The sequence below is a fragment of the Populus euphratica genome, unplaced genomic scaffold (assembly GCF_000495115.2).
Source record: "Populus euphratica unplaced genomic scaffold, PopEup_1.0 scaffold73.1, whole genome shotgun sequence".
Taxonomy (NCBI): Eukaryota; Viridiplantae; Streptophyta; class Magnoliopsida; order Malpighiales; family Salicaceae; genus Populus; species Populus euphratica.
Window position 1 is genome coordinate 269389 of NW_011499895.1, and position 61722 is coordinate 331110.

A 61722-nucleotide genomic window follows, 5' to 3' on the forward strand; every position below is an offset into this window, starting at 1 on the left:
GAATGGATCATAGCAAACAAAACATTTGTGAGAAATACTATAACCCATAAAAGCGCATTTAACTGATTAAGCAGACAATTTGTTGCATTCATGAGAATGTAAATGAACAAAACAAACACAACTAAAGGTATGCATGTCAAGATAGCGAGGATGTAGATAAAGACAATAATGAGTGTCAAATTTCATAACACTAGAGGGTAATCTATTATTTAGATGGATTGCCCTGGACATAGCTTTAACCTAAAATTTAAATGGAACAGAAGATTCAAGCAATAATGTATGAGCAATATCTAGTAGATGATGAATCTTACATTCAACAACACCATTTTGTTGAGGTGGATATAGACAAAAATGATGGGAGACCATGCTTTTTTGGTTAACAAACTCATGAAATTCATGAGACATATATTCCCCACTTGAATTAAACATTAACACTTTAATACCTGAAGAAAATTGAGTTTCAACATATTCTCCACTTGAATCAAACATTAACACTTTAATACCTGAAGAAAATTGAGTTTCAACATATGTAACTTATTGTTGACAGATAAAATACCTCAAATTTAGAACAAAAAAAATAAATCCTGGTATATTGGTTGTAATCGTCGATGAATGTAACAAAATATTTCTAATGTGCATGAGATATAATTGGAGAAATGCCTCGCATGTCATTATAAACCAAATCAAAACATTTTTCACCATAAGTATTACGAGAAGGAAAGGAAAGAGACTTACTCTTTCCTAATTTGCATGTGGAACAATCAAGAGATATATAGGATGAAAATTGATCTTTATTGCCTAACAAATTGGAGTTTATTAAATGAGATAAGACAACCGGGTTAGGATGACCTAAATATTTGTATCATATTTCACTTTTATGGTTTACAATAGTACAAGCCATAGAAATAACTGGAAGAATGGAAAGGTGCAGAAAAAAACAATTGTCCAACTTTAAACCCCCTCATGAGTACTTTTCTCTACACCTGATCATGCACAAGACAACTATTACAAAAAACAAAACATCACAGTTGTCATCAACCAACTGGTTTACTAATATAAAACTGGTGGAAAGTTCGGGAGATACAAATACATCTCTAGCAGAAAAATTAACATCTCTTACATTATGAATAGGTAACTGACTACCATTAGCAATTGTAATTTGTAATGATCCCGTACATGGTTGAATATTGTGTAGAGTGTTAGCATAACTAGTTATATAATTATATGCACCAAAATCAACAAACCAAGATTTTACCTTGAAGTCCCAAGGTTAAAAAAGAAAAAATAATCATCTACTCAACCATCTCAGGAGTAAGGACAGATGAATCATCACCAGTTAAAGATGAAGAACCAATTGTAGCCTGATAGTAGTTAAAGATGAAGAACCAACTGTAGCCTGATAGGCATTAGTTCGGCGATTATGAGAACGGATATGACAGTCTCTGATAATATGTCCAGTATCTGATAATATGTCCTGGTTTTTTGCAGTGATTACAATACTTCTGCACACAATGGGTAGCAATATGTCCATATTCCTTGCAGCTATTACATTGAATGAATCACATTGAGTGAATCATGAAGTGCTGTAGAAGATCACCTCCTTTTATTAATGTTGTGTGAGTTGGCATGTTGTCGGGCAATCATTACAAAGAAAGAATAGTTATTTTGAATGGAGCCCTATTTCACTTAAAACCAGAATTGGAGGTTTTGATTTTTCTTACTTTTAGAGTGACTAATGACTAGAGATGCGTTGCCGAAACCCCCACCCCCTGGCAATTCATTATTACATGTTTACAGATGGAGATTTCATCTTTCTCACTACATGAAACTAAAAGACTTGCTACTGCTTTGAGATCAGTAGTGACAACAGCCAACTACTTGATGAGCTTGTGGGCATAATCTAGAGTTTTAGATTAAAATTTGAGCTGTGTGGCTGGAAAAGGTCCTACATGTTGAGCGATTGAAATAGTGAGCTTTATACTATTTCAGTGCCTATAATATCCTTGTATGAGAATAATATTTCTACCATTATGTTGTGCTTTTGATGTATTTGTTGCATAGTGTTCAATAATTCTAGTGAGGCTTCACACTTTATGGAAGCTTTACTATTGCCATGCAGAAGTTCTATAGACTGGCCCAGAAAAATAGTTAGAATAAACTATTGTTCCATCAAATGTGTTGCATATTTATTCTAGTCGTTAAAACTATTTTCATCTGGTCCCTCTACTCTCATGATTGTTTTTTACTTAAATTTTTGTACAGGCTATGTACATCCGGGTTAAGCGTAACAAGACAACTTACTTTATCCAGTGTGATCCAACTGAGAAAACTCTGGAGATTAAGCAGAAATTAAATGTCCTTATTGATCAACCAGTTAATGATCAGCGGTTGATCTTAGTGGGAACAGGGGAAGTGTTGGAGGATTCAAAGTCACTGGCAGAGCAGAAGGTAGTAATTACATTCCTTTTGACTGTTATGATGCTATATTTATGGGAGGCAAGACTCTTAAGATCTAGATTACTTCAAAATGTCATATTCTGGTGTTATTTGACTGTCTGCTATTCTGTTGAGTTTTTTTTTTTTTTTTGAGATCTTGAATAACTTCACATTTGCCTTGTTCAGGTGGAAAATGATGCTGTTGTGGCACTAACCTTGAGAAAAGGTTGCCCCCTTATCCCTTGATTTTCTTAATTTAGTTGGATACTTAATTTAGATAAGAACTTGGACATCTTCCTTTCTTACACAAAGCAAAGCAGTTAATCCAACTGCTTTTTAGTGTCATTGCATCCTTTTCTATTATTGGAGAGGGTTCAGCCATAGCATACATGACCTTTTTTTTATGAAATGGGCTTTTAACTAATGTTCATGGACCAACTCCAGTATGCAAATTTAGCCAATGATCTGCAACAAGGTCTCACTAAAATAGTTGGAAGTTGTTGTAAATCAGCTTTGACTTTTAAGACAATAGCTCTGAGATGGATACTGGCAACCTCTGTTTTCTTGCCTTTTTTTATGATAGAATAACAAGGTAAAAGTGAAACAGGTATTAGGCTTGTGATTAGCATGAAGTAGTTTCATCACACTCTATCCATGACTTGCATTTTTTGGCCGTGCGCGTGTGAAACTTATTTCGATTAGGAATTACAGTAATGAAATTTAAAAGAACTTGAAGTGGTTTGATATTCTTTTTCTTTCATGATTCCAGATGACAATGAGTTTGAGGATGTCAACATTGTGCGGCCTGATGATTTTTACCAGTCTCGTGATGGAGATGGTACAAATTGGTGACATAACTTGCTTGAAAAATGCTTGGCAAGTGCAGATATTTTTTTGGCTGATTGCATTTTTTGTAAGGCTAAATTCAAGTTCAATTGCTTCAAATTTGTTGAGCAAGGGCAAGATTGAAGAAAGAGGACTAAAGTTAAAAAAAAAGTTGGAAATATGGCAATTTTGAAATTGGGTGGAAAAATTATTTTGGTTCACTTTTTAAATTATAAACTTTTGGTCCTCCAATATTTCTAAAATTTAATTTTAATCTAAGATTTTATTTTTTTATTTTTAGTATATATTTTGAGAGAAGAAAGAGAAAATGGTTATATTTTGGTGGCAAAGTGGTTATATTTTGGTGGCAGAGAAATAAAATCTTATTTGATCTCGATTTTGTTCATGAAAAATATTAATTTTAATATTAATAAGTTTTGTCTGATGAGAAGCTTAGCTTATGTATTTTTTGGTAGATGTTAGCTCAAGAATTTTTTTTATTTCATGTTGGTATTGGTTGTTCAATGTTATAAATAAAATTATTAACATATCTGAAGTATTTTCTATGTATTTTAGATTAAAAATAAAGTTTTTAAAGAAAAAATATAAAATTTGATTTTTCAATGATCTTGTGGTCACTGAAAATTAAATTAAGAGAATTTTTTATTTGTGTTTTTTTTTTATTTGACTTAAATAGCAGGCAATTATAAACAAACTATTAGGGAGGGTGGGCAACCCTAATATTGCAAAAAAAAATATATATATATATATATATATATATGTAAAAAAATTAAAATAAAAGGGCATGGTGGGTGGGCTAAGCCTATTCTACGAGTCAGGTTTTTTAATGGGTTTATCAAGCGTTTGACTTATTTGTTCTTTATATATATTTATATTTTTTTATTAACTTGTTTCCATCCTTTGTTCTTTAAATTTTTTATTTTATTAAAAAAATCTCATTTTGTTATTGAATTTTAAAAAAAATAGGTTGACTTTTAGTTTAGTTTCATACGGCACCTTTTTCAAAAAAATAAAATACTTTTTTGATATAAAAAAAGAGTGTAATGTACCTTGTTGCAATGTAATTAAATGAAAAATAAAGAGTTATTAGACCTAGTGGGATGCATGACTTAAAACTTGGGTTTCACATGTTAATTTGAATCATTTTAATATTGTTTTTTTTTTCAAATTGAGTATTTTTAATTTTAATTTTGTCCAATTATATTCAATTTCATCAGATTTTGAATTTATAATATGCTAATTTTTTATCTTGAAAAACACATTGATGATGCCTTGATACTTTTCGTATGTTTGAAAAAAGAAATTAATTCAACCAATTTTTTATGTGTGTTTTTTATTTATTAAATGATTAAATAAAAAATTAATTTTAAAAAACAAAGTTATTAATCACAATTGAGTCCATTACCCCTATGTTATGATATTACCCCTATGTTATGATATTATTTATCTTGACAAATATCTATCTTTTTAATTTTTTAATTAAATCTTTAGTTATTATTGTTTATGATTTTTTTTTACATTTATTATTATAAATAATTCTTGATTTATTTATTAAATTTATGCATATAATTTTTTATTTGCATTTTTTTTTTGGGTGTCTTAACACATAATGTAAATACTTGCATATTTTTTTTTTGTATTATAAAAAAAATTATTTACTCCGTGACGAAGTGCTGGCCACGTAGCTAATAAGGTCTTATTCCTTACCTAGTCCTGGCTCAATCCTCTAGTGCACCAATCTTATGCCGGGGCATCTTGAACCTCGTCTCTATTCGGACCACGCCTTAGATCTCAAATTAGGTGTCCTAAACCCAACATCATCCCAACCCTTGACAACCTCAAACCTGACCTTTAAGCATCATGGATCAGATTCAGTCTTGAATTTCAGACTTAAACACGATGGCCCCTTGCGTTATCATACATGGTCTTGGCCTCACCTTTTATTAATGTCCCAGGACTCAAAACTAAGGGTCTTGAACTTGACTGTAGAATACCTACCTTAACCTTTTGAGATCTTAAACTTATCTTGACTCAACACTCGACATTTCAAGTATGTATAGAAAAAAAAAAAAAGTATGTATAGAAAAATTGTTAGAATTTAAAGTATATTAAATTGACACATATATTTGATGCACTTTAAATTTAGTGAATGGATATACATGTTTTCATTGTAACTTTCTCAATTGCTAAAATACCTTTCGTGAAAAAAATTTGAATATGAAGACATTATATATATATATATATATATATATATATGAGATAATTTATGTATATCTTAATTAATTCTAACTATAAAATTTATAAAATTTAAATTAATAATTTTTAAAAGATAACTCTAGAACCTGAGTAATTAAACTATATCTTTAAAGATTCAAATAGCTATATTTTTAAAACCATGAGAGATGGATATTTTAGAAATATTACATGTATTTGGGTTAAATATATCAAGTAACCAAGGTTGATCCGTGTCATTAACCAAGTCTAAGAATACTACCAATTTGGTCATGTTCCTTTAATTTGAAACTATAAAGAGTGGCGATCCGGAGCAAAGGAGAAAGCAAGCAATAATGAGTCAATATGACAACATGTGTGAGAATACTACTCTCACACCATCAGCTTCCAAAAATATTCAAGAATAAGTCTCACTCTCTATCATCTCAAAGTTCATCACGCTTTATAATTTAAGAATAAAGTGAGACTTTAAATTTTCTATAAATAGCTACCATTAATCTTTCATATAAATTTACTATAATAATAAACTTGCATTGCTTAAATATTCACTTGCAGTAATAGTTAAATTCATAGACTGCATCAAGCATGAGTCTCCTATTACATTGTTTAGAATGACACACTAATTGAATGGTAACTATAAATGAATTGAACAGTAATTAAAAAATTAAAGTTTTGTAAACATTAATCCAAATTTTTTAATTATGGGTTTTTTCGTAAAAACTCAAATAAAAGATTTCCCAACCTCCAAAACATGCCTGGGGATTTAAAATTTATAAGTTGAACATAAAAAATATAATTGCTTAGAGATATTGTACCTTCAAGATTCCCATTGTTAATTTTTTTAGTTAAATCAAGGAAATAAAACATATATCCTAATGATTTAACAATAACTAAACGCACCACCCATAAGTTTTGAAATCTCAATTCAAGAAAGGAATGAAAACATACATTTTGTTGTCATGTTTCGAGAAATCAATGCCAACACCAAACCATGAAAAGAGAAGATGATAAAACGGCTAAATTTATGTTTGGTTTTGTCTTAAACCATGAATTTGTTTTTGGGTGTTTCTTCCAGATTTGTGTTTCATGGAGAAAGCGTGAGATAAGAGAGAAGGTGAGCTTCATGATTCAAAATTTAATGCATGACAAATCAATAAACATAGTTCAATATTTCTTTATTTTCTTTTTATTAGCACTTCGTGGATGAATCAAGCAAGACTACTTCGGTATTTCTCTGGGTTTTTTTTTATTAGTATTTTAATTCAATGTTATCAAAATAGAGTTCTTTTTTCCTTAGGTTTTTCTACATTTATCTCCATGTATTAATTTAACATTATTTTTAAAAAAACTAGTATATTGATTTGTGCTTCATAGCGGATCAATAAACATCCACTTAACTTCTTATTAAACCTAAGCATCTTGAATTTATCTTGTTGACATGTCAGACCTAAATATCTTGAATCTAGCGATTATACCAAACCAAAACGTAGTATTTTAGGTCTAGCAATCATGTCAAACTCGAAATACTTGAGTTTAGTGGATATACCAGATCCAAGACATTTTGGTTTGGCAACCAAGCGAGATTCAAGACAAGCAAGGCATGTTGAGCCCAAGATATCTAGATATAGCATGCCCAAGTTTTTAGGTTTGGCGACTACACTATGCTCATGTTTTTTTTTAAAAAATATAGAAATTCACTTATAATTATTTTAAAAACATATTTATTTTATATTTTTAGCTTTGTTTATTTAACAAAGTATATTTATATCTTTTCTATATTTTTTCTTCTATTTTATAACTTTAACCATGAGCATCCCAAAAAATCACTTAATTTATTTTTATTAATTTCTAATTTTAATAAAAAAAAATTATTTATAAAACTATACAAATTGAAATAACCAATAAAACAATAATTTTTTTTTTAAAAAAAAAACTTGTTTTGTTGTAAGTTTTTTTCCATAAAATGCACGGATTGAATTACTTATGCTCTCATTATCCAAAACTGGGGTATTATACAAAACTTTATATGTCGTGAGAAGAACTGTGGACATACCGAGGTAACTTTTATTAATTTATTTTAGTCATCATATGGGTTTCTGGCGGATTGTATTTTTTTAAGGCTAAATTTAAGCTTAATTGCTTCAAATTTGTTGAGCAAAGATTGCAAAATTGACAAAAAAAAAAAAAAAGAGAGAAGAGAAAATATGGTAGTTTTGAAATTGGGTCAAAGAAATTATTTTGGTTCGCTTTTCAAATTATAAATTTTTGGTCCTTCAATATTTTAAAAAAATAATTTAGATCTAAAATTTTATTTTATTTTTAATGTTTACTTTGTGAAAAACAAAGGGTTATATTTTAATGATAGAGAAATAAAGTCTTAACTGACCTTGATTTTAGCAATAACTTTTATTTCAGGAGGAGTTTAGTCTAGGTTTTTTTTTTACTCTTCACTTTATTTAAAATGATAAATCTGAGCTAACTTTTTTAGGTTAATTTTGAGATGTTTGAGTCTATAAATAATTTTATTAATGTATTTGAAGTATTTTCTAGATATTTTAAGTTAAAATAGACTAAAAATAAAATTTTTAGAAGAACAAAACATACAAGACTTGATTTTAGTGATTTTATGATCACTGAAAATTAAGTTAATAGATAACGTGTTATTTGTGTAACCTTTTTATTTGAATTAAAGAGCATATAATTATATACATAAAAAAAAATATCTACAGTGATTTCCACGGAACATTTAATTCGTAATTGTTTTTGCGTGATGTTAAGTCTGTAACGGGTGATGCCAAGGTGTAAACACAACTTTTTTTATTGATATATAAATATGTTATTCTTAACCATCACTGCTAATCCGTTGTAGTATAGTTGGTCAGGATACTCGGCTCTCACCCGCGAGACCCGGGTTCAAGTCCCGGCAACGGAAATTTACATTTTGTATTTTTGCTAATACAAGGCCAGTATCGTAATTTAGCATTCTAACCCTAGTTACATCTTATATAAAAAGAAGACTAGATTGTTTTCCTTCTCCAGTCCCTCCCGCCTCCCGCAGCCCGCAGCAATGGTCTTTCTCATCTCTTCTTCTCGTCATTTGCATTTCTACATCATTGTTGTTATTGTTGTTGTTATTGCTGCTTAGTGTTGTTGTTTTTGTTGTGCTTAAATCAGGCTTCAGAGAAGAAACTATCGAACCCAATGAGAGAGATCAAGGTCCAGAAGTTGGTCCTCAACATCTCTGTCGGGGAGAGTGGTGATCGCCTCACCCGTGCCGCCAAGGTTTTTTCCTTTTCTTTTCTTTCTTTGTAAAATCAACGAAAACTTAAATTTCAGCAAGTAAATAAATTGCGAACTCTCTATTTATTTTCGTTTTGGTTTGTTAGGTCCTTGAACAGCTTAGTGGTCAAACACCAGTCTTCTCGAAGGGTATTTGTGTTTCTGCTGTTGTATCTCTATATGTTTTATAAAAAAAAGATTACTAATTTATTTGTTGTGTTATATTGAGCAGCTAGGTATACTGTGAGATCTTTTGGGATCAGGCGTAACGAGAAGATTGCTTGCTATGTCACTGTGAGGGGAGACAAGGCTATGCAGTTGCTGGAAAGTGGGTTGAAGGTGAAGGAGTATGAGCTTTTGAGAAGGAACTTCAGTGATACTGGTTGCTTCGGGTTCGGTATTCAGGAGCACATTGATCTTGGCATCAAGTGAGTTTTTCTATGTTGCTTTGTTGTTAATTCCATAATCAAGTATTGTGCTGGGTTTATTGCGATTGCTTCATAGTACTTGTTATGCATTTATGATGGAATGAATTCAGTGGGTATCAGTGGATTGTTAGGGCTTTAATGCTTTTTGGCTTAAGAACGGTAGCATCTCAAACGCTTTGAGTTCAAATTGAACACTTCTGTTTGTGTTGTAATCTCTTTTCGCACATGTTACTCTATAGTTATTGTTTGATACCTATTCTAACTTAATGGTTTATGGATAATTCTTTTCAAGTAAGAGTAATGCTGTTGTGATTACAGCCTTAGGATTGCCATATTTTGTAATTGTGGATTTAGTTATGAATTAGGTGCGCATGATTGTGCAAAGCACAAATGTTGAATGACCCTATATAGGAGGATGTGTAGTGTAGTGATGTAGCCTTGCTTAATTTCTCTTATGTTAAATATAACGCTTCTAACAGTACTGATTATTAAGTAATAATATCAGTTCACATTATATCTTGCACGGTGAATTCTGACATGAAGTTTTCTGTCACGGGCTTTTTATGCTCTTGTAATTCTACCATGTTGAAGTTGAATGTGCCAGGGTTAGGTTTGGTTTGACTTGGTACACTGTTTTTGTAATTAACTTTGCTATTTCTTTCTCGACTACCAGGTACGACCCTTCTACAGGTATTTATGGCATGGACTTCTACGTTGTTTTGGAACGTCCTGGATACCGTGTTGGCCGCCGTCGTAGGTGCAAGAGTCGTGTTGGAATTCACCAGAGAGTTACAAAGGATGACGCAATGAAGTGGTTCCAAATCAAATATGAAGGAGTCATACTTAACAAGTCCCAAAATATTGGATCCTAGTTCTTTTCCCTTGGTTGAGTTAAAAGTTTTTACTAGTTACATTTGGCAGGATTGTGCATCTGAATTTAAAATTTTGTTGATGAGATTTTTTAATTGGTAGCATCTGTTGCACACTTCTTGATTTTCTTGCTCCCCATTTATGCTCGTTGGAGTAGATTGTGCAAATATCTTGTGTTCGGTATTCTTTGCCTGAACTGCAGTTTGTTATTTGAGCTGGGCTCCATGATTGATGTGTGCATGCTGGCCTGCATGATCATGAGATCATAAAGGGAGAAATTGTAGATGCTTTTCAACAGTAGTGAGCCGGATGCCCTCATTCAGTGAAAAACAGTTGGCAGTGTATTGAACTGCTATGACCTCGTATAGGGTATTTGAGTGATGCGTCTGAGGATGACCGCATATAATGGCCGGCAGATGCAAGTAAGAATCACCAATCTACAGTGATTTTTTTCTCTAAGTTTTTTTAATTTAATTATTTCACATTTTGTAAATTTATAAGTGAACTTCATAATTTGTTTTGTGCTCTTTCCTTTTGGGTTTTTGTGGTCTGATAAAAGGGTCTTGATATTGAGTTGGTTCATGATTTTATCAAGATTAATTTGGTTTGATTATTAGCGATGATTATAAATGTTAGGATGAAAATTGGAAGTAAGGTGAAATAGCAATTATTTAAATAAAAGATGATTTTTTAAAAAAAATAATTTGTCCTTAATTTGTTTTTGACCATCAAGCCTTTTTTCCTTCAAATCTCCTTTTACCTTGTTTCGGTTGATGACTCAACTTTATGATTTGGCTCGTATTCCGTTCTTTTTAAGTTATCCGAGACATTGGTGGGATGGTTCTTGATTTTTCAATAAAGAATTTAAATAAATGATATGATTTTGTCCAGAACTGTATTTTTTTCACTTCTCAATCACTGGGTTTTAAAAAGGAGATGGTAAGGGTTTTTTTGATTTGATTCTGCGCGCAAAAATGATTAAGCTGTTTTTCAGGTGTGTATGGAGATGTTTTGGGTTTCTTATTTTTCCTTTTTTAAGTTAGGATTAGTTTTTTGAGGTTGGAAGAGTGTATTTACAAGAGATTGTAAAAATAGATTAAAAATGGTGTTTTGGGGTCAAATATAAAATAGCTTTATTTTCCTACTTCTGTCTCTATGCAACTACCTTCGCCAAAAAAATATTATGGCTTAGTTGGTTTAGGCACTGCAGGTCCATGAACTTAGGCTTGCTTATTTTTAAACGCTGATATACATTAGGTTTTGTTGACCCGTGTATTGGTGTTTTTCTTATTTATTTGTTTTTTTATAAATTGAATAATTTAAATAATATATATTCTTTTCAATTTTTAAATTTATTAATATTGTATTTTAGATATTATTTTATTAAGTTTCATTTAGTTTTTACTATGTTTGACAACAATTGTTTTTTATCCAAACCTGTTATAATCATTTTTTTTATTTGATTACTTTGTCTCATCACAGATTTATATTATATAATTAAATAAAATATAATTTTATAATAAAAATAAACTTATTGGACTTATTCAAGTCCATGATCAAGACATGAGTTTGTTTGTTGGATTGACCTGATGGAAGATATAAATTTGTTGGTTGACATGATCTGAATTTTTTTATATCAAGTTATGGATTTGTTAATTTTTAAGGTTGTTTTTAAACTTATCAGATTGATCAAGTTTTCTTAAGTTAATTATTACATGGTTGAATTTGAAATCTCATCTAAACATGGATTTAAGTTGATGAGTTTTAAAGATGATCAATTGAATAAGGTTACAGTTTTTGGTTTAGAAAAAAAAAAAAAAAAAACATCAGTGAGACAGACATAATAAAAAATTTCTTTACATTAATAAGAAAAGGAAGAATTTTGCTAGGAAATTATTCCATTTCAATCAAATTTAAATTATTGTTCCTCTTTTATATATATATATATAAAACTAGTGCCATATAATTAAGATAAGAAAATCACGTGATCATATATTTTTTTGAAGCGCATGTTTCTCAACTTCGTGACATGGTATTTTGATTTTTTTTTAGCATTTATTTATTATTGACACATATAATCCTCCTTTTATTTTGTTAAACATGTATTCGATTTTAAGTTAATAATTATGATTTTTCTAATTGCTTGAAGATACATTAACAATATATATTTTTTTTTAATGTTAAAAAAATAGCCCGACCTGTAGGCCTCTTATCTGGTTTGTCATCTAAACATGTTTGGTATTTCCTTTCTTTCTAGAAACATGAACAGTTGAACACTGTATCCTCGTAGCTCCAAGGTGAAAGTTTGGAGTTCAGCCATTGAGACCTCTGACTTAAGCAAAAAGAGTTGTTTATTGGTCCACTACACCATTCAGAATGGGTTTAAGCAATTTAGTAAGCAATTTAGTATTGTGATAATTGTTATGGTTATGATTTGAAAAAAATTATTTTATAAAAAATGTTTTTAATTGAGATTAATTTCAAAAATATATATTTGATGAAGATTATAATTGAAATTAAGGTTGAATAAAAAATAATTTAATATATTTAGCTAAAAGATTACTTTTTGAATTGAGATTATAAAATAATTAATATATATATATATATATTAATATTGATGGTTTTTAATTTAAATATTGTATATTTAACAACTATTATTATATTATAAAATAAATAATATTGATATCAAATATTTTTTTATTATTTTATTAAACTATGTGAAATTTCATTATGTACGGAATCTATCCAATAATAATAATATTCTTCATAGTTTCTTAAGTGCGCAACAACAAAAATTGAATTTTTTGTTATGTCATCAAACAATCTTTTTCTAATTTTTTGAATAAAATACAATTACAAATAAAAATAAAAATTAAATTTTTAAAATTGGATTGGACCTGGTAAGAACATAATTGGGTTTATGATCAAATTTTATAAATACTAAGTTATTAATTGATTTTCTTCTAATTTATATAGTGTTACTAAATAATATTAAATACTAGTTTTTTAAGTAAAATATAATTTAAAAAAATAATTTTTTTAATACAAATAGTTATTCACCTAGCATTGTTCATGTGAATAGCACACAGATGAATTATATGTAGCTGGGCACTGTTCACTCCCAGTGAAGAGTAACAGTGCCCAAGTGAAATTAATTCAACTGGTTGTAGACATGAGACGCAATTTTTAGTTGGTTCTCACAAAACAGTGTTTCATCAAAAATATACAGGGTCCCATATGAAAAGCAGTTAAGTTTTTATGTTAAAAGCAGAATTATCATGTAAACAAATATCCTCAAAGTAATTTTCTTCATTAGCTATAAAAACTTCACTTTTATATACTTCTATATTTCCATCAATGTTTTTGTTTTCTTGTTGGATTAAAGTTATTTCTTCACCAACTTAAGGTGTATAGAAAAGCAAAAGTCCATCGGAATTAAAGAATTTTTATTTTATTTTTTTATACATTAAATAATTTAGAATAATATATATATATATATATATATAATTTCTTTTAAATTCTATGATTTATTAATAATGTTTTTTAGATACTATTTTATTAAATTCCATTTAATTTTTACTCTATTCGATAACAAATGTTCCTTTTTTTTCAACCCATCATAATCAATTTTATTTATTTATTTGATTACTTTGTTATCATTGCTGATTTTTTATTATATAATTAAAAAAATTAAAAAAAAAACTTACCGAACCCGGTCGGGTGCATGACCGAGGTCACAAGTTTGTTAGGTTGATCTAAATTCAATCAATGTGTTGCCACCTTAGTCTTAATAAAATAAATATCATCTTGATTTTTTTTTTTAAGTTAAGCTATGCTTACACCAATCTTGTGGGTTGACTTTAAACTTAACAAGTTAATCGGGTTAGATTATATTAATTTTCATATGATTTAATTTGAAATCCGACCTCAATAAGAATTTAGGTCGGAAGATTTTAAAAATAACCAACTGAACTGAGTTAAACTTTAAAAGAAAAACAATTTAGAAGATAAAAAGATTTTGGTTAAAGTATTTTTTTGTCCTTGTATTAAATTATCATGATGTTTTTTTCTTGCATGTCTTTAAATGCATTTTGTTTTTATTAAATAATCAACATAGAAAAAATTGTTATGTTTTTTTAAAATTAATTATATTAATAAGAAAAGGAAGATCTTTTCTAGCAAATTATTAGTTTCAATCAAATTTAAATTATTGCTCTTCTTATTAAAAATATTAGTGTCATATAATTAAGTTAACAAATTAAATGGCTTCTCGCAACATATAATCATATATCTTTAGAAGTTCTTGATGTTTTTGCAATTTTAGTTGCGAGAACTTCACTTTTATATTTGCATATGATTTTTTTTATTATTGGATTATAGTTATTTCTTCACCAACTCTAGTCATATAGAAAGCAAAACTCCATTAAAATTTCAAAAAAAAAATACTCCATTAAAATTTCAAAAAAAAATATTGGATTTGGTTTATAAAACATGTAATGGAATTTTTAAATGCTAAATTATATGTGAGGTCCTCTTACATCTAGGGTTAAAATCATGTTGAGTTTTATGATCCAACATGGACATTTTAACATCAAGATATTAATATATTTTAAAACCTAATTAAAAGTGAATGAGAAATTATTCTTAAAGAATCTTTGGATAACAAAAGTTTCATACCCAAAATAGTTTTATGGATTGGATAATAGACACGAGAGATCATGAGTTTAGGCTTGGGTTTAGATAATGATAAATATTTTCTATTTAGTTCATGTTTGATTAGTAATTTCTTTTAGTACCTAAAATATCTTAGTATATGAACCAATAAATTAATTAAGTGATTAAAATCTATTATTATGAGTAATTTATGAACTATGAACACTCTTGAATTATGAACATCCATGAGTATTTTCTTATGAATTATGAACATTCATGAATTCTAGATATTCATGAATTACATGCATTAATATCTTGATTTATAAGTTCTTTAAACATATATCTTTGATAAGTGGAAAAATATCAATGAAATTTCTTGAGTTTTTTTCTTCATTTATTGTTGACTTTTGTTAGACTTGTTATTCTACTTTATAGCTTAGGTTCAATCTTTATAAAGAGGTATTGAGTATAATTCTTTTGAGTTTGTTGAACTTTGTTTAGGATTGTATCTAAATAAGGTGTTGTTAAAATCATGTGAAACTTATTAAAAAAATCATTAAGCACAAAATGAGAAGCAATAAATCTTTAAGGGCAAATAATTGATCATTAACAATAATAAAAATTCAGTGAACAAGTAAATGCTTTACATGCTTTTACTTTAAATATTATTTCAATATATATTTTAATGTGCATACTAGGGGTTAGTTTCAATTTCTCATATATGATTTAATAGTTATTTTGTATGTATACTTGTTTTATGTTATGATTGCAAGTTTACAATGAACTTATAACTTCTCATGATTATAAATTATATATTATACACTCAAATTTCTAATTTATTGTGACAGCTTTGTACAATAATTTTAGACCTTATTATTGTCAAATTTATTTAGTTTATATATGTAATTTTGCAATCTTGTTTGGAATGTTTTATTGTTTAATTTTATTTAAACAAACATGATGCATGTTAAAAAGATCTAAAACTGTATAATTGTTTTTTTTTATGAACTTGCTTTGTTGAATTATTTCTTGTTTATATTTTATAGTTGCAATATTTTTTTCCTTAAACTTTGATTTATTTAAAAATTATGTTTGCTTTGAATATATATTTATATTTATACTTATTGAGAAGCCAAATTTGATTATATAAATATTTTGGCTTTTTTTTCTATAAAAAAATATTTATCATGACTTTAACTTGAGAATTGGTTGTTCAAACCAATATTTTTTCAATAAATACTACTTTGATAATAAGAATTTTACCATCACCTTTTATAGTGTATAGTGAGAAACCCAAAAAGTTTACTGAATTGAACTTCAAGATATAACATCATAAAATATTATTTATGTGACAACCTTGAGTTTAACAAAGTTTTCATCTAAAAATACATTAAACTTATCAAATAATGAATTCGTTCCACTATTGAATTGATTTTGGATTCATGGAGTAATAGTAATTTCATATGTAAAGACCACATCTTGAATAGATTGAATAAAAAAATACAATATAATGTGTATAGTTCAATTAAAAATATAAAGATACTTTAAAGAGATTCGGTCATAAAGTTCAAAGTTGAAGTTGCCAGTATGGATAATTTTATAGTTGATATATTTTAAAATTTCAATATGGTTAACTCAAGATTCGTTATGAGTCAAGTTCAATAATTTCAATTTAGCTTTTGTAGTATTTATGCAAGAGATATATTTTTAAGTGAATCTTTCCAAATGACTAATTATTAGAATATTGCCACCATCTTGGAAAGAATTCAACTACCTTAAGCACAAAAGCAAGGTAATGAAAGTTGTAAACCTTATTTTAAAGATAAGGGTAGAAAATGACAATAAGCTATTCGAAAAAAGAGCTAACTCTTTAGATATAGCCCCAAAAGCAATGCTTGATGAGAATTGATTACAAATATTTTATCTGCAACAATATAAGGTGTCTCGCTAAGGGTCACCGATATAAGGATCTTCAAAGTAATCTAATAAAGAGAATGATTGTTGAAACTAATATCAATGAGGTTAATTACCTTGCTGATAGAGTTTTAAAAATGAATACAATTACACTTGTATATGAAGAATTCATTAATCTCAAAGGTACTAAATATTAGAAAGGTCATTCTAAAGATGACTTTTAAAAAACTTCTAACTCTCAACAGTACGTTTCATATGGTTGATGTTAGATGCACTTAATGTTTGGCTTGCTATTGAGCAAAAATAATTTTAAGTTTGTCTTTGAGAGTATCAAATTTGTACCATCTAAAAATAGAAAGTCTCTAGGAAAATGATATCTTATTGATGTCATTTTCTAAATGAATGTAACAATCATTGTCTACATGAAAGAAAAGAAAGAAAATAACAATATTTTTTTCCTTACTCGCTTAAGTCATGACATGTGGCATGACAAGTTAGGGCATGCGAATTATAATTATATATAAAAGTTAATAAATCTTGATTTATTACCAAATATAATTTTTTATATAAAAAAATAAATTATAAGTGTGAGATTCATGTTGAATCATAATTCACAAAAACTTCTTTTCATTTATTTAAAAATAATAGTGAGCCTATATGTTTATTCTTTCAGATATTAGTAATTTAAAGTCTACATAAACTAGAGGTGAGAAAAAGTATTATGTTACTTTTATATATGATTGCATAAGGTATTGTTATACCTATTTATTTATAAGCAGAGATGGTGAGGCTATTTAAATGTTTAAACATTATAATAATAAAGTAAATAATCAACTTGATAAGAAAATAAAGGTAATAAGAAGTGATAAAAGTGAAGAATATAAAAGACCATTCGGTGAATCATGTTTCTAAAATAGTATTATCGATCAAATTACCTCTTTTTATTCACCTCAACCAAATAGCATTATGAAATATAAGAACCAAACATTAAAAAAAAATGAATTCTATATTGATAAGTTCTAGAGCACCTCAAAACTTATTGGGAGAGGTAATTCTACCTACCAATTTATACTTAACAAAGTACCATATAAAAACTAAAAAGGACATGTGTCTAACAAAGATGGTGGTACCTTATCCTAGGAAATGACATGTGGATTATGTATTTATCATATATATATTTATATCAGTAGTGCATGTCGATATATTATACATAAATCAAGTATTGAAAATATTCATCTTAATATTATTATGGAATTAAGAAATATTATATTATTTAAAGATGTATTTTCATTTAAAAAACACATCAAAATAATTCATATAAAAAAATAATTAAGGCTAGTCCAAGTAATCATCATCAATCAAAAGATGATGAAGTTGAATCGATGAAAAGTAAAAAGAAAAAAAAGCAACCAATATTTGGTCATGACTTTCTATTATACTTATAAGAGAATGAACCTTAGACATATTTCAAAATAACATTATATCCTGAAGCTTTATATTCAAAATAGACAATCAATAGTGAAAAAAAATCTATTATGAATAATCATACATGGAAACTAGTATATCTTCCTTCCAAAAGAAAATCATTAGGCCAAAAATAAATCTTTAAAAGGAAGATGAAGTATAATGTTACTAATAACAACTATAAAGTTAAACTTGTTATAAAATGATTTAGACAACAAGAATGTATGAATTATTTTGATACATATTTATCTGTATCAAAAATAATTTTCATACAACATTAATAGTCATCATAGCCATTAAAAAAACTTCAAATACATCAAATATATGTAAAAACAACTTTATTAAAAGGTGATCTAGATGAAGAGGTCTATATGGAACGACTTGAGGGGTTTGTTTTTAATAGATAAAAAAGAAAAGCTGTAATGAAAGCGAGTCTTCATAGAGTAATTGTCACTGCTTATGGATTTAAACCTGGGTCATCTATCCATGACCAGAATGAAGCTTTGGTGAAACCAAGAGGAGATGTAAACTGATTGATGTTGAAGAATCAGCAGATAAGTTGTGGTTGGGGTGAAATGTCATTCGAATCCAAAGCTAGTTGGTTCTCCCTGAAATGCATTGAGACACAATAGTTGACTGGACAACTAAGGGTAAAACATTGTTTCGGTGCAGGCCACGAGAGCAATTAGGCAAACTATGAACACTAGATATGACCTCAAAATAACAGGGGTTAAGTTCGGTTAGTGAAACAATGAGGGATAAGCTTCTTCGTCGAGAGGGAAACAACCTAGATCACCAGGTAAGGCCTTTGTAAGTTTGTCAAATCATTAAATGATTTAAAACAAGCTCCTAAGCAATTACATGAAGAACTTAACAAGGTTATGTTTTCAAATGAGTTTAAAATAAAAAAAAGTTAATAAATATGTTTATGTGTAAAATATAGATAGAGGTTTTTTCATTGTATATCTATAAGTTAATGATATGTTAATTTTAGAAAACAATAATCATATGATTAAGTCTATTAAAAAATCTCAACTAACAAGTTTGACATGAAAAACTTTATTGTTATAAATATCCTTACTAAAAATAAAAATTTATAGGACATGTGATGGATTGGTATTGTTGTAATCTTATTATGTTGAGAAAATTCTAGATAAATTTTCTAAAGATAATAATAACAATGTCAAAACAACAATTGATATAAAAATATATATGTTCAGAAATAGAGGTAAGAGAATTAGTCAATTATAATTTTCTTGAATAAGTAAAAGCTTAATGTATGTTATGAACTACATGATGAGTCATTAGATAACAATAAAAGGTATACTGAAATATTTGAAGTGGATTATGAGCTATACTATATTAGTTACCCAACGGTACTAAAAGGGTGCAGTAATGCTAATTGGATATTTGATATTAAAGATTTGAAATCTACTAGTGAATATATCTTCACTTTTAGTGTAATAGCTATGTCATAAAGATCCTTTAAGTAGACGTGTATCACAAGATCCATGATAGAATTAAAGTTTATTATTTTGATAAAACTGAAAAGAAAGTTAAGTAATAAGTTGTGTTCATTACGACAGTTAGTTTGCAAGTGAAAGGGCATAAAATAGTATAACAATAAGTCTAAGAAAAATATACATCATAGACACAATATCATTAAATATTTTCTATTAAATGGAATTATTTCCTTTGACTATATAAAGTTCAAGAAAAATATTGTAAATCTGCTAACTAAAGGCTTATCAAGAGAAATTGTATATAATTTACTAGGGGAGGGATATGCTTAAAGCCTTTAAAGATAAAATAATATAATGATGGTAACTATACCTAGTTGATTGAAGATCTCAAGATCTATGTTTAAATAAAAAACTAAGTTATATAACATTCTTAGTAACATCTAAAATTATTATGTTCTATGTATTCCTGTTATGAAAGTGGTGTTAGTCGCAGTGTGATAAAAGAAGAGTTATGGTCTTAATGATTTTTATATTTTGATATACCAAGTGGAATATGAAAGAATTCTCTTAATGAAATATGACTTATATGAGTAGGAAATGTGGTTGTTTCCTTAAGAATTTTAAAAATACTAAATTCTTCAAAGCACTTATAAAATTAAGAATTGTTCAGAATCAACATGAGAGCATAAAGAAACTCTAGGTAAAGAATTATATGAGTATTATTATCTTGGTTTGCACAAAAAACAAAATATTTCAAGACATCAGGTTCACTATTTAATAAGTAAATGCAATATTATTTCACTAATAAAGGTTTAAATCCAAAAGCTACTTCTATTTATGTAATAATTTACCAAATCAATATCTCTTTATGAATTCTTAGAGTCTTTATACCGGTCAAACAATTTTTATTCATGTGAAGGATTGTTAGAATTGATTTTTAATATGTAGTGAGTTTTTTAATGCCAGATTATATGTGAGGTTTACTTACTTTTAAGGTTAAAACTAAGTTAGATTTTGTGATCCAATATGGTTACTTTAATATGGAATATTAACATTATTGCAAGTGTCTAGTGTCACAACAATCATCCTTTTCAATCAGGATTTTATAGTGTTGAAAGAACATGAAATTCTTGTCTTTTTATGATTTAAAAAGTTTAGAGTCACCACCTAATATTTCGATCATTAAAAATCCTAATTGGTCTTCAGAATCCAAATAAGAGAACTGATTGTATATATTAAGAACAATATCACCCCTAGTACACCTTATTTAAGATAAGTTGTATTGTATATTTGTCTAATTATTACAAAGGCTTTGTTGTGTTTTTTTTATTAGTCTATCTATTGGTCAAAGCAAATCCATCCCAAGAAGGTGGACCGTGACTTTATAGATCAAACATAATTATTCTAAAATCAAAATAATCTTTTACAAAATTTATTGTAATAATAAACTTGCATCACTTAAATATTCACTCATAATTACATTTAAATTCATAGACAACATCAAGCAAGAGTGTCTGATTACATTGCTTAGGGTGACACACTAATTAAATAGTAACTATACATGAATTATACAATAATTAAAAAATTAGAGTTATATGAATATTAATCCTAATTTTTTAATTTTAAATTTTTTTATAAAACTAAAATAGCAGGTCTCCTCTCTCCAAAAACATTTATGGGGGTTTAAAATTTATCAATTGAACAAAAAAAAAAATAAGTATTTAGGGTTATTGATGGATTTTCATTTTCAATTTTAAACAATTAATTTGTTGAGTTGTTTTGATAAATCAAGAAAATAAAACATATATTCTAATGATTTAACAATAACAAAACGCATTACTTATGAATCTTGAAATCTCAATTCAAGAAAAGAATGAAAGCATGCATTTTTATGCATTTTTTTGTTGAGTTACGGACAACAAATCAATGTCAACAACACAAGAAAAGAATATAATGAAGAAACCAAGTTTATGTTTGCTTTTGTCTTACACCATGAATTTGTTTTTGGGTATTTCTTCTATATTTGTGTTTAATGAGATAGAAGAGAAGGTGAGCTCGATGAATCCATAAATATTAGTTTAATATTTTTATTCTTTTTATTAGCACAAAACTTCGTGGATGAATCAATCAAAACTAGTTTAGTATTTGTTTTTATTTTTTTTATTTGTATTTTAGTTCAATGTTATCAAAATGAATTTTTTTTTCCTTGAGTTTTTCTTCATTTGTCTTGGTTTTTATTTTTTTTATTTGTATTTTAGTTCAATGTTATCAAAATGAATTTTTTTTTCCTTGAGTTTTTCTTCATTTGTCTTGTTGTATTAATTCAACATTATTTAGTTTAAAATTAATCATGCTGTAACATAAAAAGAAATTTCGTATTTGTTCTTGCGCGATGGTAAGCTTTCAACTGGTGCTAGGTAATGTTTACATTATCTATATATATTATTCCTAGCCATCAACGCAAATCCGTTGTAGTCTAGTTGGTTGGTTTGATTTGATTTGATTTGGTTTGGTACACTGTTTTTGTAATTAACTTTGCTGTTTCATCCTCGACTACCAGGTACGACCCTTCTAAAGTTTTCTTTTTTTCTGGCTTATCGTAATTTAGCATTCTAACCCTAGTTACATCTTATATAAAAAGAAGACTAGATTGTTTTCCTTCCGCAGTCCCTCCCGCCTCCCGCAGCCCACCGCCCGCAGCAATGGTCTTTCTTATCTCTTTTTCTCGTCATTTCCATTTCTACATCACTGTTGTTATTGTTGTTGTTATTGCTGCTTAGTGTTGTTGTTTTTGTTGTGCTTAAATCAGGCTTCAGAGAAGAAACTATCGAACCCAATTTACTTGGTTTTCTTGCTTGCCATTTATGCTCACTGGAATAGATTGTGCAAATATCCTGTGCTCGGTATTCTTTGCCTGAACTGCAGTTTGTTATTTGAGCTGGGCTCCATGATTGTTGTGTATGCATGCTGGGCTGCATGATCATGAGATCATAAAGGGAGAAATTGTAGATGCTGTTCAACAGTAGTGAGCCGGATGCCCTCATTCAGTGAAAAACGGTTGGCAGTGTATTGAACTGCTATGACCTCTTATAGGGTATTTTGTGATGCGTCTAAGAATGGTCGGCAGATTTAAGAATCACCAATCTACAGTGATTTGTGCTCTTTCCTTTCGGGTTTTTGTATTGAACTGCTATGACCTCTTATAGGGTGTTTTGTGCTCTTTCCTTTTGGGTTTTTGTGGTCTGAAAAAAGTCTTGATATTGAGTTGGTTCATGATTTTATCAAGATTAATCTGGTTTGATTATTAGCAATGATTATAAATGTTAGAATGAAAATTGAAAGTTAGGTGAAATAGCAATTATTTAAATAAAAGTTGATTTAAAAAAAAATAGTCCTTAATTTGTTTTTTGCCATCAAGCCTTTCTTTCCTTAAAATCTCCTTCTACCTTGTTTCGGTTGATGATTCAACTTTATGATTTGGCTTGTGTTATTTTCTTTGAAGTGACTGCAGTCTCAGAAAAATCAATATCCCAACATTGGGGGGATGGTTTTTTATTTTGCAAAAATGAATTTAATTTTGTTGTAAGAGAAAAATTAAGCATAAAGGGATCAAAATTAAAAGTTTGTGAAATGGCAGCCTTCAAAAAAATGATATGTTTTAGACGAAAATATTAGCTCGGTGAAATGGCAGCCTCTTCTCTCATTTTTTCTCTCGTTTAACCTAGTATTAAGTCCTTTTGAGTTTTTACACCAGAGCTCCCCGTCTCCTCCTGCCACATGTAGGTGTTTTCGGTTTTTCTTTGTTTTTCATACTAAAAAAATGACCTGAATTGTACAAAATTAGTTAGGATTAGCTAATTTTCTATCCAGTTCGGTTAAATTGATAAGAAATGTTATTTTCTAGTTCAGTTTAATTTTTTTAATTAAAATTGGATCTAATTGGACTGTGAACACCCTAATTTATTGAAGTTGTAAGAGTGTTTTCGAGTGTAAAAATTAGGTTTTGGGATAAAATATAAAATAGCCTAATTTTACTGATAAATTATAGGCCACAAAGTTGCATTATCTGCTTTTTATATATATATATATAAAAAAAAAATCATCCATCTATTATAAAATAAAAAAATATATATTGTGTTCAATCACACAAACCTGGACTTATTTTTAAAGGCTACACATAGGAGGATGTATAGTGTAGTGATATAGCTTCAGCTTGAAGAAAAAAGCTTTTTTCTCATTTTTAGCTACGAGAACTTCACTCTTGTGCTCATCTTTAAAATCCATGTTTTCTATTTCAACTCTTTTGTTTTTCATTTTTATCCCTTTAAAAATCACCTCGTAAATTAGAAGACCAAAATTAAAAGCTTGGTGAAATCGCTATTAGGCTTAGAATATAGTTTAAAATTATTTTTGGTTCGTTTAGTTTTAAAATTATATGATTTGATTCAAAATTTTATTTTATTTATATTTTAATTATTGGGTAAAAGAGTAGATAGAAAGGGTTGAATGTTTCCATTCTATGCACAAAAATAACTAAATTTGGTGTTGAAAGTATTCTTTTTTATGAGAGGATATAAATATATTTAGGTTTTTATATAGCTTGAAAATATAGATCAAGATTAAAAGAGTTTTCCTACAAGGTTTTTTTTTTAATGTTTTTAAATGAAATTGGGGATTCATCTTAGTAGGGGGTTAGTTTATTAAGGTTGTAAGAGTGTTTATGGGTGTTTTTAGGTAGAATAGATTAACAATTAGGTTTTTTTTGTAAAATATTAAATAACCTAATTTTCCAACTACCTCTATAGTTGGACCTCTATAGTTGGAGGCTAGATTTTGGATAACAAGTGATGCGTCATCTCCTATTTTTTTTTATCAAAAAATAAAGTCATCTATCCATTTTAAAAGGGCAAAATGTATTATGTAAAAGACCAAGCATGCTCATGCATCTAGGTTTATTTTTAAAGTTCTATGTGTTAGGGTTTTTTTTATTTTTATTTTATTTTTTTATAAATTAAATAATTTAAAATAATATATATGTATATAGTTTCTTTTAATTTCTAAGACTTGTTCGTAATGTTTTTTAGATATTATTTTATTAAATTCCATTTAATTTTTACTTTTGTTCGAGAACAATTGTTTCTTTTACAATCCATCATAATAAATTTTATTTATTTATTTGATTGCTTTGTTATGGTCACTGGTTTTATACTATATAACTAAATAAAATAAATTTCAAATTTTTTTTTTATTAAACTCAATCGGGTTTGTGACCTGGGTCACAAGTCAATTAAGTTAATCTAAGTTAAATTAATGTATTGTCATCTTAATATTAATAAAATAAATGTTGTCTTGAATTTTTTTAAATCAAGTCATATTTATACCAATATTTTAGGTTTGCATTAAACTTATCAAATTAACCGAATCATATTATGTTAATTTCTAAGTAGTTTAATTTGAAATCCGATCTAGATATGGATTCAAGTTTGAAGTTTTCAAGGATAATCACTGAATCGAGTTAAAGTTTTTTTAAAAAAAAACAATTTAAAGAGGCAAAAGGATTCTAATTAGAGAAGTATCTTTGTTATTCTTATATTAAATTGTCCTAATTTGTTTTTTCTTTTATGTCTTCTAGATGCATGTTTTTATTAGATAAAAAACAAAAAAAACAATTATTATATTTTTTAAAATTAAATATATTAATAAGTAAAGAAATATTTTTGCTAGCGTAAAGAAAGATTTTTGCTAGCAATTTATTTAGTTTCAATTAAATTTAAATTATTGTTCTTTTTATAAAAAAAAATTAGTACCATGTAATTAAGTTAACAAATTAAATAGATTCATGCAGCGTATGATTATATATCTTTATGATTATATATCTTTAGAAGTTCTTGTTTCTCAACTTCATAACATGCTTCTTTTTTTTTAGCATTAAGATCTTTTTTTATCATTTATTTATTATTGATTCATATAATCCTCCTTTTATTTTATTAAACATATATATCAAGCTTTAAATTAATAATTATGATTTTTTTAACTGCTTGAAAATACATTAATAATATTTAAATATATTTTTTATATTACAAAAAATTCATCTCACCTACGGGTTTTGTTTTGGAAGCTAATTATCTAGTTTGTTATCTAAGACATGTTTGGTATTTCCTTTCTTCCTAGAAACATGAACAATGTATCCCTCTAGCTCAAACTTCCAAGATGAAATTTAGAAGTTCAACCTCTTAAGCCTCTCTTTTTAGCCAAAAACAAGTTATTTCCTGGTCTAATATGTTCATTTAGGTCTAATATGTTCATTTAACAAGCTTTAGGCCAAGCAAAAAAGTTTATTTTTCAATTATCTAAGTGATGGTCAAATGATAAAAACTTGATATCAAGGGGTTTGTTTTCTTTATAGTTTTAGGTTTGAGTTTTTGATTGCTCATATGATAGCCACTGGAGGCTTACATGGTTGTTAACTTTAGGGTCCATGGAATTAGTCGTGATGCGCGTAAATTGATTAGAACACCCACATTAATCTAAAAAAAAAAAAATTATTCCTCACTTTTAGCATTTTTATATTTCCACATGATTTTTATTTTTATTGGAGTCTAGTTATTTTTTCACCAACTTTAGTAGTATAAAAAGCAAAACTCCATCAAAATTATTAGAATTGATTTATAAAACATGTAATGAACCTTTTAAAGGTAAAATTATGTGTAAGGTACGTTTACATTTGGGGTTAAAACAATGTTGGGTAATAAAAATGAGATGATTTTTGTCAAACACTCTAGTCTAGTGCATCTTCTGATGAAGCCCTGATTTTACCATCAACTATAGTAGATAAGGTAGGCATAGCATATGAAGTCATCTTCGGTCTTTATAGAAATATTTTATATCTTCCACCAATATTTAATATGAGAAATTCAAACTCTTGTGCCCGTTTCTAAATTCCACGTTTCCTATCTCAACTCTTTCGTTTTTCATTTTTTATCATTTTAAAAATCATCTCATAATTTAGAGGAAATTTGGGTAAAAGAAACCGGACAGAAGTAGTTAACATGCTATGGCATCCGATGTGAATTTTACCTTGTCTTTATTTTTATTTTTAAATTAATTTTTTAATATTTTTAGATTATTTTAATATGTTAATATAAATATAAATTTAAAAAAACTAAAAATATTATTTTAATATATTTTTAAATAAAAAATAACTAATTCCACTAAACTTAACATGTTATTACAATTATCCATGAACCAAAAAAATAATAGGTAAGAATCATGGACTATTTTATATATAGTTTTGAAAACTGGTTTGATAGGTAAATTCTAAACTTAGTAAATCTAGAGTTAGAATAAAACTTGATTAAAAAATATAAAAAAATAAAAAATTTAATGTGATTCGAGCTGATCAGCAAGATCCGGTCAAAAACCTGATTATAATATATTAATTTTTATTATTTAAAAAAAATAATATTTTATTTTTTTTTAAATAATTTATATAACCTAATAAACAGATCAAAATCAAATAACTTTGATTAAAACTCGAAATTCAGATCTTGAATCTGGCCGCATGTAAAAACTATGATTTAAGAGCACGAAGAAAATAATGTGTTTATTTTGGAAGCTTCCTTTTCCAAATAATTAATAACAGTAGCTCCAGACCACACGGGGATTTGGGACCGGTAATACCTTGATGGTGAAATGTCTCCACAACATAATTGAACACGCCAATCTAGCCAGCTTATCTTTTTTGGCGAAGTAAAATCCCAGTTGATCTCAGGAGAGAGAGAGAGAGAGAAGACATGCTGGGCCACCTTTAGCTTTAAGACATGCAAAGGGCTTGACTGCAATGATTGTGGAGCCCATGCATGCTTTTGGTGTCTTTGCTGATTTTATTAATGGAAGATCGTGCCTGTCTGAGACAGCACAGCATCTATTTGCACCTTTATTTTCAATTTATTTATTCTTTTTAACTTAACTAAACAAATTATCTTTTTATTATTAATTGCGTGTACTTTGTGTAATTATTATCCGAATTATCTCATCATGTCATGCATTTGAACACGTCACAGTTACAGCAACTTCATCGAAATTGCCTTTAAATGAATCATTATCTTCATTTCTTTATTGCAATCCGACTTTTTATCCAGTAATTATTGACTTCATTTCTCTTTTCCTCCGCCTAATTACTTTGAAAAGGGAGAAAAAAATAACTATTTTTTAAAATTTATTTATTTTTGTGTTTTAAAAAAATTATAATTTTCATTTATGTTGAATTAATTTTTTATATTTTTAGATCATTTTAATGTGTTAGTAAGAAAATAAATTTTTAAAAATAAAAATAAATTCTAATGTGTCCGTAATAAAAAATAAATTTTTAAAAATAAAAATAAATTATTTTAATATATTTCTAAATAAAAATATTTTAAAAATTAATGATTACAATAATATCATTAAATATCAATATATTTTGAGGACTTTATTAAAAAAAAAAAACTAAATATATTATATGTACCAGAATGCACTGTGGTCAAGGACGGGTGAAAAGCAAGAGTCCCCAAAAGAAGGGGGACAAAGACCCTAGTCTTAAGCTGAAAGTTACATGACATATGATGTGTCTCAATCATCCCTAAGTATAATCTGGAGGTGAACTACATCACCGCAATTTGTTGCCTCGATCTTAGCGGTCAAATCTTCGAAGGACTCTGTGGTTCGTTGCATCATAAAAAAGGGGTCCAAAATGCCTTTTGCAGTCCACAAAATATAAAGTACCGCATCGTCAACACAGCGGGGGTTTGTATACTTTTTAATATTATTAATACGAATATTTAAATTAATTTTTATATATCTTTATTAATTGTAAAAATTTAAAAATTAGTTATTAATAATTAATTTGAAAAGGATTCTAATTTATAATTATAAGGAAATAAACTCAAAACCTAACTAATTAAACTATTTTTTAAAATTAAGAGTTTATTTTTTTTACGCGCAATCAGTGGAGCAAATAAATTCTTTAATTTAATTCTTGATTTTGTGTCGATTCAACAAACAAGTCTTTATATAAAATTGTCTTCAATTTACCCTTATATTTCTCACATCCCATCTATCCAAACCAATTGAAACAAATTGCAAGCAATGTAGTCTCTCTTTATATTATAAAATGGTCATTGGCAATCAGTAAAGAGCTGTCATGGGACTTTTTCCTTTCGGCTTGAAAGCAATGGCCCCCTCAAAAAGAATAGAAGTCTAACAGAATAATGGTAGCTAGTAAGAGAGTAGGATTTTAGATTTTTAAGAGTGATGCTAGGAAGAGATACTAATATTTTTATCTTTTCACGGTTTTATTTTTAAAAAATAAATTAATTAAAAATTAATTTTTTTATTTAATTTAGATTCAAAATTTATTAGATTATAAATTTTAAAAGTTAGACAAAACTTAACAAGTTTGCTCAATTACATTTTATTTTGAGCTTATATTATTTTATTTTTCAAGAGTTTTGCTTTGTTATTTTTTTATTTAATTTTTATAGGGGTAGTCTCAGATTAATAATCAGAGTCATTAATTTCAAAAGTTAACATTTGATGTATTAAAAATTAATATTTATAATTTTCTTTCATTTCCTTTAAAGCGGCTCTTTTTTTCTTGTTTTTATTTTTATAAGATTATCCAATCTTATATCTGTTATTGCAGAGTTTATAAGTTAACCTAATTTAACTGAGTTTTTTTTGTTTTTTTTTCATTTTATTTTTTTACAATTTTAACTTTCAATATTGAATTTTTTATACTTCAAATGGGCTCATGCTTTTTTTTGCCTTTTTTTGTTATCATTTTATTTATTTATATTATTTAAATTATTAATTGGCTAATGATTTGAGTCTAGATTGTTTTTCTTAGTGAATTTTTATTTTTAAAAAAATTAACTAACTCGTGATGAAGTGTGTGTCGCAAATCTAGTGATCAACTAAAACTAAAATAACTCAAGGCATTGCTCAATGAGAAAAAAGGGGAAGAAAACTTAGAAGATATGATCAAGTACTACTTTAAAAGGTGTGAGTTTTTCATTGTAAAAAGCTTTAGTATTCATCCTATCACACATTATTATGGATAAACTATGCAAAATTTTATATTTTTTTAAGTTGGCCCTTAGACTTTTTTATAACAATGTATTTCCAATTGAAAACTAATTAATTTTGATTTATTATGAAAATACAAGACTGACAGAAGTGGGGCTGAAAAGAAAAAGACACTACACATGGATGGTATGCCATAAATTTAACAAAGATGAACTTTGGTCTATGAAATTTAAAAATCATGCAAAATATAAAATTCCAGTACCTCAATATTTTCCAATTTAATTTTGGTACATAAATTTATTTTTGTTATTTTTTTAATCCCTTATTAAAAAATGAGAGAGAGGTTGCTGGATTCCTGGTAGAGAGAGAAAAGCATCATTGATACTGATTTAGGCCATACAAAAGAATGATATTTATGTTAAATGGTTTTATTTGATGAGAGAAGTTCATATTAAGTTTTTTTTTTACCTTTGAAATTTATGAAAAACATATATGAGCCTGAGTTGATTTTGGTTTTTTGGGTGGTTTATTATGTTTTTCAAGGTAATAAATAGGTTTGTAACTGTTCTTATGGTGTTTTATAGGTAGTCTAGGTTGAAATGGGTTGAAAAACAAGTTTTTGAGTAAAAAAACTTAAATCCTAATTTTTCTGTCACCATAGTGGCCAAAATCTGGACAATCAGATGACGTGTTGCCAGCCTTAGTAGGTGACTCGTCATCTGATTATTTTTTAAAAAATTTATTTGTTCTAATTACAAATAAAAAAAATTAAAAGCACTATGCGAAGTTTTAAAAAATGGGCCAGGTGAGTTAGCCAGGTGAACACCACCTGGCCCTTGCTCTTTTTTATTCTAATTTTTTTTATGATTTTTATCTAGTTTTTTAATTTATATTTAAATTAGTAGCCTTTTTGTTTTACATTTTATTTTGAGAGTCTCCTTTAAATGATAATTATTTTTTTAGTTATGCAGTTAAATTTGAAGAGCTTTTTTTATTCATCTATAATTTTTTTCATTGATTGTATGAATTAATTTTATTTTTGAAAATAAAAAAAATTATTTTTAGACAATATTTCCAATATGTACAACATTGCATGATTTTTTTCTCTTTTATTTTATTCAACTAATTTAATTGGTGTCTCTATTTCTATTATCATTTTCTCACATAAAAAGTTTTATTTTTAGTTATCATTAATAATTTTTTATTTATTTACTCAAACACATCATTCTTAATTTATTTAATTTTATAATTTTTTTATTTTAGTTTAAATTTTTAAAACTATACAAATACATTAAAAAACATGTATATATAAATTTTTTTATAAAAAATAAAAATATTTAACCCATGATAAAAAATGGTAACACAACTAATATTTTCTTATACAAGTTTGATGATTTATTTCTATGTCCATTTAAAATAACATTGTAATAAAATAAGAGTAAGCTGACATCAGTGTTGAAGGGGCTCAGGAGTCTTAACTTCAAAACAGCTCCAAACTCTACTGTGCTATAACATTGTAATAACATAGCCTTCTGGGAGTTCCAGGCAGCCGGAAATAAGCAGCCTGTTGTCGAGCAATCTTGTTTGGTCAACTAAGAAGATTACGTGTAAAAAAGATTAGAACAAGTCAAACCAGAGACCCACTAGTTCCTACAGCTGCTCCAAAAGTTGCTTACAATCATCATAAACATAAAGGATGTGGACAATCGCCTTTGTTAATCATGCGTCTTAAACAAAATCCGTTGCCGTACTACTTTGGTCGAAAATACATTAAAATATTTTTTTATTATAGTAAATTCAATTTTCAACAGTGTAGAAGACGCTTAATTTATCATTTTCGCTTCGAGCCAAAACAAAAAAAAAAGAAAAAGAAATTTTTTTTAGCGTAAAATTTATTCGTAAAAAGTGTTAATTTGTCTTTAATAGTGAAATTAATTTTTATTTTACTAAATTAAGTATTAGTTTAATATCAAAATATTTTTTCAATGATATGAGAATTTCTTAGCAAGATAACTAAAATAAAATACTAATGACCTAAATAAAAATTATTTTTTTAAAAAATATTTCAGTTTATAATATTTTATCTCTTGTACTTGACAATTTTATTATATAATTTAGTTTTTCATGTATTTACAATTTTAATTTATCATAAAAAAAGAAGAGAGGTAAGCTAGATTGGGAAGAGGGATGAAGCTTATTAAAATAATATTTGATATTATGATAGTAATTATTTTATATAATATTTTTTAAAAAATATATTAGAATAGTATATGTTTATCTTTAAAAAATTATTTTTAATATGCAGACAATTTAAAAACATGAATAAAATTTAATTTAAAATAAAAAATAAAAATTGCAAACACGTCGGAATAATAAAAATGCTCCAAGTGTACATATATCGGGTTCAAAAGCTTGTTATTGCTTGATATTTCTTTGAATTGTCCTATCTGTTTTTGGAATTTGGAAATTGATTGACCCCTTAACGTCGTTGTTTCTATGGTACAATGGGAGCCTTCATTTCATCGACCGGAGCACATTACGGCCACCATTCAGCCGGGATTTTAGACGATAAATCTCGTTTAATTTTTGTGATTTCATGAAACTTAACAAAGCAGACTAATCAATCGTGTAATTATTTTTTTCTTTCTATTTTGAAATTATAAAACAAAATGTGTTTGATTCAGACAAATTCTGGATTAATTAAAATCTTGTTTTGCTCCATTCCAATCTAGCTTTTAATTAATACTGGATTCCAATGCTCTGGCTATTCTACAGAAAATTCAAAAGAACTCACAATTTTTTTTTAAAAATTTATTTCAAATGTTATTTTTATTTATTTATTTATGTCTGTAAAACTAGAGACAGTTCTGAGGTATTAAATGTGTGCTTGATATTTAGTAGTTTTTGCTATTGTATTTTTTAAAAAATATGTTTAGTTAAAACTACAAAGTGATGAATTTTTGTATAGAAAATAAATGAAAATTATTTTTTTATAAATAAAAAATATATTATTTTAAATTATATAAAATTTAAATTTAAATTTAAAAATCGATTATAAATAAGATCCAGTAGAAGCTATTCAACACACTGTAATAACAAATAACCTCTGAAAAGGCATTTTAGGCTCTAAATGAGTGTTATAAAACAATTAATTACTACTTTCAAAGGAAAAAACAATGAGTTACAAGGTAAAAATAAAAAAACTGAAAAATAAATAAGAATTATAATTTAATTTAAATTTAATGGATATTAACCCTATTCAAATAACATATATTTTTTTTATAAATAATATATATGATATAAATATTATAAAATTCATTCTGAAACTAACAATTTTTTTTGGTTGAATATTAAATAATAATTGAACAATAAATAGTATAAATTCAATGAATAAAATATAAATATTTAAAATTTTTATTTAATAAATAATAAATAAAATATAAATATAAAGAAACTCGACCGCAGATACCGATTATCATCCCGCTCCGGAAGAAAAGTCCTTAAAACCGTCAATAAAGTAGGTGGCGCGAAAACAACGGTCCCCCTTCTCAACTGAAAAACCGCCTCTTGCATCCCTTCCCTCTCCCTCTTTTTTCATTCAAAACCTTCTTTTCTTTTCTTTATTTTATTAATTTACATGTTACTCTCCCTCCCTCCCCCTCTCTCCAAAACTACAATCGCTGCACTCCCATCACCGGAATATTCTCTCTCCCAACCACCGTTGACTCTCTCTCATCTTTGCTTCGGCAATCTCTTGAAGCGGCCAGAGTCTTTCTCTGTTCAGTTTCCGATCTTTTTTCCAGGGTACTGGAGCGGTGTTAACTGAGTTAATTATAATTGATTAGTCTCCTACTTTCCATCATCAAAAGACAGTTTGACTTGTGTCAGTAATGAAAGGTGAGAAATCTTCCCTTCCTTTAACATAAATATATTAAATTTTTACCCTTTTGCCAGTTCTGGAGAAACTTTGATCTCTTTCTTACTTTTTTTTTCCTTTTTTTGGGGGATGGGTTAAATTCTGTTTTTAATCAGAATCTTGAGAAATATAAAATGTTTGTATGGTTCAGTGTGTATTTTTCTTCTGCCATTTCTGAGAGATTTATACAGCTCTCTCTCTCTCTCTCTATATATATATATATATGTATGTATGTATATCACTGTATTACTTGTCTTCCACACCAGAGACATAAACCTGCCAAAATAGATTCTTTATTAAAAATCCAAACTTTTCATTAAATCTTTCTGGGTTTTCATGGATCTGTGCAACTAAATCAAGAAATAAGGGTTTCCCCAGTGGTCAAAACGTAAATAGTATAATACACCAAGCTCTGCACTTAAGGGAATCAGTTCTACGATTTAAAAAGATTTTTACTACTGTGAATTAATACTTAATAATTATGAGTTAGTGAGTGTGAGTAAGTAGTAGTAGTTCATGGGGATGGGCAATGATCTTGCTTGCACGTGGTCCTCCATGTCTGTTCCCATATCCCCCAAGAACATTAGCACCTGCAACTTCAATCTTCTAATCATTATACTATTTAAAATTATTTCCATAAGAACAGATCACATTATTTCCATTTTTTTTTTCCTTTCTTGTACTCTAGTTTCACTAGATGACAATTCTAGAAAACTCAGGTTAGAAAATAAAGAACAGTTGAAATTAATTCACCATGGGATCCCAATGAGGTAACTCTTTGTTTCATTAATGCCCATCACAGTTTATATTTGAACAAATATCTGTCATTTTATTTCTCATCCAGAAACATGTTAAGAACACTTGCGATGGACAGAGTCGATTTGGACAGTTAGTGCAGATCACACACAATTACCTTATTTTACAGACTTTTAAACCCTAACACCCATATTAATGGGAATCACAGTTTCATCCTAAGATATGAGATATGGTGTTTATGTTTATGCTAATTTTAGCACAGGGAGTTATGGATAAATATTGAAGGTGAAACAAATAATTCTTTTTTTCTTTGTTGATGTTTTGGTTTTTTAATTAATATAAGTGTCGGGTAATTTGTGTATTTTTACTAATTCTACAAGTTTTAAAATTAATAATTATATAAGTTTTTAATAATTATAAGATTTTATGAAACTATTATTGATTTTTAAAAAGCAAATATAAGCCTAATTAGTTGAAATGTGTTTTTTTTTTTAATGTTTGATTATATATGTGTGGTGAGCTTTGAAATTGCTTGAAAATTTAATTTATTTTTATATTTTTAAATGGTTTTAATATTTTTGGATATTAATTTTTTTTTTTAAATAGTTTTCTAATATACTTTTAAATAAAAAAAATACTCTTCTACACCCACACCTCTTCATCATAAAAAGAAGTAAAAAGAGAGGGAGAAGGAAACGGGGAAGGAGTTGGGTAATGCTGTGCTGGTGAGTGTACCTCAATTGCCAGCCCAGCCGACAATGGCACTCCCGTGAGAGGGAGTTAAAAAAAAAAAAAACAACCATTCTTATCCTGCGCACCCGTTTTTGTTGTCTTTTATCCTGTGCCTCTCCATGGCAGTAGTCCACTCTTCAGTCTCCCCATTTTCACAGGGGACCCCTTAGACCAAGAGTTGGATTTATTTCAACCCAAAAAAACAGTGATGACCGTTAATGCACGTTGTGCCACTCTCCGGATTTTTCTGTGCCACATTTTGGCCCCAGATGGTGTTTTATAGTAACCATTGCTTAGACTCTTTGTTATGGCCTGATCTGCTTGGATTCGGGCTCATTTTGATGAAAAATCAATACGCACTTGCATTTATTTATTTTTATTCTCAAATTCATAATCTTTCAGATCCGAGTCTCTGTAAAGATGTAAGTTTTTTCCAGTTTTTGGGGGTTTCTTTTTCTTATTTATTGGTTTATATTCTTTGCCCGTTTTTACTGCCATTCTCTAGTATCTTTACTTTTCTTTTCTTTCTGGTTATGTGCATTTGTGGCAGATTTATTGCAGGGAAAAGGATCTTCTTTATGAGCAATTTGTGTGATTCCTTTCAATGTGGTATACTTGAAAATGAAGCTGTCAAATTTGGTTGTTTAATTATGTGAAAGAATCCATAAATGTGGTCTAATTTGGATAGTTTTTGATGGATGTGTGTGAATTAGAGAAGCACACAGCAGTTCTTGATAAACCAAGACCTCCCTTGGTTTCAGCTGAAAGAAACAGCAATGCAACCGCAGCAGCAGCCACCCGCCGTCCTCGGACGAGGGAAGTTAGTTCCAGGTACAAATCATCCTCTCCAACAACACCTTCTGTTGCTAGGCGTTTCCCGTCACCAAGCCTCACTAGAACATTGCCTACACCTTCCCAAGTGTTGCCTAAAAGATCTCAATCGGCCGAGAGGAGGCGCCCTTCATTTCCACCTTCACCCCCAAACCCCTCCACACCAGTTGAAGATTCATCAGTAGATGTGCAAGTTCCATCTAGAAGGCTAAGTTCCGGTGGTCGGTTACAAGAGAGTTTATGGCCTTCTACAATGAGAAGTCTTACTGTTTCATTTCAATCAGATAGTATTTCTATTCCTATCAGCAAGAAGGAAAAACCAGTTAATAATGTCACCTCCGATCGAACATTGAGGCCTTCTTCAAATGTAGTTCATAAGCAGGCCGAAATGCCTACTGGGTCCCGAAAGCCTACACCAGAGAGAAAGAGGAGTCCTCTTAAAGGGAAGAATTCGCAGGATCAATCAGAGAACGCTAAACCAGTGGATGGCTTGCATTCTAGATTGATTGATCAGCATCGATGGCCTAGTAGGATAGGTGGGAAGGTATCTTCGAATACATCATTGAATAGAAGTGTGGATCTCACTGATAAGAGTGTGAAATCTTTGTCAACTCCAGTTGGAATTGGATTATCTTCACTCAGGAGAACTCCCACACCTGATAGTGTAATAAAACCTTTACAAGTTTCTGCTAGTGATACTGCGAGGTTATCGCTAGAAGAAATTGGTGTAGTGTCTGAGGTGAATTCAGTTGGTGATAAATTGCAGCGGATAACTGGGGCTCAGAAGCTTGTTGCATCAAGTCTATCGGACAGAATATCATTTGTAAGTCCTGCAGTTAGATCTCAGTCCTTGCCAACTCCTGGATCACGTCCTGCATCGCCAAGTAGGACTTGCATTAGTAGAGGTGTAAGTCCAGCACGGACAAGACCATCTACTCCTCCTACAGGGGTTAGCCCATCTCGGATAAGGCCATCAAGTGTCTCCAGTCAATTCAATAATTATACTTCTGTGCTTAGTTTTATAGCAGATTTTAAAAGGGGGAAAAAGGGTGCAAGCTATATTGAAGATGCTCATCAGATACGACTTCTATACAACAGATATTTGCAGTGGAGATTTGCTAATGCCCGGGCAGGGGCTGTTCTTTACTTTCAGAAGGTGACCGCCGAGGTAGTTATCATTTACCGACTTCCGTAGAATGTAGGTTTCCTGAATCTGCCATTTATCTTAATGTTTTGTTAATTGCATGGAACTTATGATGCCATATTTCATGTCGGCCTTCTTTCACTAAATATAATTCTAGCCATATGGTGCCTCTAGTCATTATTCAAGGCAATATTTTCTTAGTTTCAGTCCTTTTTAGTGGCTACAGCTGTTAGATTTCTTTTTATTAAAAAACACAGAAAGTTGTATGCTTGTTTCGAGTAATTCAAAACCAGGGGGGGGGGGGGGGGGGGGGGGGGATGGTGTTCTGGTGAAGAAAAAATAGGGCTGGTTGTTAAACTGCACCGCTATTTATGGTTCGATAGGCCTTTTATGTTTCAGTGATTTTTAATTGAAGATGAACCTTGGCTTATGAATAGAGCATGCTTAAGCTTTTGTTCTTAAATTTGATGTTCAAAGAGAATTTCCTTTCCTTTGATGTTTTAAATTCACAAACATGTTTTGATGGTGCAGAGAACCTTATACAATGTTTGGGACACCACTTTAGCTTTGTGGGATTCGGTAATCAGGAAGAGGATCAATCTCCAAAAGCTAAAATTGGAGCTCAAACTGAATGCAGTATTGACTGATCAAGTAATGCCTCTCTTTACAATGACATTACTGCTTTAGTATTTCACAACATGATCTAAATGTTTCTATTTATCTGCTGAGTGGTTTTCTCTGTCAATATGTTGTAGGTTGTGGTTCTTTATGGCAACCAATATGTGTTTTAGATTGATCTATTTCTTTATGATCCTTAATTGTCATTAATTTTATTTAAAATTATATAAATAGAAGTTACAATCATTTCTACTTGAGGGGAATGAGGGAAAAAAACTATATTCAAATCCATGAATGAGGGATCCAGGTTCTGTCTGCTGAATGTGGATAAGCACTTTTCATTAAAACACCTAACATGGAGGTAGTATGTCAAGTGTTTGGGAGAAAGATGAGTTTTAGTCCTATCTAAATGTTCATGCTATCTAGCATCAACTTAGATTGGAATTGTTTAAGGTTCTTGCAACATATAGGGTAAGCAAATATTTGTGACAAAGCACCTGCCATCGTAACTTACTGTCTACAGAAATTGAAGAGCAGGGGGCTTCCAATCAATCATGTGCAAAATATGCCTATATGCATCTGTGAGATCTTGAATTATATGGACAGATCGAAGGTTAACAGTTGTTGAATAGGGGAGCTTTGAAAAGCGGTTTTTCAAAGCTATAAGTAATCACTTGGCAATTTTATTCTCAGTGAAATGTGGATTTCTGATATTTTTGGCGGGGAAAGAAAATTGTTGATTTGAAAAAGAAAAAAAAATGAACTGCTATCCCTTTTCTTCTGTAAAATTAGTTTCATGGGATTTGAATTGAAAATGATAATCCATTTGTTTCTCTGAGGTGAATACCACCATGCTCCTGTTCTATGAATGTTCAGTGCCCAAAGCATGGTGAAGTTGGAAAGATATGGTTGAATCGTATTTACACTAGAGCATTTGAAATTTTGAAAAGCAGTGAATGTATAATTTGAAATCTATATTTTTAAATAGAACTCTGTAGTGGTTTGGGCATCTATGAAAAAAAAAGTTCTTGCACAAGGAGGAAGCCAGTAAAATGCAAGGGCTGTTGAACTGGACTGGGCTGTGGTTGGTCTTCTCCAATCTCTTAAAACCCACGGTTGGATAGAATGTGGAGAGGAAGGAGAAGAGTAGAAGTTCATGAGGGAAAAACATTGAGTTTCTATGGAATGGTTGTTCACAAATACTTTAGTTATTCAGTTGCGTCAACTGATGTTATAATTGGGTGATTAGCTGATAACAACAAGAGCTTTCTCTTTCTATGGTAAAATCAAAGCGCCTGCACTCGCACACACAAAATATATAAGCAGTCCATTTCATGTCTTTAGTATATGTGGCTTATATGAACTGGTACCCCATCAAACAAAATAGAAGCATTTGTGAGAAGGAAGTTGTAAGATGGGTTGAAGTTACTGGAGACATTAGGCTGTGTGAATCAGGGGCCAACACCAGTATCTGTACGGAGAGGATAGATTCTGGTGAGAACTTGTAAGAGATGAGCAAAAGACCAAAGGGAATATCATACAACTTGGTTATGGCAGAATCAAAACAAGATGGCCTTTATCTTAATGAACAAGAGCATCTGCAGGGAGACAAATTGCAAGATTTTTGGTTGTCAGCATTGCTTCAGAATTGTTGACTTCCAGCATCTTGTTTCTGGATTAAATGTGGCTCTAAAAATGATGGGGAAGAAGTTTGATTCCACGCTAGTGGGGAACTTTATCTTATGGTATGCTAAAAATCAAGCACTTATTGGTTGTTTGTTGTCTGAAAAATAATGTACATGTTATTATTTGACAAAATGTGGTTGCTTTTCGTGTTTTTAATAGATCAAATAGGGTCTTACGCTGGTTTAAAATCCAACACATTGGAAGAAGTCTGCTGTTGTAGGATCAAGTTGATGTTGAAGAAAACCAGCTTAGGTTCCTGTTGTATTCTCAATTCTGTAGATGTACTTCTTACAAAGAAACATGTTCATGTGAAAAAGATACCCTGGTTAGAGTCAACTTCAAACATCTCGGTGGTCAATTTCATTTCAAAATTTATTTTAAATTTGTTCTAGTTCTTTATTCATGCATCATTTCCTAAACTAGTTTCGAACTGAGGTTTAGTCTTGCTGAGTTGAATCCAATTGAGTTACCCCATTATCTAATTGCAGAGGTTTAGTCTAGTCTTGCTGAGTTGAATCCAATTGAGTTACCCCATTATCTAATTGCTATGCCAATTGATTTAGATCGCCTACCTTGATGATTGGGCTTTACTTGAGAAAGATCATATCGATTCTTTATCTGGGGCTGTGGAAGATCTGGAGGCAAGCACTCTTCGTCTTCCAGTCACTGGTGGGGCAAAGGTATGTTTTGTTTTAACAGAAAATCGAAGTGATTTCTGGAGAGAGAAATTATGTACATTGATGTCATTATCGGTGCTGTACCTTTTCAGGCAGATATAAAATCTTTGAAGGTTGCTATTTGCTCAGCTGTTGATGTGATGCAGGCAATGGGATCTTCCATATGTTCTTTACTTCCAAGAGTGAGATACATGTCTTAGCTATCTCTCTTTCAATTTTGTCAGTTAATCCATAAAGCATGATGATGAGGTTCCCCCACGTAGTTCTCATTTGAGCTGCATGTTCATTTTACCATTATATGAACCATGCATTGTTGAAGTGGATAACAAGGGAAGAGATAGCTGGAAATAGATTGGCAAATTGAATTTTTATTTTTATGGACCATGCTCACCTTGTTGTTTAAGCTCCCATTATCGCTAGGAATCACCCAGTTGAAGTGCAAAATCAAACTCTTATCAATTCTTTCATGGATTTTTCTTCATTTAGTTTAACTCTTTAAATTTTAAATTGAATTAATTCCATTTTAGGCTACGCTTCTCAATTTCCAATGCTCACCTCAAACTACATACTGTTGTTGCCAAAATTATTTGCAGATCTAATGCTTATTTGTGGTTCTTTTATTATATTTTGTGGTTCTAATGCTTATAGGTGGAGGGGGTGAATGCTTTGGTTTATGATCTCGCCATTGTTGCATCACAAGAGAAAGCCAAGCTTGATCAATGTGAAGCTCTATTGGCGTCCTCAACAGCTATGCAGGTGAGAACAAAAACGCATGCTGTATTACTTAGGTTTTCGCAGGGAAAAAAAAAAAGAAGCATAGTGAGAAACCCTCTACAACGTGCTAAACATATCATTTGCCATATTTCTCTTTAAGCAAGACAGTCTTTTGGTTCTGTCCATTAGAAGTCTTAACTGCTCATGGATCAATTTCCTTTTCTGTTCTTTTTACCAAACTTCTGTCTAGAAACACTTGAGAGAATTATTTATTGAAGATGGAACTTGATACAAGTAGATAAGTTCAAGCTTTGTTTTGGCTTGAAGAATCCCATCATTTGCAAGGTTCCGATAAAACCCAACTATCCAATCACAACAAACATGTACTAGAACAAGCTTATATTGTATTTCTATGGATTGATAAACTGTTTATGTTCCGGCTGTCATGGCCGCCCAACATGCTTTAAAACATGTTTGCTGCTTGGTGGGAGTGGTTAGGCCTGGATTTGAGTGTTGCCCTTGTCAGTCAATAAATTGCTGTCGCATTACCTGTCCTAACCGAACTTGTTCATCATCCTAGTTAAGTTGGATCAATTGTTTGAGCTTTTTATTTATTTGATATGGTTGAGGAATGGCAGTGCTACCTGGTTAGATATTCAAGTTGTTGGGATTAATCAATACTGCCCTCTCTCTCTCTCCCTGTTTCTTACGATTGTCTGTGGACAATCTGGTCTGTCCTATATCAGATTGGCTGGCCTAGATCATCATTACTTGTGTATGACTTGAAAGGATGGTCTTCTAGCAAAAACAGAAGGTTCTATTTTTTGTCTCTGGGCAAGCATGTAGCTGGGGTCCTTGCATATATACGTAAAACACCTGTGGAAAAAAATCAAAACCATTCAGTTTTTTAGTTTTTCTAGCTAGTTTGTCGTGCACATTTTTAGGGTTCTTTTTTTTCTTTTATTTATTTTTAAAAATATTATTTTCGTGGAATGTATATATTGGATTATATCTAATTGCTTTCAGCATCAAGCAGGTGGAGGAGTACAGCATTAGGACTCATCGTATACAAATGAAAGAAGCTCTGGGGAAGCAACCACCACCACCCATGGCCATGAAAACACCTTCATGGCCCTGATCAACCACTATACTAACCTTTCTTCACTCGGTAGAGATAAAATTACAGGGTCTTCTCTGGTCAAATGTAAATTGATTTTTTATCTTAACTTCAGTGGGAAAATTTATTTTTGTTTTATTCTCTTTTTTTTTTCCAGTAGTGAGCTTTCGGCTCCATCGTTTCCTGTAATTATCTTGTATCAAGGGAATGGGAAGAAAATGAGGTGGTGGAAAGGATTGGAAATTCAATGTAGAAGCAGATCTCAGATAAGTAAAAAAAAAAAAAAAGTTTCATATCCAATGTTTCCCTGTATACTTAGAGCGAGCGTGCGCGCAAGTATGCATGCATGCATGTGAGTCATGAAAGAAAATAATATTTGGTGTTGATATTGGAAATGCTTTTTTCATAAAAATATTTTTGGCTATAAAAACAAGGGATAAATTATGCATTTTTTTTAAAGACCATTTTTCAGCTGAAAAACATGTGTTGAATTTGAGGATTAGAGTACAATTATTTAGCACATGTTTTGTTACGGGTCAGCTCGGCTAATAAGTTAATAATTATATATAAAAATATAAATTTTGTTATTTTTATTTATATAAACAATGAAATATTTGAAATGATAATTAAAAACTGAACTAATATATTAACAAAATTAATAAATCATCACAAGTGTTAACAAATAAAAAAAAATTAATTGATATGACTTCTTTGATCCAGAGCAAATTGTTTGGTTTGCTTAAATGGTGTTAAAAAAATTACAAAGCTGTCATTTTAACCTTGATTAACCATAGCTAAAAAAATAAAACATTAAAATATCAAGAAATTAAATAAAAAAAATTAAAGAGGTAAAATAAAAATGATACATTGTACTAACCCCAATTAACAAATAAATTTTATAATCTGAATAATAAACATAATTATAATAAGTTAATTTGATTGGATAATATTTTTTTTTTATTCTTTTTCTAGGCAGGGTCTTGTTTGGGTTATAATTTACCACAAATTGAATAACATGAACATAGTCATTATTTTATAAAAAAGCTTTTTATGCACCAAAAGAAAGAGTATCAAAAATTATTTATATATATAAAATCCTTATAAAACAGAGCTCCAGACCACGAGTTTAGTAGCCCAGCTTGTATGAAGTCTTGTAAAAAAAATTCAGACATGTAGGACTCGTGGCCTATATATATTATTTTTTAAGTTACCAGCCCTTATTTAAAAAACATAATAATAATCCGATGATATACCGTTTGTTTGTTTATATTTTAGTTACCACAATGATATAAAAAATCAAGATAAATTTTTTTTTTTATAAAAATTTATTTTATAATCCATTTTAATCTTGTAAAAGACTATTAAAACACCTATAAATTAATTTATTAATCTAAGAAACCTGAAAAAATTATTCTAAAATATAAAATCAAATTAAGCTAGATTTTTCTTTTTTAATTTTGATATATTTTTTTAGGTGTGATCCAGGTTTCAAATAATTACCATCAAGTTATTTTTTTCAAATAAAATACGTGAACACCAAAATAAATTAATCTAGTTATTTTTAATTTTGATATATTTTTTAAGGTATGATCGAGGTTTCAAATAACTACCATCAAGTTATTTTTTCAAATAAAATATGTGAACACCAAAATAAATTAATCTAGTTATCGTAGTATGCGAAAACAATGAATTTCTCTTTTTATACCAGAATCCAGTGAAACTTTTTTTTTTTATAAACTAAAAACTTGAAAATAAAAAAAAAGTTTTGTCTCAAAATTAAATTTAAAAAAATATAAATAACCGAACATTTCTAATTTTTAAAATTGAGGGATTAAATTATATATTTTTCACCAACTTTAAACACACCAGCTCTTCCTCGTGTCTTTTTTTGTTAGTTCTTATTTTTTTAATTTTTTCTCTAGTCAGTAAATACAAATCAATTGGCTATTAACTTTGTAACTAAATGACTCAATTGATGAAAACAAAAATTAAAGGGCCAAGATAAGAAAGATAAGAAAGAACTGTTCCAATGCTCTAAATAGTGTTTAACATTGATAAACACAACCCTCACTTTTCAGTTTATTTCTCCTATTAAGAAAGTGTCATGTGTGTAATCAGAAAGTACTTTCACCAATAAAAAGTCTTTGTGCTAGAGACACCAACGAAACGACATCGTAAAGAGGTCAGTCTCATCTCCACGAAAACGACTTTGTCGTTCAACGTGAAACAATAATCGTTTCGCATAAAAAGAAAAAAAATGAAGGAAAAACCCCTGTAGGCAGTGGTGGTGGTGTCTCGAGGAGAGCTCTCTTCAAGTCTCCAGCTCCACCCTCTCCCCCACTCTCTTCTTCCATAACAACCAACCAACCAGCACCGAAAAAATGAATAACCAGTCCTCAGTTGCATAGGACATAGCAGAAAACACTCAGATGTCTCTCCCGAAAACCATGCTAGCATCATCGGCAGGAGCTAAAACTTGCTATTACATGCCTCGTACCCGCGATTTCTTTATCAATCTCCTCAGAAAAGCTGCCACCCTCTCTCACTTAACCCAACTCCAAGCCCAGCTAATCCACCACAGCCTCCTCCTAAACGACATTTCCATCACCACCAAACTCACCCACAAATTCTTCGACTTCAATGCCACTCTCCACGCTCGTGCACTCTTCTTCTCCGTCCCGAAACCGGACCTTTTCCTCTTTAACGTTCTCATTAAAGGCTTCTCCACCAATAACAAGCCTTTGTCGGCGATTTCGCTGTTTACCCATTTGAGAAAAAGCACTCGTTTAAAGCCGGATGATTATAGTTATGCTTTCGTTGTATCGGCTGCGGCGAGTCTTGGGGATGCTAGAATTGGTGGGATATTACATGGAAAGGCAATAATTGATGGGTTTGGTTTGGATCTGTTTGTTGGGTCTGCCCTTGTCGACTTTTATTTTAAAATTTGGCGGGAAAATTTAGCTATGAAGGTGTTTGATAGATTGCCTCAAATAGATACTGTTTTGTATAATACAATGATATCTGGGTTTGTTAAGAATTCTTGTTTCGAGGACTCAATTAGAGTTTTTGGAGATATGGTTTTGGGTAATGGGCCGAAGTTTGACTTAACTACAGTTATCGCTGTTTTACCGGCTGTGGCTGAGTTACAAGAGTTGAAATTAGGCATGCAAATTCTGTGTTTGGCTATGAAGTGTGGTTTCTATTCTCATGTTTCGTTGCTTACGGGCTTGATTTCGTTGTTCTCGAAATGTGGGGAAGTTGAGATTGCGAGGTTGTTGTTTGGGGAGATTCGTAAGAAAGACTTGATTTCTTGTAATGCAATGATTTCAGGGTTTACTTGCAATGGCGAGACTGAGGATTCGGTGAGGTTGTTCAAAGAACTGCTTAGTTCTGGAGAGAGAGTTAGTTCAAGTACTATTGTGGGGCTGATTCCTGTGTATTCTCCTTTCGGCCATTCATATCTTTGTAATTGTATCCATGGTTTTTGTGTGAAACTTGGTATCGTTTCCCATTCTTCTGTTTCAACTGCATTGACTACTGTTTATTGTAGATTGAATGAAATGATAGTTGCAAGGCAACTTTTTGATGAATCAGCAGAGAAGACTTTAGCTTCTTGGAATGCAATGATCTCGGGTTGTACCCAAAATGGTTTAACAGATGCAGCGATCTCCCTTTTTCAGACGATGCAAAAAAATAATGTCAATCCAAATCCAGTTACTGTTACCAGCATTCTTTCGGCTTGCGCTCAAATTGGAGCCTTAAGTCTTGGAGAATGGGTACACAGTTTAATTAAGAGCAATCGTTTTGATTCCAATGTCTATGTTTCAACGGCTCTGATTGACATGTATGCAAAGTGTGGGAGCATTACAGTAGCTAGGGAATTATTTGATCTGATGCCTGAGAAGAATGAGGTGACTTGGAACGCCATGATTTCTGGTTATGGTCTCCATGGGCACGGGCAGGAAGCACTAAAGCTCTTTTACGATATGTTGTCTTCTTCTGTTAAACCCACTGGTCTCACTTTTCTCTCTGTATTGTATGCTTGCAGTCATGCTGGGTTAGTGAAAGAAGGAGATGGAATTTTTCACACTATGGTCCATGACTTCGGCTTTGAACCATTAGCTGAGCATTATGCATGCATGGTTGATATCCTTGGACGAGCTGGGCAATTGAAAAGGGCTTTGGAATTTATCAAGGCAATGCCCGTTGAGCCTGGTCCTCCTGTGTGGGGTGCCTTGCTTGGAGCTTGTATGATCCACAAGGACACAAACTTAGCTCGTGTAGCTTCTGAAAAGTTATTTGAATTGGACCCGGAAAATATAGGATACTATGTCTTAATGTCGAATATCTATTCAGTCGAGAGGAAATATCCACAAGCTGCTTCAGTAAGACAAGTAGCTAAGAAGAAAAGGTTAGCAAAGACTCCAGGCTGTACATTGATTGAGATTGGTCAGGTCCCACATGTCTTCACATCTGGTGACCAGTCTCATCCACAATCAAAGGCAATCTATGCAGAACTAGATAAATTGACTGGAAAGATGACAGAGGCAGGATTCCAGACTGAGACTACCACTGTTTTGCATGATCTGGAGGAGGAAGAGAAGGAACTGACAATGAAGGTACACAGTGAGAAGTTGGCCATTGCCTTTGGCCTTATCTCCACTGAACCTGGAGCTGAAATTAGGATTATCAAGAATCTCCGAGTTTGTTTAGACTGTCATAATTGGACTAAGTTCTTGTCTAAGATCACAGAGAGAGTTATTGTGGTAAGGGATGCCAATAGATTCCATCACTTCAAAGATGGTCTCTGTTCATGTGGAGACTATTGGTGAAAAAAGATGTCCTGCTTCAATCTTTTCAAGTCATTTCAGGATAGCATATATTTTCTGGTAAGTAACTGCTTTTCATGTTGTGATACCATGAGAGATTAAACAAAATAACAGTTCAGTCAATTTGGTTCTCTGGGTTGCACTTTTGAACTTATCCTGTTGCTTCTAGGTAATCGCAGGAAAATTTCTTAACAAATCTATGCGTTGCATTTTAGTGAAAAATGAAATTGTGTTTCAAATAAGCTTCATGACCTATTTCATGCACTGTTTTTCCTCCGTGTGCTTTGTGTATCTATCAACGAAATTCTCCAGTGCTTTTTTGCATTCTGTTTACATTATCTGGAACTAGAACACGAAGGTTGTTTTTTATCCTCCAGTTATCTGAAATCTGGTTTATTGGAGTTTGGACAAGAGCCAATTGGAAGGTCTTTTGGATATCACTAAATGCTATTTTGAACATAAAATGATGAACAATTGCTGAGGCTTGCATCGTGGCTATTCTCAAAGAGAATAGAAAATGCCATCCTTGTAGCCACAACCTTAAGATTAGTGCATAAGCCTCAAATCTTCACTGTAGGTTTGCCTTTCAGATTGACCTTGAGAACTTTCATACATTACCTTCTTTTCCAGCAGAGATTGGCATAACATATACCAACTATGTTTGGTGTGTGCTTCTGGGACCTCATCAGATATTCAAGGAACAAGCAGAAATGGACTGTGGTATAAATAGATAATGGCATGTTCCAGCATAGGATCCTTAATCAATAAAGGATTATAACTTGAGTTCTTCTAGTCAAGATCTTCCCAAGAAACACCAGGCTTGCTTTGACATCCATGCTTATCCACTTGGAGGTTTCTTGATTGACAAGGAACGAAGTTTTCGAACATTTTAGGTGAATTTTTAATATAAGCCATCATTGACACATGCTCCTTGACTTACAAGATTTATTTACTGGCCCAGGATGACTTGTGAGACTTTCAAAGATTGAGATTCTTGGTGTTTTGAGATAGGTGCAGTGGTTAGAACTTTTGCAATCCAAGTGTATAAAGCAGAATTATGCACTCCTTGGGGCTGTTAGTGTGAACGTGTGATAAGGAAAATGTTTTTCATTTCAATTACAAAACTGGGTTCGATGCTCGTTGCTATACAAGATTTTCACTCTAATTTTATTCCTTGGGCATCTGCATTTTGTCGGTTACATTGCATATCGTATTCCCATAGAAGCAATATGTACATGTATATTCTAGAGATGCACAAATCAACTAGAAAACAAACACACATTTAACAGTTGATTCCACATTGCTTGGTGTCAGGTCCCTTGGTCTTCATCACAAATGGATCGATTCGGACCCATAGCAAGGAGAAGATGGAAGCCAAGAGCACTGACCATATAACAACAATAGTGGGTGTCCTGTTTTGCCTCCCCATTAGACCTTTGAGGAATGGGTAGAGATGGACAATCACCCAGAAGGCAAAGAAGAGCTTCCCGAATAGAGGTCCCCATGACTGATACCCATTGTTTATGGCATCTGAGACTCCAGCAACAACTCCAACGAGGTTGATGATTAAGATAGTGGTTGGAGGGATGAGCAGGGTTGTCCATTTAAATGCGTATAGTTCTCCAAAATCATCATCGTCTGTTGCCTTGGATGTGACAGTGAAGTTTGTGTCGATACCAGCTAAAACTTTCAGAAGACCTTGGACAACAGCAAAGAGGTGAGCTGATACACCACCTATAACCCAGAATTGCTCGTTTCTCCACCATTCCTCGATGCTTACTCCGCTCCATCTTAACTCAAGAATACCCGTTGAAAAGATTGACAAAAACAAGCCAATGAAGAAAAGACTTGCAAAGGTGCTTATCTGGATCACAAACAAATTGAGAACATGTAATGATACTGTTATAAATGAACAAAATCATGTTCTCGTGTTAACATAGCATTTGAAAACATCTTCTTGTTACTTCAGAGTTCAATTCCAGTATCTTTTTTTATAATGGTTTTGCCTTTTAAAGCTTTCCGTTTTGTTTCCACGGAGGAAATAACAGTTGTATCATTACCTCTGGCATGATGAATTTATCAGTAAGCAGGCAGATGGCGGGGAGGCAACAGTAGGCAACGAGTGCTAACGAAGTGAAGGGGTAGATAGTTGTGTTCACATATGCAAACCTCTCGAGCCACTTGAGCTTTCCTTCCTTGTAGCCGTACAGCACAGGGCTGTGACGACTGAAGAAAATCTCAACAGAACCAAGAGCCCATCGAAGCACTTGGTTGAGCCGATCTGATAGATTGATGGGAGCTGAGCCCTTAAATGCAGCTAACTTTGGCATACAGTAAATAGACCTCCATCCACGGCAATGCATCTTAAAACCTGTGAGAATATCCTCTGTGATTGAACCGTAAATCCAGCCCAGCTGCACAGGAAAAGGCAAATTTATTCAATGGAGAAACTTCTAAGCAACAAGCAAGCTTTCTTTTCAACCTCAATTGCTCAATGCATTGTGGAGAAACATAATTTTTGCTGTTTACATTACCTCGAGTCCCCATTCAGTTTTGTCTTCATACCCACAACTGATCACATGGATGGCTTCTTTTAGCAGAGCCGCTGGACTCGAGGAAGGAGGTACGCCACCTTCTTCCATCAAAGTTGAAGTCACAAAAATTGCTGACTGTCCAAACCTCTTTTCAAAATTCATTTGAGACATCAGTTGCTCCTTCTCGTTATCCATTCCTGTCCAGCATGGCTTACACATTAGGATGAGGCAAGGGAAAGAAGATTGTTGGGAAATCAGTATGAAAAGATTGTTATCCAATTAAAGATCTTTGAAAACCTTGCAGGCTTGTGCCTTCTCCGACGGCACCATTCTTAGCATTCTTCTTTTTGCGACGCCCAAAACATGGGCAGCAGTCACACGTCACCATCTTTGGGCGCTTGGGATCTTTTGGAGGGTCGTAGCCATAAAGAGCTTGCCTTTTGAAAACGCATCCTGTGCCGACGTACACCGGACCCTGAATTCCATCTAGACCTTTCATGTTAATCTGCAGGCGACACAGAGAAACAAAACATCATCTCGCTTTCCACACGCACGGCGTATGAGAACATACACAAGCATGGGCTTTTTTGAGTCCAGGATTTACATCAAAGAAAACAGTATTTCTGTTGGCGTAACGATCATGTCTATCAATGCCATCGAATCTTTGAGGGAATTGCACGTAGCAAACTCTCTTTCCAATCTGGGGGTCCATCAAGAAACACATGGCCTCTCGAACGGCCTTGCTATTGTTTATATAATGGTCACAATCCAAGTTCAGCATGAAAGGAGCATTGGTTAGTACTGCAGAGACCCGAATCTGAAAATTGCAAAAAGTAAGAGGTATCACATCACTTGCAGGCCTTTCAAAGGTGAGAGAACTTGATGCATGTAAGATAAACGAATTTTTCTCAAGTTTATTTACCAGGGCATTCATGGCACCGGCCTTCTTATGATGTGAAAAACCAGGTCTCTTCTCACGAGATACATATACAAGGCGAGGGAGCTCATTTCCTTCGGTGTCATGGCCTCCACTGTGACCGAGAAATACTTGAATCATACCAGGGTGATCCCTGGTATTGTTTCCAGGCCATGGTGTCCCATCTTGCATGATCCACCCCTCTGGAGGAACCTTCTGTGCTTTTGCTACAATTGAATTTATCCTAACCTTGAATTCTTCATATTCTCTCTGCCGAAGACGAAAAATCATAGAATCTTAGTTAAAATAGATTGCAAGTACTTCAAGCTTTGAAAAATTCTATACGATTCTACACCAACTACAAACAAACCTTCATAGCTCGACGTTCCTTGACAAAGGTTGGCTGAACTTTGTCCTTGAGATAATCGATCTTCAGAGCAAAGTAAAACTCAGGAGCTCGAGGTTCTATGCTATATTTCTTGCAGAATGGAACCCATTTCCGAGCAAATTCAGCAGTTTCAGACATGGCTTCAAAGGTGCACATGGAAGCGCCATCATCAGAGAGGTAACATGAGATCTTTTCAACTGGGTAGTCCATGGCCAAAATTGATAATATTGTGTTACCCGTAACAAGAGGGGGTTCCTTCATAGGATCCACAGTACTGACAAAGATATCAACTGGCGCTAGCATATTGGGCTCGCCTTCCCGTTCGTATCTGCGTTGCAAAAAAATATCAGTGGTTTTTTGCTGAAACTTGCTTTAGCAGGAAAAGAAATCATTGGAGTCGATTTTCCGAACATATAAATCTTGGAAATTCTAAATTTGTTCTGGTTTGAGAATTCTATGGACCTGAGAGAAAGGCGATCCAGATAAGTCTCGCGATCAATTGGCAACCACTTGGGGAACTGATCAAGAATCCATGAAATCGCAAACCAGATTTCACAGACTATAGATGTCAACCATAGCCCAATTGCATCATGCACCGGATGCAAAATTCTATAGCGAAGAAAGAAGGCAAGTATGATCAGCCTAGCAACAATAACCATTCTATACGGATTGATCTTGCTCGACGCAATTGGTACTTTCCTGGAGAGTGGCTGTCTTGCCTCGTCTAACCTGCAATAATAGTTCACAACATGTCATTCAATGTCAACTGATGATTTCGGAAGAAGGCTAATTTGTCGCTACAAACATGGCAAGATTGGTCTAGGCATATCCTACTATAAGAAACTGGATACATACATGGCTGCTTCGGCATCATCTTCTTGTTCAGGCCCCAGATTCCCTTGCTGCATTTTCCAATCATCCATCCTCTCTTTCCACCCTCCCTCTTTCTTTGCGTCCCATCTTGCGCTTCCTGTTTCGAGCAAATACATGAAAATCATGTGAGATTATCGTAATAATGTTTCGGTTAATCATTTCAATCAATGCTTGTGACAAGTAAATACCAGGTTCAGAAACTGGATATGGGTGCACTCTCTTATGAAGTGAAGAAGATAGCATCTGCTCTCCATGAGATCCAATAGGGAACTCTCCGCTCACCTGCACAGATGTTAAACCATTTTTATATATATTCTCTACTTAAAAATTTCTAAAACAAATCCATTGAATTGGAACCAAAACAAAAGAGCAGCATCACTTACAGGTCTTGATCTAATACCAGTTATGACTGGTGGGAAGTGGCTATTTTCTTCATCGTCATGGCCTCTTCCATAAGTCATCTTCCCATGAAGCATTGCCTCGGTGAGATACTTATTCTTGTCTTGCTCATCTTCAATGATGAACTCGTGTTCAATATCATCCAAATCATCTTCATCATCATCCCCCTCAACCCTCGGACTCCCTACACAAATTTCTCAAATAGAATCAGCTTGAAAAATCCATGCCAAGACAACAGTACTATTAATTATAGCTTTGGGCTATATATTTTACCTTTGAGACGCTTGTATCTAGTCTTGCACTGGGGACAGTTTTGAGTCCCTTCTCTTCTTTCATACTCGTAGCATGGTCTACACACAGGAAAACCACACTCATTGCAAGCCACAAACAAATCACCATCCACAGTTAGGCCAATCTCATCGCCACAAATCTCACAAACTTGACCATCCAAGTTCTTCAAAGGTTTATGCTGCACCAAAACAAAAACAAACACAAAGAAGTCACTTCATGCATGGTTTCTTGCTGCAGGCTCTTGTCTGAGGTATGTTTTGTTAGTGTATCGTACCTCTTCATGGCCATGAATGACAACAAGCTCGTTGCGGTTGTGAGAGCCAGCGACAAGTCCAGCACTGGCTTCCATATTGTTGAGCAATGGGAAGGGGCGAGAGAGCTACTGGGTTGAGAGGGGGTGAGTGTTTCTATTTTATGAATGGAAGGGTAGGGTATAGAAAGTTGTGCTGGATCTCTAGCTCTCACCTAATGTGGCATGTTAAGGGTGGTGGTGTGGAAGTTGGTTGCAGAGTCGCCATTGCCTTGAAGTTAAGCTTCGTCTATTTTTCAACTACCGTGCCCTCCTCTTATATGCCTTCTTTTCGACGACCAACTCGGTGTCAGTGTTATATCTCTAGTTTTCGGATTTCATTTCTTGACAATTTATTTTAGCTCTTTTGTATTTTTTTTTAAGAAAAAAAACTTGGAAAATGAAGTAAATCTTACACTGTACGTCCTAGCAATTAATGGCCTCCCTTTAATTACACTTATGTTTGATTTTTACTATTGTGTTTGTTATTGTTTTTATTTTTGCGTTTGATATGGTTACAACTCAACACATCAAAAAAAATGCAAAAGTGCACTTGTGGTCTAGCAAGAGATGGGATTTATTTTCTTTCTTTTATTTATTTTTATATTTATTATCTGCAGTGTTTTATTTATTTACTGAATTTATAAAATATTTAATAAATATAAAAATTAAATATAATATACGTAAGTTAACTCAAACACCTCAATTATAAAAAAACAAAAACAAAAAACAAAAGATAAAAAAAACATAGCAGAAAAAACATGAATTTACTACTTTTACTCTTGCTTTTTTTTCTGTAAAAAATTATACCCCACGACAAAAACAAAAACCCATTACTTAATATTGACAAAAAAAAAACAAAAGATAAAAAAAAACATAGCAGAAAAAACATGAACTTACTACTTTTACTCTTGCTTTTTTTCTGTAAAAAATTATACCCCACTACAAAAACAAAAACCCATTACTTAATATTGAAATGGGTGTGTTTTTTGTTTGATTCAACAACAAATTAGAACGGCTTTCTTTACAGCAGGAAGAGGGGCATGGATTCGGACTCGAATTTTATTGTTCTTTGGATAGGAACTCAAACGTTATTCTTATACTAGAAAAAACCGAAAGAAAAAAGGAGGGAAATATAACGGCTGATTCGACCACGTTTATGCTTCGGATTGACATTTGGGCACAGTAGTTTTGTAATTTTTCAAGTGAAGATCACTAGGCGTTTGAGTTAATCATGCATGCTCGTTAGTCGCATGCTGTTTAGGCTGAAGGAAGCCGAAGACAAGTTCTTGGTTAACGCTGAAACACTTCATGTCTGCTTCTTTAAGACAAGTTCTTGGTTCACACTGAAACAGTTCATGTCTGCTTCTTTTTCTTCTTTTTTCATTACTTTTTGTTAATTAATTGTTTCTGTTGCTCAAAATACTCTTGGTAATCGTGGCTCTATCAAATTACTCAAGGCCTTTCAGTAATGGCTGTAAACTTAATCAACTCTTCCTCTCTTTTGACTAATGCTATTCATGATGAAATACCAATTCCGAATTCTTTTCCCAAAGCAATATGATGATAGATATTATGAAAAAGAATGATTTACAAACATGTTTTTCATACTAAATTAAATTTTCCCAGTTTCCCCGGTTAAGTTTATTCCGAGGGGCCTCCAGTTAAGTTATTCGAGAGTTTATTCCGAGGGCCTCGAGACATTTTAAATAGAATTTTTTTTAATTTTAATTTTTTATTTCAAATTATTTTTTAATATGTTAATATTAAAAATAACTTTTTTTAAAAAAATATTATGTTAATATATTTTCAAATAAAAAATTTGATTTTATAAATAAAAAGCAACCTCCATCACATTGATATTAATTTGGAACTAGATTCAAGATAGATAGAACTGGGGAGGAATGGTAGTACTTCATTCTCCTGCTCACTTTATTTTATTTATTTATGGCAAGGAGGTTATCAGCACAAAATATCATTGCTACATTGAATTCTTTGTTAAATCATAGATAGGAATTTGATTTCCATGGAGCACAAGTTATTTCCACTTTTCAGTTTCTTGTTATGAGTGAATTACTAGTTAAGAATCCCATGTACATACATTAGCTGAGGCCCTGCTATCTGACAACCGGTGACACTTGGTATAGTTCAAATCCTTCCCCTTCAAAACTTCCGCTGCCCGTCAACTGTTAATGCAAGCTGAAAAACACGTGAATGGGCATGCTTAGAATGCAAGAACTTTACACTCAAGTCATGTTCCAATCGTTAGTTGGGTATGTTGGAGCTTCTCCATCTAGACAGTGTAGCCTCTCCTACCTGCACACAAGATTTGTATTTGTGAAAACTTGCTGCATCCACGCAATGTAACTGTTCGTGATTTGCTTGTGGCAATATGGCATAGGTGCTGTGTTGATTTTTTATGTCAATTTAAGAGATTAAAACTAAGACACTAGGAAGAAAAGCACCACTGTTTGAATCCCGCCCCTCCAATCTCGTTAAGAAAGTGATGCACCAACCTTGTATTCTTATCAAGACACTGCTACAACTTCTTGTATCTGACTTGCAGCTTTACTCCAAAAAGCAGCTTTTCCTCCTTGTAAGGATGGGTAAAAAGGGCAGCCCTTTCTGGGTGAGCTCAACACTTCCACTGATCATAAAACTAAATAAACCCCGGCTTGGTTAAGCCCGCTTACTGAGCTCGTCATTTTACAGGACCCTTGTTCTTCGCAACTTCAACGCACCTTTGCTGCCATGCCCTGTTCTTGTTGGCAAGAAGCTTGAACAAAGAAACTCTCTAACCTCAGCTTTCTGCTCACTAGTAGTGAATTACTGGTCTTGTCCTTGAGCAGTCGTTATCAATATCTGCCCACATGCCCAAAATTGCCACAAGCATTCCTCGCCTTGTTCTGCTCAAACCCATGAGCTTTTGAAGATCACAAGCACTGTTCCATCAACCACTTATTCAACCATCTATAATATCTCACTCCTCATCCACTACTTCAAAAGCCAAGACAAATTGCATGGAATCATCTAACTACTTCAGTTGCGAATAATCAAACCTCTGGAACGGCAAAAGCATCCTCAGAGTACCAATTACTTTTGTCTGCCATTCACCCTCTTTCCATTCCTTTATCCTGTAAGCTCTTCAAATTTAAGATATAATCTTCCTGGGTTTTTTTTTATTTATTTTACCAAGGGATTAAAGCTGCCAGTCCCAACAAAATTGTCTCTCCAAATTACTACCTTGAGCAGTTGACTGCATGTGTCTATGAAGTCACCATCCACAAACAAGCCTCCCAGTTAAAAACCATATCCAGAAACCACAGGAAGTTCTCATGACTTCACTTTTTGACACCCTATCCAGCAATCATGGGAGGAAGTCTCGCGAATGTACTTTCTCAAAAATAAATTACATTCTAGAGCTTTTTGTTATCCAGTCTCCTTTGAGCAATACACTACTTGCCTAAGTATGTGACCTATAAAATGGCAAACTATAATCACAAAAAAAAAAATAATAAATAAATAAATAATATGAAACCATGCTGTAGAAATCACAAATCACCTTCTTGGACGAGCATGCTCATCTAACCAGAGTGGTCATGAATTTAGAGGATCCAACATTACACTGCGCCCTAATCTGCTTCAAACTTTAAAAATAAACAAATGAACTTATAAGTACTATCTTGTCTAACCTCATGATTATTCAGATTATAAAGGGGTTAGTTTGTTAAAAAATAAAATTATGAACTGAAGTTGTTGAACATGTCATATTAAACTAAAGCTATACAAACACCAGGATCCCAAACTTTCGTACAAAATGTGATCGGGAGTACCTGCCAAGTGTTCCATACTTAAAACCCCATGTAAACTTGCATGCACTCATACCAGCTGATACTTCATTTGCAGCTGACTTGTTCTTTTCTTGGGCGGTTCCTGAGCTTTCTGTAGAATAGCCTTATTTGGTATCAGACTAATGAATATGTTCCTATCATGGAAGTTTTTGCTCTCATCAGTAGCAAGCTGCAAATCAGAGCATAAAATGGAAGTTATAATGCAAAATTCAATGAAGAAATAATCAACATTTCTAAGATTATGGAAACCGAGAACAGACACATGACATGCAGGGAAAATACTGATAAAAAATAGCACGATTGTGAATTGCTGCTGAATGGCCTTCAGTGAGTCCATTTGAAAGTATAAAAGCTAATATTCACTCTATTATTATAAGCAATTTTGCGCTGTTCTCTCAAATTTGGTCAGCCTAAAACATTTAGATCTAATCCAGCCTGGTTTAGAAAATCTCCCATAAAAGACAGGCTCTTTTTCTGTTCTTTTGTTTTTTATCATTTTATTAGCCCTTTGCCAGAACTTAACACTTAAAAAGAATGAAACAGAACAAATTATCCAACCACACTCAAAGCAGTTATTGAGACTTTAGGAGTTTCAGAATATACTGCACATCAATCTTCCTGTATCGTGTATTATTATTGTTTTTTTCTTTTCACATAAGCACATCAATTACTTCATTAGTACCTCTCCAGCAAAATTTTGGAAATGTCTGATGAGCTAAATTGCAATATTGCTGAACTCATTTTCACGACAATTCAACTTCACTATGACTTTAACCTGAAATAACCAAACATAATAGACGAATCAAAAAAAAAATCCAGCAAATGGAATTAGTACATGCAGGAATAGATGATAAAAGAAAAATAAAGATGACCTTGTCACCATCTTTCAAAAAATTATGAGCAGCTCTTAAAAGCACATCATGATCATGGTGGTCAATGCTGTAACTGTCAATAGAATTAATAAGAGTAATCATGTTAGTTTTAAGTTAAACATAGAATGCATAATTATAGCTTATAAGCTAAATTAAATTATGCTTGAGCATTCTAGCAAAGATCTTGAAGAAATCACAGTGTTTGAAACATGTATGCTTCCTTTCTGAATGATTGTTTTCTACTTGTTATATTTCCAACTTCTACCTACAATAGCGAGGATACCATCCAGGCAATATTGACAAAAGAAGAAAAATGAACTATTAAAAAGAAGGGCATTTATAAATTTAATTGAGCGAGCGCCGCCAGCCTCATGACCAAGTGGTATCTAGCTGCTTCATAATTTGCAAAATAAAGAACCGCTCTTATAGTAAATCTTACCTTTTTTTATGCCACCTCAAATGAAGCAAAAGCGTATGCATAGACAAGGCAAAAATTTTATTTTCTGTATCATTTCTTTCACATTACCAAGAGGCTTATACTCTTGTGAACAACATACACATGGAACTAGACTCCACCCAAATTTTTTCATTTAACTTCTTAGCTTTCTATTTATTAATAACAAGCTTCCTTTCAGCAATGTTGATATATCAACTTTCAGATAGGACATTAACAACTTGCTAATCAATGTGAAAATGTGCCTTAGTACGGATTTTTCATAATAGCATGAAAAAAAGGCTATATTTTGTAGCTATCAATGACAGTTAGCACTTGTGAACGTACACTAACAAAATCACAGAAAGCTACAAATTGAATAAAGATAAAGGAGATGGCAGCTAAATGAAAAGACATGTTGACATGTTAAGACTACATTAGTTACCCCATTTTAAGCTCCTTTGAACACATGCGATTTGCTAACATTCAATAGCACATTTTGGTCAGTATACATTCTCACAACAGAGAATTTAGAAATGCAGTAAAGCATCAAACTCTAAAATAGAAGAGACATTCACCAGCAATTTTCTTCTGCTGTTCTCTCCTTTTCTTTTGCGGTTCATATCTAAATTTGCTGAAAAAAGAAGCAAATCAAGATTATGACACTTTTCAACTGACAATGATCACAATGCAGACATTGAAGGATAATATCTACAGTAGAATTGTACATGGCATTGATTTTGAACAATGCCTTGCCTAATAAATGGGATTCACCATCCAAGAAGAAAAAACACAAGCAAGTTCTTCCATCCTAATATTGCTCCAGAAAAATGCCTTATCCATAACTCAAAATCTATGGATAAGCACCAAAAATAGGGTGGTGCACTTTCATTTTAAGGAGTTCCATGAAGAAAAGAAAGCCAAAAATAGCAGAATGCCTGATTGAAAAGACATAGTGATTCAGTTTTAAAGAGAAGATAGACCAGCAGGCAAGCAATAAACTTTACAGGTCAAAATGTAACCATTGGACAAGGCATATGGCATTTTGTAAAAGAACTACCAAGTGCAAGGGCACAGGTTCTACTATGGAAAGCAAACACTCTATGCCCTAAAGGTAACCAATGGCAGAACCAGAAGCGGCCGCTAATAAATAGACCTCCATACTTCTCTATAAACAACTGGTATCAAAGCAGGATACAAAATCCGTGCTCTAAAGGATACAAATCCCAAAAGTCGTACTGAAAATCCCAATTGGAGTTTTTTTAAAAAGTTTTATATCAGGCTTAAACAGATTAAAAGAACCTAGTTACAGGAGTTTTTTTAAAAAGTTTTATGTCAGGCTTAAACAGATTAAAAGAACCTAGTTACATATCCTGCCACCCCTAAAACCTGTAACTCAAGGGATTATCAAGCCCCCTGACAGAAAATATAGAAATCTACACTTTACATAGTTTACTGTTCCCAGCATGGTATGAATAATTCTGATAGCACAAGGAATAAAAAATGACAATCTGAATGCTCATCGTTTGAGGAGATTTAGCACAATGATGGTTAAACCTAATTTTTGGCAGTATCTACTATTTATTAAATGCACTACTTAGTTCATCTTTTTTAATAGAATCGGAGAAATATTGAAGATATAAAAAATTTAACTGCATAAAGATACATGTACTTCATTTCAATTATTTATAAAAGGAAAATCCAGGGAGCATCATACTTGTAATCCATTATCCTGACAACTGGAGGATCTGCATCTGGTGACACTATCACCTGCAAAAAATAGCAGAAAAATAACAGAAGCTCAGATAGTGAACTTTGTTGTGTGTTAGACAAAGTACATGGTGTTTTGGGGGTGGGGGGATTGGGGGAGGTGGGGGATTATACTTATTGAGGGGCATAAACTAGAACACTTACTCTGTTAAGTGTAACAGACAAAACAATCAAACAATTCCCTATGACCCTATGAGTTTTTAATTAAGAGTATGGAAAATCTTTCACGACTCATGCTTGGACAAATTCACTGTTGATGACCTTGATAAGGATACATATAAAAAAATTGGGCATTGCCATTCCTAATTTTCATCATCCATGTAAAATTTGTCATTTTCACAAAAGTTCATAGGCAAGAAAATATATCTAAGCATGGTTGCTAATACTTTTTGAGAAGAGAAAGCAAGAAAGCAGTCCGGGCCAGCCCCATTTCCCACGGTTCACACTATATTCCTCTTTATACATATAGAGTTCAGAAATTAAAAATTATTTAAAAAAATTGAAGAAAGAAAATCAACCAATAACATACCAAATGAAGCTCAGCATCTTCAGCCATTTGAATTGCCTCACGTACAGATACCACTCCAACCTTAAATAAATCCTCACAATCAGTTCAGCAATTAATCACATTCGTAATTAAAAGGATGGAAAAAAGTACATAAGCAATTTAAATGAAAAGGAAAAGGCGAAAAGAAAAGAATGGTATCGATTTTTATTTTATTTTTTTCAAAAGGAAAACAATGCTCAACGTTTCTTTTTTGCTTATTTTTTTCTATTCCATTTTCTCAGCTACCAAACAGGGAAAAAAAATTTAAAACTAACCATATTCTGTTGCTGATCAATAAGCCTCACAGAAGCTGAACTACATAAAAAAAAAAAAAACACTCTAATGACAATTCATTTCAGTTCAAAGTCACAAAAAAAGCATGCAACAGCAATGATAATCACCTGATTCTAGATTTATCAAGAGCCTGCTCGTCATCAGAATCACTCTTCCGCGGCCGCCGCGAGTCACCGTAGGACCGTGGACCACCGTAATGGGAGGTGATAACGAGGCTGGGAGAAGTGTGGGATCGGAGCCCGAATAGCAGACAGAGATAGGATACACGGTGTCGTCTTGGTGGTGGTGATGCGGGTTAGTAGTGGGAAGCAGCTGCTCCCGCTAGTGCTGGTGATACCAGCCATGGCTTCTATTTTCGTTTTTTTTTCTTTTGTTTTTTTTTACAAATTTCGGAGAGATATTCTTTGATTCTTTCCTTATCCGGACTGAGCTTTTATTTTTATTTTATTTTTTGGAGAAAAAAGGTAGTTGGCTGGGCTCGTTAACAGAGAAATTTTGAGTCTATGTTTCATGTAGCCCATCTTGTCAGCCCATATAAACTTAAAAGGCCCGATTTAGCTGTGGGTTCATAACTCTATTCTACATTCCATCTATAATTAATTAATTAACATAAAAATTAAAAAAAAATTACTGTACCGTCCTTACTCAAGAAATATTAGTATAGTGATTTTTTTTATTTAATTAATACTTAAAAGTATATTTTTATCAAGGTTTTATACCATTATTTTGCACTTGAAGTATCAATAACTTCTTAATTAAAGCATGTTTTATAATAACACATCCAATAATATAAGATACCTTTAATTTGTAGTAAATATTTATTTTAAATACAGGTCTATCACATAAATGAAAGGATTGATTGATAAGTTTAAGAACTGAAATTGAAAGGACAAAGAGATGGGCAAACTTAGAAAAGAGATACTGGTGTTGTCCAATCTGAAACACTGTTCGGTAATGGAGTTATATCTGGAGCTGTAGATCTCAGATTTAGGTCTAATTTATATGAATGGAAAGGTAAGACATACGCCTACAACTTTCATTGAAGCTCAAATTTAAAAACAACATTTTTAAATCTAAATTGTAGCAACAACGAAGAAGTCCAAATCTGTACTGCAGCAAAAACACTGTTCAATGTTTGACCCATATCTAGAGTTCTAGAACTCCAAATGATCTCTATTTTTTTTTTGTCCTGGAAAGCTAAGACAATTTCCTACAACTTTTATGTTTTCAAGTGGTTCTAATTCTAATGTTATCAATGACGTTTTGGGTGGACAAAAGAAGATAAGGATTGTAACCAAGTCAGGAGTTGGACACCCACTCATCAATTAGTTATTAAATCAATAGTTTTTAATTTTGGCCTATAAAATGAGGCATTTGTCATGCATTTAGGCATCTTAGTTTTCATATCAAGAACATGCTCTTATTTTCTCTTTTTGTATTCTTTGTATTGCTTATGTTTTGCTTTCATTAATATCAAGTTTATGTCTTTCATTTCTTTTCCTTTACTTAGTTAACTTTTATCTTATTTATGTTTATTTATTTTTCTTTCTTTCACTATGTTTAGTTAAGTTTATTATGTCAAGGTGAAAAGGTTA

The 61722-nt window shown here is 31.5% G+C and overlaps 5 protein-coding genes, 1 non-coding gene and 1 pseudogene across 10 annotated transcripts in view; 5 read left to right on the forward strand and 2 right to left on the reverse strand.

The window, feature by feature from the left end:
* Positions 1-3294, forward strand: part of LOC105131887 (Ubiquitin-like superfamily protein) — a 10574-nt gene extending 7280 nt beyond the window's left edge. For both annotated transcript variants that reach the window (XM_011035080.1, XM_011035079.1), the window contains exons 3-5: positions 2263-2448; positions 2623-2662; positions 3206-3294. In XM_011035080.1, the coding sequence (XP_011033382.1) occupies positions 2263-2448; positions 2623-2662; positions 3206-3288 (309 nt within the window). In that variant the 3' untranslated portion in view covers positions 3289-3294. The remainder of the gene's footprint in view (positions 1-2262; positions 2449-2622; positions 2663-3205) is intronic.
* A 5079-nt stretch (positions 3295-8373) lies between these two features.
* Positions 8374-8446, forward strand: TRNAE-CUC (transfer RNA glutamic acid (anticodon CUC)). Its single transcript has one exon. It is a non-coding gene; the product is annotated as a tRNA-Glu (tRNA).
* A 29-nt stretch (positions 8447-8475) lies between these two features.
* LOC105131888 (60S ribosomal protein L11-like) lies at positions 8476-10316 on the forward strand. Its single transcript, XM_011035081.1, has 5 exons — positions 8476-8584; positions 8689-8796; positions 8901-8943; positions 9026-9221; positions 9895-10316. The coding sequence occupies exons 1-5, from the start codon at positions 8582-8584 to the stop codon at positions 10091-10093; spliced, it is 549 nt and encodes a 182-aa protein (XP_011033383.1). The 5' UTR covers positions 8476-8581; the 3' UTR covers positions 10094-10316.
* A 22820-nt stretch (positions 10317-33136) lies between these two features.
* On the forward strand, positions 33137-42089 carry LOC105131889 (QWRF motif-containing protein 8-like). 3 transcript variants are annotated; one of them, XM_011035082.1, is made up of 8 exons: positions 33137-33547; positions 35605-35663; positions 35768-37053; positions 37561-37680; positions 39897-40013; positions 40103-40192; positions 40659-40766; positions 41761-42089. In XM_011035082.1, exons 2-8 carry the CDS (start codon positions 35633-35635, stop codon positions 41860-41862), a joined length of 1854 nt encoding a protein of 617 aa, XP_011033384.1. In that variant the 5' UTR covers positions 33137-33547; positions 35605-35632; the 3' UTR covers positions 41863-42089. The 3 variants fall into 3 exon arrangements, with proteins under 3 accessions (XP_011033384.1, XP_011033386.1, XP_011033385.1); XM_011035083.1 differs by lacking the exon at positions 33137-33547 and adding an exon at positions 34959-35476; XM_011035084.1 differs by lacking the exon at positions 35605-35663.
* Positions 42090-44017: 1928 nt separating this feature from the next.
* On the forward strand, positions 44018-48072 carry MEF29 (Pentatricopeptide repeat (PPR) superfamily protein). 2 transcript variants are annotated; one of them, XM_011035087.1, is made up of 3 exons: positions 44018-46730; positions 47304-47563; positions 47985-48059. In XM_011035087.1, the coding sequence occupies exon 1, from the start codon at positions 44271-44273 to the stop codon at positions 46671-46673; it is 2403 nt and encodes an 800-aa protein (XP_011033389.1). In that variant the 5' UTR covers positions 44018-44270; the 3' UTR covers positions 46674-46730; positions 47304-47563; positions 47985-48059. The 2 variants fall into 2 exon arrangements, with proteins under 2 accessions (XP_011033389.1, XP_011033388.1); XM_011035086.1 differs by lacking the exon at positions 47304-47563 and having other exon boundaries at positions 44019-46730; positions 47985-48072.
* LOC105131890 (cellulose synthase A catalytic subunit 7 [UDP-forming]) lies at positions 47763-52556 on the reverse strand. The gene is made up of 13 exons (XM_011035085.1): positions 52346-52556; positions 52054-52249; positions 51765-51964; positions 51570-51663; positions 51364-51478; positions 50971-51237; positions 50491-50836; positions 50127-50390; positions 49809-50021; positions 49502-49709; positions 49205-49401; positions 48731-49084; positions 47763-48534 (listed from the first exon to the last, which is right to left on the reverse strand). Exons 1-13 carry the CDS (start codon positions 52418-52420, stop codon positions 47953-47955), a joined length of 3111 nt encoding a protein of 1036 aa, XP_011033387.1. The 5' UTR covers positions 52421-52556; the 3' UTR covers positions 47763-47952.
* A 1766-nt stretch (positions 52557-54322) lies between these two features.
* Positions 54323-60574, reverse strand: LOC105131892 (translation initiation factor IF-3, chloroplastic-like; annotated as a pseudogene).
* Positions 60575-61722: the final 1148 nt, after the last annotated feature.

Bases quoted from the DNA above. Each gene is read 5' to 3' on its own strand.
- LOC105131888 (XM_011035081.1), top strand. The intron at 8,944-9,025 runs GTATTTGTGTTT...TATATTGAGCAG, and splicing joins AACACCAGTCTTCTCGAAGG to CTAGGTATACTGTGAGATCT. The intron at 9,222-9,894 runs GTGAGTTTTTCT...CTCGACTACCAG, and splicing joins CACATTGATCTTGGCATCAA to GTACGACCCTTCTACAGGTA.
- LOC105131889 (XM_011035082.1), top strand. From the start codon at position 35,633: ATGAGCAATTTGTGTGATTCCTTTCAATGTG. The intron at 37,054-37,560 runs GTAGTTATCATT...TTGATGGTGCAG, and splicing joins TTCAGAAGGTGACCGCCGAG to AGAACCTTATACAATGTTTG. The intron at 40,014-40,102 runs GTATGTTTTGTT...GTACCTTTTCAG, and splicing joins CAGTCACTGGTGGGGCAAAG to GCAGATATAAAATCTTTGAA.
- MEF29 (XM_011035087.1), top strand. From the start codon at position 44,271: ATGTCTCTCCCGAAAACCATGCTAGCATCATCGGCAGGAGCTAAAACT.
- LOC105131890 (XM_011035085.1), bottom strand. From the start codon at position 52,420: ATGGAAGCCAGTGCTGGACTTGTCGCTGGCTCTCACAACCGCAACGAG. The intron at 52,250-52,345 runs GTACGATACACT...GTTTTGGTGCAG, and splicing joins TCATTCATGGCCATGAAGAG to CATAAACCTTTGAAGAACTT. The intron at 51,238-51,363 runs GTATGTATCCAG...CTATTATTGCAG, and splicing joins GATGATGCCGAAGCAGCCAT to GTTAGACGAGGCAAGACAGC.